Raw genomic sequence first — 70,859 nt, forward strand, 5'->3', positions numbered from 1 at the left:
TAGTACTATATTTAATTTTGGAAGAGTAATGTCAATTAATTTAGTATACGTATGTGAAGAAAGCATTGTAAAAATTATAGAATATATTAATAGACATTGTATTATACAGAAGTTTCTGTAATTCTGAACTCTGAACTATATATATATATATATAGTTCATAAGATTATATATATTATATACAATCTTATGAATTCACACACACATAGATTATAAATCCTTCAAAATTAATTTCTTCAAAACTGATTTAGAAACTCTGAATCAGCCTTTATGCAAGTACTATATTCTAAGCCACCAGAGCTCCAGAACCTCCCTTCATAAAGAGTATATCCCACCCATTTTCCTTTATGGTAAATGGTACCACCAAAACTTGGATGTTAAAGAAGAAACTACTTGCATGTATTCTGTTCCCTTACACTGCCATGTAGCAAAAATAACCCAGCATTTGAATTGAACATTTGAGTTTCAATTGCTCATAAGTCATTCTGATGGAGGTGTGATTCTGCATGTGTGTGTGTGGGTGGGTGTGTTTACGCAGACACAAGTGCGCATGTGTGTATATGAGTGTATGAGTATGTATATTTTTGGTTGTGGGTGTATGTGTTACATTTTACCCTTGTTCTGGCATCAAGCTCAACTATGCTCCAACCTATTATCTGTCTCTCCACAAGTATTTCAAAGTCTTTCTGGAAGAAGCTGCAACCTTGCCCCATAATTGGCTCCATCCACAAAGAGCAGAGCAAGCATTTTACAACTCACAGTGTGTGTCACTTTTCACCCTGCTGAACTCTACGGTTCCACGTTTTAGGATCACACACACACATGTTCTTCCTCATGTCCTAGGATCATACACACATGTTCTTCCTCATGTTCTAACTTCAAGCCTTGTGTCTTACTTGCATGGATTTGTGTTTAATTTATTTTCAGTTCATCTGCACTTCCATGGCTCTTGGAGCAAGCCTCCCCAGATGTTCTGCTTCTGTGTTATCATACACTGTGGTCTGTTATTTTGTATGAAACAGGACTTAACATGGTGTTCTGTGTAGCATGGACACTGATCTCTGCCAGTCATGCTTTGGGCTTTGAATGAGTTTATTAAGCATATAACAGCCAAAGCAAAAAGTCAAATGATAGGTGGACACACAGATAAGTAACATAATATCAAATCAAATGCCTAGAACATCCAGGAGAAATTCTCTGAGGGAGCCCTCCTGAACCAGTCAGCTAAAGTTTCAGATAGAGTGTTCTTTCAGGCAAGGCTTCCAAAGAAGAGTACAAACAACAGCAAAAGGTAACATCACCAAATCTGGGGTTTGCAAACATCCTGCAGAAACTGACATCATAAAATTTACAAGCAAATGGATGGAAATAGAAAAAGAATCATCCTGAATGAGGTAGCTCAGATTCAGAAAGACAAACATGGTATGTACTCACTCATGAGTGGGTTCTTGGTGTAAAGCAAAGGATAACCAGACTATGATCCACAACTCCAGAGAAGCTAGGTAACAAGGAGGACCCTAAAAGGGACGCATGGATCATGCTGTGAAGGGGAAATAGAGGAGATCTCCTGGGTAAATGGAGGCAGGGGGCACAGTAGAGAGAAGAGGATAGGGGATGAGAACATTAGGGAATGGGATGGTCAATTTGGGGGAGTGAGGTAGAGATCAATGATAAAGATATCTTGATAGAGGGAGCCATTATGGGGTTACTAAGAAACTTATCACTAGAGAAATTCCCAGGAGTCCACAAGGATGACCCCAGCTAAGACTCACAGCAATAGTGGAGAGGGTGCCTGTAATCCCCTGTAATCAGATTGGATAATAAATACCCTGTCATCATAGAGTTTTGATCCAGAAATTGACAGAAGCAGATGCAGAAATACACAGCCAGCTATGCACCAGGCTGAGCTCCAGGAGTCCAGTCAAAGAGAGGGAGGAGGGATTACGTGAGCAAGGGAGGGGGTTCTAAGACCACGATGGGGAAATCTATAGAAACAGCTGAACCAAGGTCACGTGAACTCATGAACTCTAGAACAGCAGTTGTGGAGCCTGCATGAGACTGCTGGGCTCTCTGCATGTGGGTAACAGTTGTGTGGCTTGGTCTGGTTGGGGGTCCTTGTTATGAGATCAGGATCTGTTCCTGGTGCATGAGCTGGCTTTTTAGAGCCCATGCCCTATGGTGGAATGTCTTGCTCAGCCTTGATAAATAGGGGAGGAGCTTGGTCCTGCCTCAACATAATGTTCCAGGCTTTGTTGATTTCCCATGGGAGGCCATACCCTTTCAGAGGGGTGGATAGGGGGTGAGCTGGGGAGAGTGGAAGGAGGGGTGGGAGGGGGAACTGTGCTTGGTATGTAAGATAAGAAAATAAATAAAATTAAAAAAAACAGACACAACAAAAGTGGGAGGATTAGAGAAGCCAATAGTGAGGGTGCGTATGGTCACAGTATTCTGTGTCTGTATGCAGTTGTCAGAGATAGATGATGTTTTAAAATGTGACAGCTAAAATCATAGAGAAGTTTGTCAAGAAAGAAAGGGCTCTATTATTCCTTACAGAAAAAAAATCACTCAAATATGATTCGAAAAAGTGGGGTGGTAGCTCTGTGGTCACCTGACAAGAGTGACCCCAAACCTTGGTGTGAAACTTGCAAAGACTTAATTATATTGTAGTAGGTCTGAGAAAGCAAGAAGCTAGTGCCATCAAAGACAGATGCCATATGCTCACTGTAGGTGTGGGCTAAAAAATAGGAAGGAGCTAGGAGAAGTGGGCACAGACATTTTTCCCTGTTCTGTTAGTTGATTCTGTTTCAGATTGAAAAAAATATATATATACATATATATGAAATAACTCACTATATATATATGTGTATATATATATATATATATATATATATATATATATATGAAATAACTCACTAGAAAAAAAAAGAAAAAGTCTCATGGAGCAGGAGGAGAAGACTGTACCTGAAAGTCAAGAGATAGAGGAACCCAGTGTTTTAGAACAGGCAGAAAACATCAGCTCAAAAGCACATTCTCATGGACATTGACAGAGAATCTCAGGTGTGTTTGGTATCAGCCTTTACATTTAAATGAGAAGTAAATTCTTCAAACCATAAACAGAAAAGAAGGTGCTGTTGTTTTGATAGGCCAAGCAAAAATAAATGATGTGAGACCATTCCAGGGAATGAGGTAAAGATTGGAAAACGAATACAGAGATCAGTTATCTACTGGATTTGTCTTTTAGGAGGCTAATATTGACGTTAGGGGGCTGGCTTCTGTGACAAAAAAGAGCAAATCCAGACTGGAGGTAAAAAGTGTAAAGAAATATTTATAAAAGTCAAATGTGCAAAAGAAAAAAAGGATGGCCCACAGCAAAGGAAGCAAAAATAATGAGGGCTTTGTGTATTGTGATTAGAGAGCTTTTGGAGACATGCATAAAAAAAGAAATAACGTTGTTCCTGAATACCTGTTTAATCAATACTACATGTAAAGGATATACATGTCAGCTGTGAGAAATATTTGCTAATTCCCATAGATGCCAGCATCTTACACGTGATAAAAGAGAAAGTGTGGATCATGGCAATACCTGAAACTCACTACAGTCAGTAGATAGACGCTATTGAATAAGGGTGTGTTAACCTGTACCTACTGCATGATGATAGGAATGTATATGCTCGTCTACTACAACTTGACATCTAGAATAGAACTTCTTGTAGGCCAGTTTAATATCTTCCACATTATCTCATGTTACTTCAGTATATGATTATTCCATTTATTTCAGTGAGCGTTTTTACAGTGTATAACCACATGGACTGATGTATTTAAACATGCTCAGTATGGGATTCTGTAGTGGCATTTCATTTGTATTTTAATAAAGCTTTCCTGAAGATCAAATAGTAAAACAGTCACCCTGGTCAGCCTTACAGACCAGGCAGTGGTGACACACACCTTTAATCCCAGTAGCCACACTAGTTTGCCATAGAAACCAGGCAGTAGTGGCGCACGTCATTAATGCCAGCACTAGAGAGGACTATAAGATGGGAGAGGATAGCTCTCAGGCAGTCTCATTATGAGGATTTTCAAAGGTAGGATCACCATTTCAGACTGAGGTAGAGGTAAGAGCCAGTGGCTGGATGTTTTGCTTTTCTGGCCTTCAGGTTTTTATTAATTGTGCTACAGGATTCCACTTAGCCATTCTGCCAAGTGTCCTTCCCTCATTTCTAAAAATTTCATTTTTTAGGAATTACATAAAATTTGCTTTAGCACAGGTACTAACTCCTTTCCCCACTCTAGGTTTTCAGCAGTTCTTCACTTCCCCTTGTCTTGCTAGAGAAAGAGCCTAGGAAGCAAGGTCTCACAGTGGCTAATACCTTAAGGGATCTCATTTCCGTCTCTACTCTGAGCTGGTACCCTGTGGATATAGTCCAGATATTTCCCCTTCATGGTGGGAAATACAAGCCTTGATGACCAAAGCCAAGCTTTTACTCACTCACCGATAGCAACGGGGATTTCTCAGCCTTACCAACAAATTCTACTCAAACCTGAGTGCTGCTCCTTTTTCAACCTGAAGATAGAATGCACTAAATCTTGTGGTGAGGGATGACATCATGAGAATACCAGTAGCTGCTATCCACCAAAGTATAACAAGACCCAGCACCCAGTAAGGCCACTAGTAATAATATAGTGATGATTTCCACCCCAATCCGGAGTCCAGCCACTGGGCCTTTGTGATGATGTGAGGTGGTTTAAATACTTCCCTTCCTCCATCCTCCACATCAGGTACTCACTCTTCACTCCTTCTTGGGTTCAAACTCATATCAGAATATCAGACCAATGCCTTGATGATATGTATAGCTATCATGTCCAACCTGCAGCCAAAAATAGCTATGAATGTGCCCCAGTGAAAAATCGTAATTTACTATTATAAGATTTTGTAGTGGGAGGTGTATAACTTAATTACACAGCTCTGAAGCAATATCATTTTGCAGTATAAAAAGCTTGAACTTGCATGCTAGGAAAACAGAGTTAAGTATGTACTAGGATCATTTTTGGTAAATAATGACCTAGAGATATTCAGTCCTCTTCCAGAATATTTGGCTGTCTAGGCTCATGAGCATCACGTAATAAGTTACAGCGCCTGCCTCCGAGTTAACTGCCCTTCTCAGCCTTAATGAGTCCTGAGACTCAGACACACATTAGCTCAGGCTTAACTGACTCCTATGGCCAATCTGAATTTTCTGTCCTTCATACTTACTAAAGCAATTTTCCGACTATGACCTCCCTTCCCCTCCATCCTTCTGTTGCCTATGTTCATGTACATGGCTGGTCTTAAACTGTTGATACTCTAGGGGACACTGCATCTTTCTACTCTGTGAGTCCTGCCCCTGATAACCCAGAAATTACAGGAGAGATATCTGGGTATAAGTGTGAAACCATGGGCTAGTTTTATTAAGACATAGGGCAGAAACGTAGGATTCAGAGTGGGAATAAACCAGGGGAATGCTACTGAACTATATTAGGAAGTTCTGGGCAATAGACACCCCCTAGGACACCCAAAGAGAAGGTAAGCAAGCTGGAGGAAATGCGAAAAGCACAACTGTTAGAAACCTAGAAGCCATAAACACAAAAGAGCCAGAACTTTGCTTATAAAAAGGCCCAAAACCTCTGAGAGATAAACTTTAAAAGAACTGAAATAACATACTCCAAGGAGCAAATGAAATAGTTGACTTCTTAAAGAGGATTAAAGGTACCATTCATCAAAGAAACAAGACTCTATAGGTCAAATTCTAGAAATAAAATTTGAAAAAGAATTCAGAGAGTTTTATAAAGGCTTCTGCATCTTATTGGGCTAACTCCCTAACTGCAGAGGGTCATAAAATTTTGCCCCCAGGAGGGAGACATATCAAAATTCAGAGGCAAAAACTATACAAATAGACCAGTATCTGATAGGGCAACAGAAGTAAGCATTTTGGAGGAGACAACCCTGTGCTTCTGATGAAAGCAGGTGTCAAGTGAAGAACTTTAGCTTAGAGGGAAGTTAAAAAGCAAAAGAACTTAGACAGAAAAACATGCAGACAAAGATATGTGTGGTTTCAAGAGGTCTTAAGAAAAGTCAGGACTTCTTAGGAGAGTAGCAGCCAGAATTCTGACTCGGGAAGTAGTCAGTAGAGGTGATGGCAACGCTGGCAGGACACCTGAATGTGGGTAAATATGAGTAAAAATATCAAAAATTTCAGGATTTCTCTATTTTTAGTGTATTGCATGGGGGAGAGCATGAGGAGTGCGTGCATGTGGGCATGTCTCTGCCAGAGTCTACCATCAGGTATCTTCCACCTTATTTTGGAGACTGAGCATAGAGATCACTGACTGACTAGTCAGTCTGTGAGCTCCAGACATCCTCCCATCCCACTGCATAGTGCTAGGGTTACAGATGCACCACTGAAACAGGCTTTTACATGGGTACTAGGGATCTGAACTCAGTCTTCATGCATGCACAGGAAGCCCTTTTTACCCATGAGCCATTGAGCCGACTCCCAGCCATTTGTTATCTTTGGAACGCAAAAAGATCCTTAGGTTATTGACACGAGAGTAAGTAAAGCCTATCCTCAGAGCATTATCCAAGTCTCTCCCCAAATAAGATGATGTTGCCCACCCAGCCTCAAACCTACAACACACAGGAGCTCCAACCAATCTTCTTTAATGAAGAACAGGCTAGGGCAGTGAGAGAAGGGCTGCCTGAATGTGCTCATAACCCAAGGAGGAGGAATTTCTAAAATAAGTGCCTTCCCTCCCCTTCCCCCTCTTCCTCCCTTTCCACAGAATGGCGCAGGGTGAGCATCCCCTGGAGAGACTAGGCCTGCGGAGCCCCAAGAAGGCTCTCAATGGCGGCGTGGATATCTCCACCTGTGGCGATAAGGGCCTGCAGGTTTGCATCCCGGTTAGCGAAACCCAAAGCCTTCAGCTGCTCCAGTTCTTGCTGGTAGCGACCTTCAGTGAGGAGGGCCGAGGACAGCACAGTGTGGTTAGGCTGCGAACAGGCGTTGGCCAAGGAATGGAAGAGCTGAAGAAAGGCCAAGGAGGGTTGTGTGGTATCTTCTCTATGGGCTTGTCTTCTACCCCTAGTTTCAGGGGCTCCTCTAACCCCACGTGGTTTAGTTGAGTCCCGTAAGAACGGTCCCAGCTCAGGCACCTCCCTTGACAGTATCTGCAGGCCTTGTTCTATCTGTAGCAATGCCTGCAGCGCTCGCGGGTTGGTAAGAATGGGGAGAAGTGGCATATGATGTAGTAGAGGGCTGCCAGTTGCCAGCTGGTGTAGCAGTGCTGGATTCTGCTGCAGGACGTTCAAGGCTCGACACAAAACAGAGGTTGAGAGTCTCGACTGATTGGTTAGAGGGGCCTTCTCCACTGGCTGCTGGCTCTCTTGGAAAGGGAGATCTGAGGATAGCTGTAAATCTAATGTACCAGGTCGGCACCCTGAACTGACCTGACTTGAGACGATGCCCTTGACCTGAGTAACTCCTCCTGTACTGACCTCTTGTGCCAAAGGCCTGGCCGGAGTGGAGATGGCTGGGATGGTGGCGGTGGGGTCAGAACTGCTCTGAGTGCTGGCGGCTTCTCCTCTGCACAGCTCTGAGCCCTTAGAGGCCACCAATAAGGCCAAAGTGGAAAGCATAATCTGCTGGATCTCAGAGCAGCCAGGACGCATAGCATTGTCACCTCCTGGCACTGCTTTTGGAGCCTCCAGCCTCTGCTTGTGTTCCTGCAGGACTTCCTGTTGGCGAGCAGGCTTCGGGAAGGTTTCCGGAAACTTGAGCGCTGGATCGCGTTTCTGTACCGTCTTTGAGGATTCAGGAACTTGCAGGCTATTGGCTTGTTTCTCATTTGTCAGTCCTTGAATCAGAGGTTCTTCCAAGAATTGCTCCACCGACTCTGGTGCCATGGTCAGCAGCTGGACAAGCTGACTGAAGAAATCAGCTAGGTCAGGTGAGGTTCGGGCCAGCCGGCTTAGCCTGGCTAGGACCCCAGAACTATCAGAGGCAGACGGTTCCGAACGGTGGGTAAAGTGGCCTGTGGGGCCCGCCAGAGTTCCCGTACACACTGACCCTTTCAGACGAGTCCTCACTACCACGTGGACTGTCGAGTCATCAAGGATGCCACGCTGGCTCAGTATGTCTTGATCCCGGAGAATCTTCCCAGAGAAGATGAGCACCAATCGGTCAGAGTCACAGTGAAGGAATTTGGAAATTTGCTTCTTAAAGCGGTGGACGTTGCTATTTTCTGCCAGCAAAAATTCCTGGCAGTCCTGTGGGGTCTTGACAAACACTCTGATGATACGTGAGGATGGCTCCCTACCAGACACCAGCTGGCTGTCCCCTGCTTCTTCCCTAGCCCGTGCCATATTTACTTAGGAAGAGGATGCAGGGTTACCTGAGGGCACAGTGGAGCACACACCTTCGAAAGCTTTGATGTGGCACTGAGCACACCTGGGAGCAGGGACCAGTAGGTGTCCTTTCACCTACCTCCTGCAGATGCCACCTCCCAGTGTTGCCCTACAGCCACCTGGCTCCCATACAGGGGCAGCTGCTCCTCTCTTTGGCAATCTTTAGGGGATATGCTGTCAGTGATGAGGTCACAGTTGAAAGGCAGACTTGAATGGGGGCAGGGCAGAAGTCTGTACCACCTGCCTGAGGCTGGGTTTTCCTCATGGTCAGACTGAAACTTAAATGGGGGGAAACATGTCACCATCTAGAAACATGTTTAGCACAAACCTGTTCAAATCCTGAGCTTGACAAGTGACAATGGTTGAGTAGGAAAGCAATGTCTACATGTTAGCTCAGACAGCACCCATTCTGTCCACTCATCATGGTCCAGCTGAGGCCTGAAGTCCCAGTTTCTATCTGAACAGAATGAAGGTGTGTGGTTAATATGTATACGCAGTTCACAGTTTCAATGGGATACTTGTATCCCAAGGCGCTTGGGCAATCTCTCTACATGGTTCTAAAGACAATATATTCCAAAGTCCTAATAGATGGCAGAGCTGCTTCAGAAAATAAACTGATGGGGAGAGGGGTGGCACTGGGGAGACTGCTACATGGTTAAGGGGAATTGTTGCCTTTCCAGAGGACCCTAGCTCAGCTCCCAGCACCCACTTCATATAGCTCACAACGTCCAGAAACTCCAGCCCTCTTCTGGTTTCTGAAGGCACCTATACACATAGCAGACATACACCAGCAAGTAATAGAAGTAAATACAGTTTTTAAAAGAAAGTCTCAGCTCAGAAGTTGTTGGTTGGGGTAGAAGAAACAACAGCAGCACTTGGAATCTAGATCTAAACAGGATTTAGTTACTGTAAGACTGAGCCAAACAAGATTTAATTACTGTAAGACTGTATGAAAGGGGGCATATTTCGGCTAAGTTTGGACCACTCCAGACAGGTAAAGCCTGAGGGAAACTGTAATCTCTCCAATCTCTCCAATCTCTCCAGCAGTTATTTGCTGATATGAAGATAGATTGGGCTGCATTGTTTTTATCATTAACAATCATCATCATCAACAACACACACACACAAAAAAAAAACACACACCTTTTTTTTGTTCTAAGATTTCCAGTGACCACAAAACTCAGCAACAAAAGAATCTGGCTGCTTAGAATGCCACCTCTAGGGGAGCTGAAAAAGGGCAAAATGACCTATCAGATGCTCGTAAACTTTGGTAGTCTTGAACCAGGATCTCCAGTACCAACAAAAGCAAGTCCTGATAAGATGTTTTCGTTATAAGATTATCATCCTGATAAGAGAGTTTCAGAGCCTGAAAGAACTCATTCCTGGGAAGTTTAAGCCCTATGGCTGGCTGACAGCTCGCCTTGCTAGACAGTGTGCAGCCATGAACTAACTTCCAGCATACAACTGTTGCTGCGAAAGCAATTCTTTTGAGATTCACGTGGGAGAGAGTGAGGGAGGAATTGGGATGGGGAAAGCAGTGCAACTACATTTTAATTTTAAAACAAATATGAACAATTTCTATCCCAAGGGCATTGCTATTGGAATACCACATTCTCTGAGGCACTTTTGCGCACATCTGGTGTGCTAGAGTGTGGAGAAGCACCTAAAATTGTGATTTCTTGGATTCCTAGAGACCTTTCCATTCCCTCATGAAGACCAGAGCTGGGAGCTGCAGCACCCACATAGAAAGCCAGGTATAATGCTGTACTACTGTAACCCAAGCACTGGGAAGGCTGTGGATATCAGCGCACACATGGCTCCTGGCTTCCCAGTGTAGCTGAAACATCACCCACCATTTTAGATAGGAGACACTGTCTCCAAAAACTAACATGGAGCTTGTCTGGAGTCAATATCAATCTCTATTCTTTATATGCACATGCATGAGCAAGTGTGTGTTCAGGTACATGTGTATACACCTCAGAGGATCGGGGGGGGGGGGAAACACCAGAAATCTGGGAGTTATACAGCCACAGTTGTTGGTTTTTGTTTTTTATTTTATGTGTACATGTCAAAAGATTGTGGGATTGAGTTGTATTTCCCTGGAGGAGGAGTTATGGGTGTTTTTGAACTATCCAGTGTGGTTCTGGGAACTTGGGTCTGCAAGAATGGCAAGTGCTCTTAACCACTGAGCCATCTTCCAGCCCCCGATAACTACAATTTTGTTAAAACACGTAAAAAGACCATAATTGTGGTACTAGTTCTAGTATCTGAAAAGTGTAATATTTTCCTTTATATTCTTAATTTTTCTATCAACATATCTACAATTTACATATACAAATCCTTACTAGAATAGCAGTGACTTCTAACTCTTACCTCACTTGCACAAGAATCAGCAGGCCATCTGTCTGAAAGGGGGATTCATTGTGTAACCAGTAACAACAGTGCTGTTGTCCCTCAGTGCCCACTCAGAATGTGCAGTAGAAAAAGTATCCACTTAAAATCACAGCCATCAAAATTTAATGTTTAAGCCACTCCAGAATGGAGAGACTTATGGGAAGGAACTATGATATGAAACGGAGAAAGAAAGCCTGAGCAAATCGCAGCATTCCCTTCTCCAGAAGCAAATGCATCTCCTGTGAGTACCTCAGTTCTCTAATAATCTGTGACTGTCTTGAAAAGGCGATCAAAACCCCAGTTGCCTTCTTTGAAACTTGAAGTCTACAGGACAGTGCTTAGAAAAATGCAGTCAGTGGCATTTTGTGATGAAGGACGGTCTGAGCATACACCTTTGTTCAACATTTCCTGACGTTAAAACAGCTATGAGTGGGTAAAGTAAGAGTACAGGGATGTAAATGCGGGCATACACATGGTAAATGGTGATACAAGGCTTTGACTCCATGGACATATTTGCAGGAGTCAGAGATTCAAAACTCCCAACAAAATGCTAAAGATCACGCTCTGCTCACATGTTGGAACTAAGGATTAAAGCAGAAATGATTTTCTCCTGGGCACAGTGATTAACAGCTGGGAGCCTAGAAGGAGCCTGTCTATTTTAAACCCTGACTCTATCCATGTGTATTCCCTCTGTGTGTGCTTCAGCCTTCCTCATCCTTAAGTCAAAATTAACAAGCATGGCTATGAAGAAAGGGGAAATCAGTCTTCTCCAGGGACAGATGCCCCTCAATGGAAGAATGGATAAAGAAAGTGTGGAATATATACGCATTAGAGTACTACTCAGAGGTAAAAAAAAAAATGACATCTTAAATTTTGCATGCAAATAGATGGAAATAGAAAACACTATCCTGAGTGAGGTAACCCAGACCCAAAAAGATAAATATGGTATGTACTGCCCTTTCTTTTAAAGGAGTTATGAGTAGACGCTCTGCCTCTATCGGGTCAGATAACCCAATGCCAAGGACTGGGCAAATATCCAGTACACTTTCCTCTCAACTTTATGACCTCTTTTTAGTAATTACACACATTTTATGAATATAAATATGCATGTGTTTGTATGTGTGCGTGTGTGAATACAACCTGCTGAGTCCCTTTTGTGCTATTCATATGTACATATGTTTAGTAGGACTGACCTCTTGTGGTTGTATAGCATACTGGGGCCTGTTCAGACTATTCTCCCTCTCTCAGCATCCATTAATAGCCAGCAGTTCTTCACCTGAAATTTCCTACATCCTGATTACGAAGTCAAGTGTTGTCATTATGCAGGTCTGATTGCTAAGATTTCACAGGGGCAGCTCTCTGTTTACAGAAGATATTCTCATAGCAGATGTTCTGGCCCTCTGGCTCTTAAAATCTTTTTACTAAAGTGATGCTCAACTCCCTGTCTGGGATCAAGCAGCTCCATATTTAACCACTATTTGTTGTTTGTTTTGATTTATAGTAAATCTCTTGATAAAGGAAAGGGCATCATGCAGAAAGAGTCAGCTACCAGGCCCGGTATATATAATATATGAATGACAGCGGAGTCTGCCCTTTTCTTCTCTACCCTTTTGACACTACACCCCATCTTGTCAAGGCCTAGATGTGTCATCTTGAACCACTGCTAATAATAAGGCTCAAAACAGTAACAGTGGATGGGAAATCCCGGCAGACATGCACTTTCAGTAATGTCTGAAACTCTAAAGATCTTCTCTCACTCAAATTCCAGAGACCTTGTCTCCCTCAGCCCTGCTCCTGTGGTAGCTACTACTTGATTTTTATTGCCTGGTCTCCCAAGAATTTCCTCATTCCTTTGCCCTTCTGCTCACTTGTATTCCAAGGCTCCAGCATTTAACCATTTGTTGTGTTTCACATACAAGACTGCACCTTAGCGGCTGGTGAAAGGCAGCAGCCTTCTCTGTCCCAAAATGGTCCATTTCCTGGGTGCACCACCATGGTGCTGGGAAAGTTCAGTCTCTGATGAAGCTACAGCAAGGATTGCAAGCACCCGGTCCACTCTAGAGAGATCTCAAGAGCTGATAGGATGGTGAGTTAGTTCAGCAATTATAGATAATAGTGTGGTGGTTCTTCCAAACTTTAATAGATGGATCATATGACTCAGTAATACTGCTTCTGAATAAACATCTAATGGAAATGAACTCAGTATAGGAAAGAACACTGTTATTTGAAATAAACACAGAAATCCAAGGGCGCTGTGTTCTCTCTCATGAAGCTTAAGTCAATCAGAGGCATGAGCCAGTTGGTAGAGTGCTTTCCCGGCATGTGTGAAGCCTTGGGTTTGATCCTCAATTTGAAAGTAAAGTAGAAAGCACACTGGAAACAAGGAAAACGGGAAATTGAACTTGATGCATGTGTGTTCCATTCAAGTTGGAACTGTTTGACTAAACCCTGTTAGTACACACAGTTAACATATGTTAACAGAAATATTGTATGAACACGCTATGACAAGAAAACTATTCACAGCCAGGCATGCTGGTGCACACCATAGGTCCCAGCACTCGGCAGAGGCAGGTAAATCTCTGAGTTTGAGGCCAGGTTGTTGTAAAGAGTGTGTTCTAGGTCAACCAGGGCTATACAGAGAAATTGTCTCAGAAAAAAAAAGGAAAGAAGGAAGGAGGGACAGAAGGAGGGAGGAAGAGAGGGAGAAAGGAAGGAAAGAAGAAAGGAGAGAAAGAAAAAGAAAAGAAGGAAGAAGGAAGGAACTAAACATTTTCCTAGACAAGACTTTAAAACTCATCCCAACTGCTCTTTGCCATTCCGAGGAGCCTTCAGAATTTCTCTCACCCAGATGAACTAATTAAGTTTGATTTTTGTTCAGGTGTGTAGATCTGTGCACATGCAAGATGGGTGGCTTTATAATCCAGAAGATGGCATCAAGCCACCTAGAACTGGTATTTCAAGTGGTTGTGTGCAACCCACTCCAGCAAGGATTCTGGGAATCAAACTTGGATTCCTCTGCAAAAGCAGTATGCATTCTTAACCACTGAGCTATCTTTCCAACCCAAAAAAAATTGTATGAAGATTATCTTTCTCTTGGCCTTCCAAAGATGAAAAATGTGTTGTATCTTACACCTTCTGCAGTTAAACACACCCTGAAGCACACCCCTTCTGAGTTGCAGGAAATGGTGTGGTTACGATTGCCTCTTGATGTTTTTCGTGCTGTAATAAGAAGTTTTTTTTTTTTTTTTTTTTTTTAAATTTGGACAAGAATTATCTCAATAATAGAAAAGAGGAAGGGAAAATCATAGCCCACGCAGCTGCCCCACCTAGAGACTGAAATCTAAGTCTTCAGAAAAAGTTGTTTCTAGAAGCCTTTAAACCCAGCACTCAAGAGGCAGAGGCAGGCGGATCTCTTTCAGTTTGAGGCCAGCCTGGTCTACACAACGTGAGTTCCAGGACAGGCTCCAAAACTACATAGAGAAACCCTCTCTTGAGAACCAGAAAGAAAAAAAATGTTGATCTCATCTTTACACTACAGGCTAGTAGCTAGTCTAACTCTTCTAATATTTGAACAGTTATGAAAAGGAAGGTGAAAGGGAGGTTGGATTGCTGGATTCAAAAGGATGCTGTACAGAGTCTCTGATGTTTAAATACATACCACAGGCAGCTTTCCTACAGAGATATAATCCACTGGAGACCTCTTTCCTTCCCTGGCTGCACACGAGTGGTTTTGTGTGTGCTCCTACTCTGTGTGAAAACTTTGACTTAATGTACCATATTTAGCATAGACACATGCGCATCTGTGCAAGGGTACGTTCATGTGGAAATACAGATATGTGCCTTTCTTCCAGTATATATTCATGCACACATTCCCGTGTATGGGTACTGAAAATCAGGGCTCACTTGGTTCACTTATGGATTGTAACATGTTTACCCTAGAAATGCACAGGTAATGCAAATGATACTCTTGCCTGAGGTCTGCGTCCTAAGTCCCTCTAACCACAGTGTTTGTGCACAGCATTCCTTCTGCAGGGGCAGCCTTCCTCCCTCTTCAAGGCTTTAGCTACTTCACTCTGAACACGCAACTTTCATCACTGAGTGACTTCCAGGTCTCCCAGACTAGACTAGCAATACACCTGCTCATGCTATTTCAGAGATCCTCACCTGTGTTGTTTTGTGTGTGCAGCATGTATGGTGTGTGTGTGTGTGTGTGTGAGAGAGAGAGAGAGAGAGAGAGAGAGAGAGAGAGAGAGAGAGAGAGAGAGAGAGAGAGTACACATGTGCATGTTGGTGCATCACTCATGTGGAGACCAGAGGGCAAGCGCAGCATCAGTTGCCATCCTCCACCTGGCTTCAGATAGTATCTGTTGATATTTTCAACTGTGTACACCAGATGCCACGGGCATCTGAAGAGTCTCCTGTCTCTCTGTCACAGCTGTAGGAGCACTGGGATGACAGACACTAATGGTGCAAACCTAGCTTTTGCATGGTTTCTGAGGACTGGAAGTCACATTTGACTGTGCTTTTACACACTATGTCTCCAGACTCATCATTTTCTTCTTACCTTATCATACATTCATATAACCACAAATAAAACATACTTGTTTGAGCAATTGCTGCCCGTATATCCTAAACCAATGAGGGAAGAGTTGTCTCTATTTTACTCGTATTGAGTTCCTAACACCTAGCTAGATACTAAGTGTAGGGTAGCCACTTCATATTTGAGCCAGAAAATGTAGGGATTCAACTCTCCTGGCAGCTTAGAGTGTTACTGCTCTTGCTGAGGCTCTGGCTCAGTTCCCAGAAGCCACATCAGGTGGTTCACAATGGCCTCTAAATCCAGTGGGTCTGGTGCCTTCTTTTGGCCTCTACAAGCACAAGGACACACATCATACACATATATTCACACAAAACACACATAATAAATAAATCTTCATAAAGAAAAGAAGTAGTAATGAAAAGATGAGGAAGAGAAGAGAAAAAGGAAGAGGAAGAAGGAGGAGGAAGAGAAATGATACTCTAAATCTAGCTATATGGAATAATATAAACTCAGTGAAACTGCAGAATCCAAATTGTAACTGAGCCTGCTTCCTTGCTTCTATAGCTCTTATCCACTCAGAGATTAATGTTAAGTCTGTGAGATAGCCCTTGGGGACAATAAATACAAGAAATTGTATCTTCTCTCTAGCCAGGCAGGTAATAAGGCATAACCATAAAACAGAAGATGCTGTAGTAGTTCCTACAGTACACAAAATCTGAAAAACTTCCAGGATAGCAGGAAATCCATTGGCCTCCCACTTCAAAGGGGGTAGCAACATCCCTCCCCATCCCCCAGCCTTCGACTCCCCTAGCTGCCAACCTTTGAGCTTCCTAAGCACCCTAGAAAAACAGCCCTTTACTGCTTGTTTTCTCCCATGTCCCCCTCCCCCTTTCTCAGAGCCCACAAGAATTAGACTCAGGCAATAAGTGGCACTAGAGATTGGATGTAATTGCATCTCAAGTTAGGTATACACAGAGCTCAGTCGAAGGCCCCAGGTAGGAGAGTGGCAGGCACGGTTGGGTCACACATCCCCACCCTGTTTCTGGCTTTTCGTCTCCACAGTAAAGAACATCATAGTAATTTGGTTTATAGTGCAGCTGTATTCAAGAATAGGAGAACTACGGTAATAAGACATGGGGAAAAGGCACAAAGGAAAAGATATGGTCCAAATAACTAGAGCTCCTAAGACTTCCTCAGCTTCTCCACAGCAGCATCTACATCGCCCCCTGTAGCAATGAGGGCCTGAAGATTGGCTTCAAGGTTCAGAAAGCCCATAGCCCGTAATTGCTCCAGTTGCACCCTGAAGTGAGCCTCTAACTGTAGTTGCTGAGGATTGGTACTAGCTAAGGCTTGCAACACCTGGAGGAAGGAAGTGGAATGGAAGCCTACCTCTGCAGAATCCTGCACTTGAGAAACTTGAGGGGTTGGGGCTGGGTGGGGATCCTCAGATATAAGAGCACCTTCTCTAGATTCTGTACCTCCTGTTACTCCACTCAGCCCTGCTAAGCACGGCATGAACCAAAGGAGGAGGCGAGGTGCTTCAGTAGCCAGGATCTGCAAACCTTGCTCAATCTGTAGCAAGGCTTGCATGACACGGGGATTTGCCATGGCTGCCTGAAGATGCAACAGTAGTGGTAGCTGTTGGTGTATCTCATTCTGTATTCGAGGGACTTGATTTGTGCCAGCTGACCTCGGAGGTCTTGGGTAACCTGTTGGACGCAGCCAAGGAGATTCTGGGCCTCCAGCCGAGGCTGCCACAAGGGAAGATAGTGTAGGAGCAAAAGGGGACCTGTTGGCAGAATCTCCTATCTGAGAGTTAAGATTGGGCAGGCTAGTGCTCTGGCCGGGAGATTCCTTCCCTGCATCATGTAGGCTTCCACCTTGTCCAATACTATTCTCCGGTAAGTGTCTCAAGAAAGCTGGGCAGGAGGACTTTCCCTTGACTGTTACTGACTCTTTGGGGAGAGGCTGGCCTGACCCAGGTTTTTGGGATGAGGATAAAGTCGGAGGAACTCTGTTTCCTGATAGTGGTGCTTCCTGGCTTGGGCTCTGAGTGGGCACAGTACCCTGCAGATAGGGTCCCAGAGACTGGGAGGTCTCATGTAACTGCTGGAGATAATCAAAGAGTCCTATGTTACCCAGAAAGCTTGGAAGTCTATTTCTACTCTCAGATACATCCTGGTCCCCAGGCTGTCTTCCTTGTCTGCCACCTGAAACTCCGTATGTAGAAGTCCATGGGTTAGGAAGAGGGTCACAATTCTCTGTCCTTGATGGTTGGCAGTTGGTGGTGGTGGTACCCGTGGTAGTAGTAGTAGCAAAAGGATTGCCACCAAACTGCTCCTGCACTGCATTAAGCATGGGATCCATAATATCTGTATACATAGTACGGAGCACATTGTATCCACCAGGGATGCTCTCCAGGTTACTGAGTGCACGGTCCTGGCTGCGCATCATCTCCTGCATCATGGAAGGGTTACGTAGAAACTCCATCGTCTGCCGCATGATCTCAGGGTTGTTAAGAATATGACCAATCTCAGGGTTCTGCTGGATCAGCTGCTGCATGTGAGGATTGTCAAGAACCAGCTGGCGCACTAGACCTGTGTTGGACAGCAGACCCTGGATGAAGGGGTCATCAACGAGTTGAGCCACAAGTTCAGGAACTGAGATGTGCTGCCACATGAGTGAGCCTGGCTGGTCAGAGAAGCTACCTGAGGTCAAACCCAGCCCACTAAGGCCTGTGAGGACACCCAAGCTGAAAGAAGGAGACCCATCCACAGGGTAAACAGGACTTGACTGAGGGAGTACTCCAGAATTGGGGCCTGGAGTAGATGCTGGTGGAGCTGGGCACTCAGTGCTTGTGGTCCGACGCTGCATCTTGATGACCAAGTGAACTGTGAGGCCATCTCTCACTCCACACTGTGCCAGTGAGTCAGGGTCCTTGAGAATTTTTCCCGCGAAGATTAAGACCAGTTGATTTGGATGTGCCTTAAAGCGGGGTGATATCTCTTCTTTCAGCTGCCGGATGGTGCACGTGTCTACAACTGAGAAATCCTCCTTGTCCTTGGGTGTCTTCACTGTCACCCTGATGAGGTGGGACTCCTGGGCTGGTGCTGGGCTGCCCTGTGGTAAAGCCTCTCCACTTTTGGCCATGGTGGGCAGCAGGAGGCTCAGGTCTGTTGGGGACACAGCTGAGGGGACAGGAGTGGGAAATGGAGATAATTTTTTCAGCAAGGGTGAAAGAAATAAAAGGAGTATCAAGAGAGCCTTGGGTCTTGGGGCAGGGGAAGGTGTAGTATCTGCATGAAAAGAACCATGAGGTCACTTGTAGAGGGATGCTTTGGGCAAATTACGGAATTAAGATGTGTTAGTCAGGGCAAAACCACTCAGGACACAGGGAAATGGTCTTCAGGCAATGAGTAAAGGGATGATGGGGAGTAAAGGCCTGGTTGGGGAATACTACCATTCTGCTGTGGCCCCGTCCTTCCTCTTAGGCAGGGCTCCAAACTGCCCTCATCTTGCTGCACAGACACCCTGTAGACCTTCTGAGCTGGAACCCATTCCATCAGGTCACCTCTGTGACCTCAGCACTAGCATCACAGCTTCGCACCATGGCAACGGGAGACTCCAAGGTGATCAGCGTCCCTGGGAACCCCATTCTCCTCACTTCTGTATCTTACCTTTATCCTAAGTTTTTTTTATTTTTTAATTGATTTTTATTGAGCTCTACATTTTTTCTCTGCTCCCCTCCCTGCCTCTCCCCTTCCCCCTTCAACTGTCCCCCAAGGTCTCCATGCTCCCAATTTACTCAGGAGACCTTGTCTTTTTCTACTTCCCCTTGTAAATTAGATCTATGTAAGTCTCTCTTAGTGTCCTCATTGTTGTCTAGATTCTCAGGGATTATGGTTTGTAGGCTTGTTTTCTTGATTTTATGTTTAAAAACCACTTATGAGTGAGTATATGTGATAATTGTCTTTCTGTGTCTGGGTTACTTCGCTGCAGCCAGCACAGCCTGGATAGCCAAGACCGGTGGGGGGTGCCGGGATTGAGACATGAAGGCTTCTTTTCAGGTGGAAGAACAGCAACCTTTATATTGCCCAGCAACCTTTTATACCTCTACTCCTTCTGTGGAGACCCACAGGCCAGAAAGAACACAAACATCCTTGTCAATTACAAACCACAAGGAAGTTCCCCTTTTGCTTGGGGGAGTGAGAGCAGCTGGATCACAACAACTCCCCCCCCCCACTTCATTTTCTTGTGATTTTGGGTGGAATACCTTGCCTGTCATGGGGTATAGTGAGGAGCACTGGGCCGCGTTCCCGCCGTCCTGCTCCCAGCCTCCTGGCTAGCTTATGCCCTAAAATAACAACACAAAAATTGTATACATTTAAACACTGCCTGACCCATTAGTTTCAGCCTCTTACTCACATCTTGACTAACCCATATCTAATAATCTGTGCAGCACCACGAAGTGGTGTCTCACAGGGAAAGATTCAGCATGTCTGACCTGGTAGCTGGCTTCATGGCGGCTGCTTCAGGCATCTGGCTCACTTCCCTCTTCCCAGTATTGTGTTATGTCTACTCCACCCACCTATGTTCTAACCTATTAGGTCAAGCAGTTTCTTTATTAATTAACCAATGAAATCATCAGATAGATAGAAGACACACCTACATCAATGGGGAATAGCCCTCTAATATTCCCTGTCTTAGGTAGCATCCTGCCCCCAAAGTATTGCCCATCTGTGGCTACCCAGACACATAGCCCTAAACCAAGTATCCCCAGGATTGACAGTGCCAATGAGCCGCTGCAGCCATCTAGCATGCACTAACTGGGTGGTAAAATTAACAAAAGCAGTATTCCAAACCCCTCTCAAAAGACAGTTGAGTCCATAACAGTAGCAGAAGCATGCAATACAGTGTCATGAGTAGCTCACATAACATGATTAACTGTTGAAAAGTCCAAAGATAGTCCACTTGCTCCTGAACCAGAGCTACTTGTTGGTTCAGGGTCAGTATGCCCAATTGAATATGTCCAAAGCAATTCTGACTCTTTTCAGCAAGCTGGTTGACAGTCTCAGCCGTCTGCACAGTCTGTGAGAGAGCAAGTCAGACAGCAGTAGCTGTGATGGCAAAGCTCTGCTCCAGCTGCCTTCTGACCCCACCACACTCACTCTGGATCCAAACTGCTGCATGGAGTGGAGCAGAACTCAGGGAAGCAGGCTTGCTGCTCCTGCTCCAGAACCATTGAAGGGGCTCCACTTTAACAATTTTTTAGGGAATTTGGGTGTCGTCAACTTATCTGGCTACTTCCTGCTGAGCGGGGGTGCTGTATTATTGGGAGTATTTTACATCAACATTTCAGGGGGTCTCAGAAATGCAAACCAGCAAACCACAAAAATTTGCAACAAATCCACAGGTTCTCATCCTCTGTGGAGACAAAAGCAGAACCTCTTTTCCAAAGCATCAAATCCTTAGGCCTATATTTTAAAGTCAAAATACCTTTTTTAGCAGTTCCCAAATCAAATGTCTTTCTCCAGTCCAGAACACAAAAGACAGCACAATCAACATAATAACATACATCTGTAATATATTCTATCTTTTGAGACCCTCAGTTCACCTTCCTGCCTCCTCTTTATTGCTTCCCTACTGGCCAATCTTCCAGAGGGCATCCCTCATTGCACCTCTGGGGATGAAGACACACATACTCATTTTAATCTGATTTAGCTTGTTCCCAGTCTGGAATATTTAAAGCCCCTCCTGTACAAAATCTTTGGCTGTCTTCCTCGTTACTTCTGTGCCTTTTGCTTTAAGAGTTTCAGCTACTTTTTGAGGCCTTTCAATTCACCCTCCTGCCTGTTTATACTTGCTTATCTTTTGGAGGATGTTCCTCAGAGTTATCTCTGGGAATGAAAAATAAAAACACTTTACCTTCCCCAATACACTCTTCGGTTTAGCCAGCGGCTGGAGCGACCCCGTTCACATATCCCCACTTTTCAGATCTCCATGGAACCTCCACTTTGCCGGGCTAGCACGGCAACTGTGGTTCTTCTGAGAAAGGGACGTCGGGATCAACACGCAAGACAACTTCAGGTTCTGCAGCCGAGCCATTTATTCCATTTTCTCACAAGTATATATAGCCCTCAGCAGGGGAGGCCAAACCAGCAAAAGCAGGAAGCTCATCACCATAACTCAATGGCTTAGGGGTAAACATCCTTAGAAACATTGCTGAAAACAACAGATTGTTCCTATTTTTGTTCCTGTTTTCAACCAACCTAAAGAGTGTAAAACAGCTCAAGTGGGGGTGCGAAGGCCTGTCCTCTAGGGACCCAACATTACTTCACTCAAAATAATGTTTTGTAGCTCCACCCATTTTCTTGCAATTCAAGATGGTATTTCTTTCTGCTGTGTAGTACTCCATTGTGTAAAAGTACCACATTTTCCTTATCCATTCTTTGGTTCAGGGGAATTTAGGTTCTTTCCAGATTCTGGCTATGACAAACAAAGCTGCTATGAACATAGTTGAGCACATGTCCTTGTGGCACGATTGAGCACCCTTGGATATATACCCAAAAGTGGTATTACTGGGTCTTGAGGAAAGCTGTTTCCTAATTTTCTGAGAAATTGCCACACTGACATCCAAAGGGATTGTATCAGCTTGCACTCCCACCAGCAATGCAGACGTGTTTCCTTTTTCCCACAACCTCTCCAACATAAGCTGTCATCAGTGTTTTTGATCTTGTCCATTCTTAAATGTGTAAGATGGAATCTCAGAGTTGTTCTGATTTGCATTTTTCTGATAACTACATATGTTGAACATTTCCTTGTGTCTTTCAGCCATTTTGGATTCCTCTGTTGAGAGTTCTCTGTTTAGGTCTATACTCCATTTTTTATTGGATTATGTGTTCTTTTGATGACCAATTTTGTGAGTTCTTTGTATATTTTGGAGATCAGACCTCTGTCTGATGTGGGGTTAGTGAAAATCTTTTCCCATTCTGTAGGCTGTCATTTTGTCTTGTTGACCATGTGCTTTGCTTTACAGAAGCTTTTCAGCTTCAGGAGGTCCCATTTATTAATTGTTTCTCTCAATGTCTGTGTTGCTGGGGTTATCTTTAGGAAGTGGTCTTTTGTGCCAATGCATTCAAGTGTACTTCCTACTTTCTCTTCTATAAGGTTCAGTGTGACTGACCTTATGTTGAGGTTTTTGATCCATTTGGGCTTGAGTTTTGTGCATGGTGATAGATATGGGTCTATTTTCATTCTTCTACATGTTGATATCCAGTTATGCCAGCACCACTTGTTAAATATGCTTTCTTTTTTCCATTTGATATTTTTTGCATCTTTGTCAAAAGTCAGGTGTTCGAAGATGTGTGGATTGATATCCAGGTCTTCTATTCAGTTCCATTGTTCTTCCTGTCTGTTCTTATGCCAATACCAGGTTGTTTTCAGTACTGTAGCTCTGTAGTAGACTTTGAAGTCAGGGATTGTGATACCTCCAGAAGTTTTTTTATTGTATGGGAATGTTTTGGCTATCCTTGGTTTTTTGCTTTTCCATATGAAGTTGAGTATTATTCTTTCAAGTTCTTTGAAGAATTTTGCTGGGATTTTGATGGGCATTGTGTTGAATCTGTAGATTTATTTTAGTTATCCTAATTATTTATTAATAATGGAGACTTTGACTGATAATTCTTTTTTTAGGTCAACAACTGTCTTCCATACAACACTAAACTATACATGGTAGATGAAGACTCAGAGTGGAATTGGAGCCTCTATAAAATGTTCCATAGGGACATATAGTGTCCCCTATTGAAAACTGAATTCAGTTACCCATACTTGAAGATTCTTTTCTGAAATTTTCAGTTCCTTTTCCTCTATATTCAATATTAACCAGAATATATATTTATATATTTTCAAAGTATTTATTTGTTGATAGAAATAGTATGAGGTGAGAGTAGGGTTGAAAATGACTGAAAGTTTTTTAATTCTATAATTTTTTGTACAGAGGAATGGTCATATAAAGACACTATGCAAGGGAAATTATATGTAATTCAGATGTATATAGTAATGGGTATTTGAGATATTTACTTTTATCTAGCAAATACGTAGAGTGTGGCAAAGTAGTTAAATATTGCAAGTCTTGAGTGTATCCATGTTTAGATTACTTGAAAAATAGGCTGGTTAAGACTATTCAATATATAAAAAATCATAGTAAGATAAAAAGATACTAAAGGCTCTGATTGTACATAGATTAGTTAGTATATAAAAAGGGATATATAGATATAGATATGACATAGATATAGATATGACATAGATATAGATATGACATAGATATAGATATGACATAGATATAGATATGATATAGATATAGATATGATATAGATATAGATATGATATAGATATAGATATGATATAGATATAGATATGATATAGATATAGACATAGACATTAGTGGCTCGTACAACAATTAGAGATCTGGACTTTTATAATGCTGATCGGGAGGAGCAGACAAGACTAGGTGGCAGGCGAGAGCGATGACCAACACTGCAGAAGTGAGGGAGTCACCAACTGTCTCAAATGAGCCCGACGGGCTCAAAGCCCTAAGGACTGACTACGAATCTTTTATCTTTTGTTTATTCTTTGACAATTTCAAAGGCAATAACAATATACATTGATCATATCTACCCGTAATTCCCCCACCCATTCCCCCTAGACAACTCTCCATGCATCCCTCTTCCATCCTTCTGTTCTCTCTTTTGTTGTTTGTTTCCTGTAACCCGGTAAGTTTAGCTAGTGTGGCCTGCTGATATATTAACTGATCTTCTTGACCTGAGCTTGGGCAGTTCCTGTGTGGGTAACTGAGCACAATGTCCCTGTCATGGCCAGAAGACAGCATTGCCATCGCTCCTCCCCATCCTCTGCACCGCTCTTTCGTGATGTTTCCTGAGCCTTGGAAGGGTTGACATAGAGAGCCTGTCTGTGGCTAAGAACTCAGATTGAATACTGAATTTCATAAAAAGTGAGCAGAAGGCCAACTGTGGAACAGTGGTAGGTGAACAGCAATCCTGATTTGAGGGTGTTTAAGAACAAATGCATCAGAAAGCAAGTAGATCAAAGAGGAGTGGGACAAACAAGAGAGGCTGCTGAGCTTAAAGGCTTCTGAGTGCTGCTGTTCTTTGTCTTCTCAAGACTGGCCCCTCAGGGCTTTGTTTTGATGAAAACAGTCCAAAGAGGACAAGGAAACTGGTACAAGAGGGGGAAAAGCAATCCCAAAAGCCTGAATCCTGAGTAGACAAAGTTAGCAAGAGTCCATACAAATGGATGGCTTGACTTGTGAATGCAGACTGCTTACTCATACCAGGATGGAGCCTGAATGTGTAAAATGAGGTGGTGAGATGGTTGTCACTGGACAGCAAATGCTCATGAATGTCTCTTTGGGGCTCTTCTGACTTTTGGTTATAATAGGTAAAACATCCTTTTACACTAAGACTGAAAAAGATGATATATTGAAAGTTTCCAAAAGTTGGAAAGGTATGACACCTTCATCACAAAGGCTGAGAAATGACCAGGTCTGTTGTTCTGATGAGAGCAGTAACATCCATACCCCTGGGAAACTTGTTAAAAAAGAAGTCTTAGCCCCATTCTAGAGAGACTAAATCAAAACTTTTAAAATGTAGTTAGAAAATTGTGTTTTAAAACACTGCCCCTAGAGGATTCTGATGGGGATTCTTACATCGTTGCCCTTAATGTATGCGGATAGGATGACTCATGAGATTAACTGAGCCCTTGAGTAATATATGTAAATAAGGCCAACGAACCTGGCTGTGTGCTTTCTTTGCCTACACCAACTGGGCAGAGGTGGGTATAACTATGATGATTTTATTAGAGAAGGGTTTCATTGATAGGTCCAAAAGTCATCTTGAAACTACAGGATTTGGGTCAAGAAGCATCCAGAGGTGCAAAAATGATAGGCATTTGTGAGGATTTGGAATCTGTGCTTTAGTTTGCAGGGAATTGTGCTGCCCTGGCTCTGGGGAAATTTGAGGACTGTGGCTGGGACACAGGTCAGCTATGGAATGCCAGGGCTAGGAGAGGAAAACGTTCTTCTCCCCTGTTCCCTTGTCACAAGTTCTGAATGCCACAGAGTTTAAGGAAGTGGCTGCCCTGCAGCACAGTACACATAGAATTGCTTTGCTCAGATACTTAGAAATATTCTAAGTATCTGATACCTTAAATTAGATATGAGACATTGAGATAACGACTCTGGAGACTTTTGTGACCACACCACCTGATGGTATTTTTGCAGTAGTTTTGAAAATTCTTGCGACCACAACCCTAAGTAAATACATTGTGCTCTCTTGAAAGTGATTACTTCACCTGCTTATACTTCCTCTTTCCAATTATATCGTTGACTGAAGCAATTGTTTTAATAACGTATATAAAGGCCTCATAATAAACACGCAGCATGCAGTTGCAATTGCTGTTTTTGCTCTGCATCCCCTGTGTCCTGGTTTGTTCGAGACCCTTACCCAGGGACCCCGACGCACTAGACGTCGACAGGCATTGATAACAAATGCACGAGCTATTGTGGTGCAGAAGAAGGACTTCAGCAGACAACTTCTGTTCCAGACAACAGCCAAGGGAACCCTTGAAAGAGGGTTGTGTGGGTGGGAGTTTTGTTCTGGCCTGTGCTATGTGCTCCTAATTGTAAGGTGGAGATGTTTGGGAAATGGTGATGTTTTTGAGGACACTGAGTGTAAACAGAGGTCAGTTTAGTATGTCAGAACATAGAAGGATGAAAAACAGAAAGATGTTATCACACCAAGCATGGTTGGTACATAACTGTCATACCAGCACTTGGGGAGATAAAGGCCAGAGGATCACAAGTTCTAGGCTATCCTGGGCTACATAAAAAGGCTCATTTCTATCTATCATCTGTCTGTCAACATATCTATCTACAAATATTTATATCTACCTATCATCTACTTATCTACCTTGTGCTGTTTATATAAAGTGAGACTAATCGGATATAGCTGTAATTGCTTCCTTGGATAGTTTTGATGGGTTTTAGTGATTGCTCCAATCTGCTGGCCTGGTTTGTCACCTGTGTACCCTGTCCCTTTAAGAGATAAGCCCCACCCTCTTCCAACCCTTCCCCTTAGCCTGTACTCCTCCAACCTGCACATACTCTCTTTTCATCTCTCTCCCAAAGAGATAAATTCTGCTCTCTCTCCCTCTCCCTCTCGCTTCCTCTCTCTTCTCCCATCTTTCTCCCTCTCTCTGTTCCTCTCTCTCTTATTCCCACTTCTCCCCTTCCCCCCTCCTTTTCCCTTCCATAATCCACTAAATAAACTATACCCACTTTTTCTGCATGGTGTCTCTCTGTCTCTCACCCGCCACTCATGGGACCAGCTGAGGTCTTCACATGCCGCCTCCCACCCTTCTGCGACCCACAGAGGCCTTAAGTGGTGGGACCAGCTACCCCCACTTGGGGAAGAGCGCCACTTTATCTAAACCATTACAGTGATGAAGCAGGGTGTGGAAAGGACTCCTGGAAGTGCTGGAACTTTGCAGTCCTGCTCCCTTTACAGTTGCTGATGAGAAATTCTAAGCCAGCTCTGGGATACAAGAGAGTCTGTCTCAAAAACAAAAACAAAACAGCAAAATAGAAGAATCTTTGTTTTGTCTATATATTCAATGCCTGAAGCCATGTCAACTTATTATAGCATGAATGTACTGCTTGATAATTAAACCTTAATTGGCTCTGTATCCTTCCAGGCAGGGATACTTTCATCAAGGCAAGAGGACAAGGTGGGGCTTGATGGAATGCATTATATCATGCAGTGGGGGGGGTGTCCAGTGAAGGGGGTGACAGGAATCTCCAGTGAAGCTAGCAGTAGCTGTACCTCTGACTGACAATGGGAGACAAAGGCTTGTTGTCATGGAAGTAATAATCAGTAAGAAGCCCCAATTATAAAGCCAATATCTCATTGTATCTGAGTTCCTCCAACCTGTATCTATCAGGACCTACCATTCTTTTTCTTTCAAGCTCAAGAGATCACAGGAATCCTAACCATCATGTCTTCCCCTCTGCTTTCTACCTGTGTGCGGACCCAAGCTCTTCACATCTTATATTCCTCTCTCCACTCAACCATATCCCTTCCTGTCTCCACATCCCTAGTGCTAGTTTAAAGGCATAGCACTCCCAAATACCGAGATTAAAGGTGTGAGCCATCACCCCCTGGCTTCTAGTGGCTTAGCTCTGCACTCTGATTTTCAGGCAAACTTTATTTGTTAAAACACAAACAAACATGACTACAACAAGTAATCCCAGCACACAGGCAACAGGGGCAGAAGGATTGTCACAGGTTAAGGGCCAGCTTGGTCTATATAGGAAGACCCTGTTAAAAAACAACAAAACAAGGCAAGCCTCAAATGAAGGCAAGTAGGTGTAGCCATTTTATTGACAGATCTTCCAGCCATGACCAGTGATCTAGTATTCAGCTGAGCAAGCATTGATGGGTTTTTCCTGTTCCGGTACTTCTCCCAGTTGGAAGCATCAGGAAAGGTATGAAAGGCAGATAAGGAGGTCAAATGGATCCTCACGCAGGTGGGAAGCAGATGGGAAGACACTATGGTAAGGATTCCCGTGATCTCTTGAGCATGGGTCCACACGCAGGTAGGAAGCAGATGGGAAGACATGATGGTTAGGATTCTATGATCTCTTGAGCATGGGTCCACACTCAGGTAGAAAGCAGATGGGAAGACACGATGATTAGGATTCTTGGGATCTCTTTAGCTTGTGAACAGCAGCGTTTGTGTTGCCATCAGTAGCAATGAGTGCTTGCAGATTGGCATTGTCATTCACAAATCCCAGGGCCTGGAGATGCTCCATCTGCTTGCTGAAACGAACCTCAGGGGCTTGTAAGGAATGGAAAGGGTCTCCAGATGGGGGCTGTGATTTCTGCAGCACTGTTCCAGATTGGGGGCCACATTCAGGCTCAGTCATGTCTGACACATTCTGGATCCAGGGCACTGGATCATGGTAGCTACAGCTGGAAGGAGGAAGCCAACCTAGACCCCAAAGATAAGGTTCAATGCATGGCAAAAGAATAGGAGCCTCTGTAGCCAATAGCTGTAGACCATGCTCAATCTGTAGTATTGCTTGTGATGTTTTAGGGTTGGCTAGGGCTAAAAGCAAGTCCGAAAGCTGTGATGACTGCAAGGATGTGGGAGATTCTTGTCTCCACTGTTCATTCTGTTGGGGCATATTCATGAGCAGCAGCATCTGAGCAGCCATGTATGGGTATTTCCTAAGCAATTGGATCATTCCTCCTGTGAGCTGAGAGCTGATCTGCTCACTTGACTGCTGGAGATCTCCCTCTAACCCCTGGGCATAGCTACCCACAGGGATGGCCGTACCCTTATCATCTTCCTGAAGCTCCCGGGTGATAGCTGTGCTGGGTAAGGTTGGAATCCCAGCTGGCTGCTGAATAGCACAGACATGGCTTTGGCCCTCAGTGGTGACTGAGGCTGGATTTTCCCTGCAAGCATGATTGGAATTGTTTAGAGTAGGATTTGTTGGGGTGATTGATGATAATCCACAAGAATTTGCATAAATGTCTTGGGGAGGAGGGTAGACCCATTGTTCCTCAGATGGCAGAGGAGATAGGGAAGGAGTCTGGACTTGCTCTAGTACTTGACCAGGCAGAAGGGTTGTAAAAGAGTTGCCCCAAAAATGATCTTGCATCCCATTGAGCATTTGGTCATTGAAATCATAGCTCTGGCCCAGGGCACTGTTCCCATTTGGAATTGTCTCTAAGCCCAGGTAGGACTGTGGGTTTGATAGCTGCTCAAGATTCTGTGCTGGCTGATTGATCTGCATTATCTCTTGGATAACGGCAAGGTGCCTGGCCAACTCCAGAGTGTGGCATAGGATCTCAGAATTGTCGAGGAGATGGGAGACTTCTGGGTTCTGCTGCAACAGTTCTTGAATATCTGGATGTTCTGAGATCAGCTGACGAATGAAATCCATATTGGACAACATCCTCTGAACACAAAGATTCTCCAGCATCTGTGCAATATGTTCTGGACTGTCCACTTCTGGGCTTTGAGTGCCCACTTTGGGTGCGTCAGACTCCATGAGGAGGGATGATTCCTCTTTGGTTTGACCCATGCCTGCAGACTGGCACACCCTACTGCTATTTCCTTTGATGCTTCTGTCTTGATGGCAGAGATTATTCATTGACACGTTCCGGAAAGAATGAGCCAGGGATCTGGAGCCATCCTTGGACTTGATGACCGCATGAATGGTTTGGCCATCTTTGATGCCCCTCTGACTCAGTATGTCATGGTCTTTGAGAAGGCGGCCCATGCAAACCAGTACCAGTTGGTCCATTTGGCATTTGAAGTGAGCACACAGCTTCTCCTTGAATTGCCTCACTGAGGTGTCACCAGCTACTATAAAGGTGTTCTGGTGCCCAGGTGTCTTCACAATCACTCGAATGACACTTGGAGAGATATTCCCACCTGCAGGACATCTGCTCTGGGGCATTCTTGGTGTTTGAGAGATAATATGAGGCATAGACCTTCGTGGGGAGGCAGATGGGGAGCAGCCAGAAGCAGGGGCAGAGAGAGGTGAGGGCAGACAAATGTCTTGCTGGCCTTCAGTGCAGGTGTTGTGTTCTAAGATCATATGTTAGTTTTTCTTGGTGCCCCCAAGAAGAATAAATGGGCTAAGTCCAGTATTATTCGGTGTCGTGCCCTCACCCCAATTCTCCAGATGTGGCCCAGCTGAGGCCTGGCGTGGCTACTGAATCATACTTGGCACAGAGTGGACTAAGTGGCAATGATCCTTCACAGCTGCCCCACCCCCAAGGGCATGACCTGTTAAGAAAAGAAATATTGTGATGTCAGCTTAAGCCTCACAATATGTCCTGATGAAGTAGAGACATATACATTTGAGAAAGTGAGGATGTCGCTCTCCATAATAAAATTAATTAGGACAGTTTTTCAAGAATGGAGATAAAATTTCTTACTGAATAATAACAGTAGTAGTAATAGTTAAACAGATATAGAATATGTGTTTTTTATAGATCTGTGTTTAAGTCCCTCTTTGGAATGATTAGGGTTAAAGTATAAAGTATTGGATCTGCTGAAACACTTAAAGAATAAAACTCATTCCAGAGAGCAAGAACAAAATCTGCATTGATGTGAGATTCCCCACTGTATGCTGTGAATATGTTTTTATTACCATTAGCTAACAGACTGTTTTGGCCAATGGCTTAGCAGAGCCAAGCCAGGCAGGAATCTGAAGAGAGACAGAGATAGTAGGTGTAGTCAGGGAGATGCCCTGTAACTACTGCAGGAGACAGATGCCGCAGATCCTTACCTGTAGGCCACATCCTCGTGATGATACGCAGATTAATAGAAGTGGGTTAAGATGTAAGACTTCATTAATAAGAAGCATGAGACTAATAGGCTAAAAACTGTTGTTAAATATAGTTTCTGTGTGATTTTTCGGGTCCAGGCAGCCAAGAGCAAAGAAGCAGTCTCCATTTTCACTGCATCACAGAAAGGGCTTCTTAGGTTTGCTCATGATCTGGACACAGTGAATGTTAAAAAGGAAAATAGACTGGAGAATAAATGAAACCCATCCTTAATCCCAGCTCTCTGAGAGCAGAGCCAGGTAGAGCTCTATGGTGAGCCTGGTCGACATAGTGAGTTCCAGTCCAGCCAGGGCCACATAGTGAGACCTTGTCTCAAAAATTAAATTTATTAAATAAAATATTATTGTTTTTACTTTTTATTGATTCTCTATAGATTTCACATTATGCATCCTGATCCCACTCATCTCCCTGTCCCCTCAATCCTGTCTTCTGCCCTTGTAGCCTTGTCTCCAAACAAAATTGAACAGTAAAAACCAAAAGAAGACTTTTAAAAAAAAAATAAAAATAAACCTTTATTTAAAAAGCTAAAACCACAAGCAAAAAAGGAAACAAGAAACATAATTTTCAAAGTAATTGGATCAAGAGGTTCTGCTTAGTGTCTAAAGTGTAAAAGACAAACCATAAAAAAGTCTATAATCAGCTGATCTCAAATGATTTGTAAATTGACTTAAAAATAACACCAATACATTTATTTGTATTTGGAAATAAAATAGTATAGATGATAGGAAACACAAATGGATACTGTATTGCAAAACTGCGCATTTATTTTAAACATTACACAAAAACATGGCTGCTAAGAACATGGATAATTTTGAAAATTGATAGCCTGTCAGTAAACAAAACACAATGAGAAAATCAAATATATCAGTTAACATAGTGGCACATACTTTTGATCCCAGCATTTATGAAACAGACAGATCTGTGAGTTCAAAGCTAGCTTTCTCTACAGGCCACTTAGAGGCTACATAATGAGATGCTGCCTCAAAATAATTAGTATACGTATCTCTTCAATGATCAAACCATCTTGAGAAGTAAAGGGGAGGGCAGTAGTGGCGCATGCCTTTAATCCCTGCACTCCAGAGGCAAATGGATCTCTGTGAGTTAGAGGCCAGCCTGGTCTAGAGTGAGTTCTAGGACAGCCAGGGCTACACAGAGAAACCCTGTCTTGTAAAAAACCAAAGAGGGGTGGGGGAGGAGAGAGAAATGAAGGGGAAATTTTAAGGACTTGAGGCATAAAACTTGATTTATAGCATGATTTGTCAAATTTTTTACTCCCGACTTTAAAAATATTGGCAAAAACTGGGCATGGTGGCAAAGTCTTTAATCGCAGCATTCAGGAGGCAGAGGCAGGTGGATCGCCGAGTTCAAGATCAGCCTGATCCATAGAGCGAGTTCCAGGACAGCCAGGACTACATAGAGAAACTGTCTTGGGGGAGAAAAGGAAAAAATACATATGCAAAGAGGTAATATTTTATGATACTGAAATGAATGTATATCCAAGAAAAATTCTTTTAATGTATCCATGAAATCTTTGCTCCTGATTCTTTGGTATTGTTTTTGGGTTTTTTTTTTTTTTTGAGGCAGGGTTTCTCTGTACAACTGCACTGGCTGTCCTGTAGCTCCATTTGTAGATTAGGCTTGCCTCCAACTCAAAGAGGCTCACCTGCCTCTGCCTCCCGAGTGCTGGGATCAGAGGTGTGCACTACCACACCCAGCTGACATTTTATCTTTGCCCCCCCATTTTAAGAAATGGCAAGCGATTAAATTCAGTTAATACTGATTTTTTTAATGTGAAAAAGACTAAGTTGAGTTTTTAAAGCAAACAAGCCATAACAATTTGGCACTATTTCAATAACGAAGGGTCCATAATGTGGTATTAGTACAAAGATCTAAGCAAATCTCAAAGACAGTAGATTAGTAATTAGAACATCATGCAATGTTGATTTTAGCAAGAAACTTAACAGGTAAAAGAAGCATCTTATTACATTATAAATTCGAGTATGCAATTATAATTTACAAATTATAAAAAAAAATCCTCCCTTTTTACAGCCAGTTGTTTTGAATGGCTACATGAATGCGTAGTCAACAAGTCAAATAAACAAACACATCTACCCAAATTTACATCCCAGAATACCTAAGTAAACTGAAGACATTATTCAGATGAGTAAGTTCTATTCATTTTCGTCATCTGGGTGATCAGGTTGAAAAGGACATGCTTTTCTTTTCGATGTTCCTAAGCCACTGCATCCTGCTTCCTCAGGAACCTGGTTCTCTTTTTCAGGATCTTTAGGAGACAGCCTGAAGAATTCTCCAATGCCTTTTTGCCACTTTGGAGTTGGGCGCACACAAACTGGATTCCCTCCTGCATACTTATTTTCAGCTTTTCTCGACGAACACGATGAAGAACTGGTGACAAAGGTGGAGGAGCCAAGCACCTTCCTGGGGGCTCGAGAAGCCACCACTTTTCTGTAGGCTCCCGGGACATAGTTTGCTTTGGTCCGCACCATGTTCACACAGGAAGAGACAATTCGCACCAACGCCCCAGCTGCGGATGTCTTAACTGAACAAGAACCCCCAAAAGAAGACTTTTTTTTTAACCTCAGCATGAAAGCTGTAATGTGGCCCAGTGAGTCACACAGTAGACCCTTTAGTCCATACATCTTAATTAGTTTACTTTTTTTTTTTTTTTTTTTTTTTTTGATTTTTTGAGACAGGGTTTCTCTGCAGCTTTTTTAGAGCCTGTCCTTTTTTGGCGGGAGTAAGTGGGCTTTTTCTGTTTTTGTTTTTATTTTTGTTTTTGTTTTTTGAGACAAAACCAGCTATGTGTAATAGCTCTGACTGCCTTGGAATTAGCTCTGTAGACAAGGCTGACATTGACCTCATGGAGATTCACCTACCTGCCTCTGCTTCCAGAGTGCTGGGATTAAAGGCGTGCACCACCACCACTCAGCCCATACATCTTTGTTTTAAGTGTTCGTTCCAATGAGTTATTGGTCTGGTTCAAGGCCTCTAGCTTCTGTTACACCATAAACACGGGGTCCCTCAGTGGGACCCCTCTTTTATATCCTGTTGTTGCCTTGTGTCATGGAGATGCCATAGCTTTGGATCTGCAGGTCCAGCCCCTTCACACATTGCAGCAGTTCATAGATGAGGTGGGTGTTGGATGAGCTAACTCATAGTCCTGGTTCTGGGCCTGGGTGGTAGCTGGGTTGACCAGCTGCCAACATTCCTTCATTGTCACCATCCTGGCTGTAATGATCTGTCCAGTTGCTTTACGAGACAAGCCCTGCCCACTCCCCACCCCCTTACCCCCATTCCCCCGCACCCTCCAACCCCGCCTCCCCCTGTCGGCTGAGGCAGGCAGATCTTCTTTCCTAATTACAGCCTGAGTCTCTTCCTTTTCCATTTCCCTCTTGAAGAGGCAGCTCCTGCTTCCATCTCCCCCCCCTCTATCTCTCTGCTCTTCTCCCCTTCTCCCCTTCCCCTCTATAACCCACTAAATAAATATCCAACCTCACTCTGCATGGTGTTCCTATATATGTTGCTGCCTTGAGTGGCTCCCTGCCAGGGACCAGCTGCCTTCAGAGAGCTGGAGTGTGGTCTCCTGGCATGCCCATCTGTCTGCCTCTCCTCGTGGCCTGCTGCCACCACTCAGGGTCCTGCAGGGTTTCTGCTGCTGCAGGCATAAGGGATCCTGCAGCATTTTCTAATTAATCCATTACACTGGTAAGCTCATCAGCCAAATGTAACAGACAGCAAGGAGCAGGATCAGTTTCCCTGCTCACACCCTCAGGTCCATCTAACGCATACTCATACCACCAGGGTCAGCTCTACTGTTTCGCCCAGGCAAGATGCAAGGCTTTCTCTCTAGAGTGCCATACTTGGTAAGGGGCAGAGCCAACTCCTCCCTTCTCCCGGCCCCTAGGCCAGCTCTCATGCCTGACACAGGTGGCAGGAGGTGAGGAGAAGCATATTTCCTTTACCCTTGCCGTCTCTGGTATACAGGGGAGAAGACAGGGGCTGGTCACCTGCTCTCACACCCTCAGGCCTAGCTCATCTATCCCCCCTCACCAACAGAGTCAGCTCAAGTGTGTTGCCCAGGCAAGGTGCCATGCCCACTCTCCTGTGTGCTGCAGCTGGTGAAGGGCAGGACCGGCCCTCCCTCCCACTCTCGTGACCTCAAGGCCAGGTCTCCCACACACCACAGGAGGCAAGAGGGGAGGAGGGGACCAAGTTCTCTCTCCCACCTCACCTTATGGTAGGTGAAGGGTGAGGCCAGACCTCCCACAAGCCTTTGCAGCACCAGATCACTGGCACCTCCTGTCAACTGGGTCAGCTCTGCTGAGCTACCCTGGCAAGGTGCAGGGCCTGCTCTCCTGAGTGCTGCAGGCAGTGAGGGGCAGGATCAGCTCTCCCACTCTCCTGATCCTGGAACCAGCTTTTCCTGCTTGCGTTGGTGATGAGGGATGAGGAACAAGGGGTAAGTGAAGTATTTCTCCCCTATACACGCCACAGACTGTGATGCTAGTTCTCCAACTCTCGACCAGCTCACCTATAACCATGCCAGTAGGGAAATCTCTTCTGTACTTCCCTGCAGAGATGCGAGGCCCACTCTGTTGAGTGCTACAGTTGGTAAGGAGCAGAGTTAACTTTGTGCAGCCCTATCCTCGCTGCTCTCAGTGGTAACAGGAGCCATGGACATTAACACACACCATGACAGCAACACAGGCCCAGATGACACCATGGCCCTGGGTGGCAGTACAGACTACTTAGCTCCACATGGCCCTGGCAGAGGCTCAGCCCTCAGACACTAACAGGGCCCTAGGAGGTGGCCTAGGCCCTTGATGTCTGTGTGGCCCTTAGTGGCACTGTGGGCCATAGACATCAATATAGACCCCAGCCGTGGGTGGACCGTGGACTGAGACATAGACGTTGGCAGCAGCCAGGGTCCTCACAGTCTGGCCTAATTTAAGATATTCATGGCCTGCTCACTGCCTTGTGACCCCAGTTGTGTGAGTGCCATTACGATGAGCAAGCATGGGGTGAAGAAATGGGAGAGGAACAGAATGGTTAGTGTGCTGTGATAAGAGGCAGTTCTGAAGAAGCCAGGGCAGCAGGGAATAGCTGATGTTGGACTACATGCTACCTGGCACCAGGGCTATGTCTGGGTCTCAGCTCCTGCCTAGGGCTATGTCTGGGTCCTTAATCCTAACATAGCTTATGTCTATGTTGATGTCTATAACCCATGTTGCCACCAAGGCCACAGGGATGCCCAGGGTCTGGGCCACCACCTGTCCCCATGCTGCCCTTGGGCCATGTTTATCTGAGTGGCCATGCTGCCCCCAGAGGACACAATGATATCCAGACCTGATCTGCTGCCAGGTTCATGTCTGGGTTCATGGCCCTGCAGCGGCCAGCATCGGTGTTGATGTCCATCGTTTTGGTAACCATTGAAGGCCTTGTGAATGTTCCAGGTCTGGTCACACACCCGAGTCCATGACAGGATGCAAGGGCCTTGCGGACACTAAGACCAGACTGATCTGAAAGGCCTGTGTCATCCATGGCCATGGTGATATATGGACCCATGTAGGGTCATGTCTGGATATGTGGCACTACCACAGCCAGGGCCTGGGTTGACAGCCATGGCTCCTGATACCACCGAAGGACACACAAATACTCAGGGTCTGGGCCATCCCCTGAGGTCAGATGGGGATCTGAGGGGCCTGCTGCAGCTAGGGTCATACAGAGATGAGTGGCCTGCACTGCCACAAGGTGCCATGGTAACATCCAAGCCCAGCCTGCTGATGAGGACCAAGAATGGGTCCATAGTCCTACTTAGCAGGATCTGCATTGATGTCCATGGCCCAAGGTGGCACCAAAGGCCACACAGATGCCAGGGGTCTAGGCTGCATTCTGTGGAAATGTTGGTATCCCAGGGCCTTGCTGCCACCAGAGGCATGCCAGTCTGAGTGTCCTGCACTTATTACCTAGGGCCATGGTGTCATTCAGACCAGGACTGCTACTGAGGGCCATGTCAGGGTCCATGTTCCTGTTACAGCTGGAGTCTGATGATGCCCATGGCCTGCGTCACCACAGGGTGTTGTAGAAACCTTGAGTGTTAAAATCAAAGGGCCATGCTGGGCCAATCCTGCCCATCACTGACCCTGGGATAGCTGGTCCTGCCCCTTGCTAGACACTGCAGCAGGAAAACTTGTCCTGACCTCCCCCATGGGAGAGCTAACCCCCTACTGTATTCCGGAGAGAGCTGGAAAGGCCACACCCCTCACCATGGGTGTGAGAGGGCTGGCTCCCATGGCATGAGTCAAAGAGAGCAGGCTCCACCTCTCTCCTGACAAGGGTGGCCACAAGTGGCCTGGACTGACCAGCTTAGTTACCACCCAGATCCACATCCTGGGCTTTGCATTGGCCCACCCTAACATCTACCCCATCTATGTCCTGCTGGAGTACGTGAAGAAACTGGTCCTATGGAACAATAAATGCAGGATCTCCATGACTCGGGGCAACAACAGAATATCTGAGAGGAGTTTCAGTGATGATGGTATGCCCAAGACCTTGAACCAGACCAATGACTCATAGCAGTGAACATTTTGAGAGTGGGGCTGATTGGACCAAAGGGTATACTGTGTGACACTACAGGCCCTGATACCACTAGGCTGATTAAAGAGGTGATGGACAGATGGAAGAACAAGGTGGGTTGTTTATTTGTTTTGTTTTCAATACATTTTGGGGGGTTCTTTTTGGGGGACATACGGCAGGGTTAATGGGCAGATATTGGAGGCACTGTATGATGAGCAAGATTGGAATGTATGATGTGAAATTCAAAAAAATTATGTTTAAAAAAACAAAGAAAAGAGAGGGGGGAGGGAGGGAGAGAGGAATGGAGGAAAGGAGGAAAGGAGGGAGGGAAGGAAGGAGAGAGGGAGGGAAATGAAACAAAAGTGAAGATCTTATATGAAAAGGAAGCTACATTTCCTTCTGAGGCCCAGACTGTGGGATTCTAGACTTAAGTGACAATTTGCCCATGTAGTAGGTAAAGATTTTTTTTCTTCTCTGGGAATTAGAGGTAGGACTGGCCAAGGAGGCTTTCTTTAAGAAAACCCAAAATAGAGATAAACAGGTTGCTCTTTACAGCACACTTTTTATTCATGTAATTTACAAGTGGTTTATTCCATATGCCATCATAACAGACTTTCTGACTGATTGATTTCAAGATCTTTGCTCAGTCTTAAGTGAAAACACCAAAGAGGGCAGGTATCTCTAGACCAATTGGTAATGGTGAAAGTGGTAAACACTGCATTTCCTACAGGGAACAGGTTTTGGCAAGATTCTCAGTACCCCAGCTTCTTGGAGCTAGCATTTGATTGTTTTTCATAGGAAGCTCATGAATTATTAGTGGCTATGTTAAGATATCTACATAAATATTTAAATGTAGAATTATTACACCTACAAATTGAAAACACAAATGTTCCAAAATTCATGTTTGTGAATATACACTCAAAGACAGTGCATGTGTCCTCTATGGCTGGGACAGCTTGGGAATCTGTGCTTAGCTATCTAGAGAGGGGATCACTGTATGGACAGATGAGGAACACGGGGAGAATTTTAACCCATACCTCCTCAGCTCACTGAAGAGGGGAAGGAAAGGACAAACACATGCTAGGAGACTTCCTACAGTCATACCAAGAAGTTTTTATTGAGAATGTCTAGATCCACAATCCCAACCATATCTCATGCTACTTATCCTGACTAATTCAGTAGCTGACTTCCTAGAACAGGGTCAGGTGTGGTTGAGGGTTGTGAAAAACTTATCTTCAGGCCAAGATTCTGCCTCCCTTCTCTGCAGAACCCTTTGGTGGTGTGGAAGTATGAAGGGAACTTCTGTACCCCCTCTCTCGATACCAGCGACCTTGGATCACTGGAATAAGATGGACTCAGCTTTACCCTAATGCTAGAATTCTAGTAACTGTCCTAGTAAGTTTAAAATGATCCTAGAATTCCAGTAACTGTCCTAGTAAATTTAAAAGCATGATGCCCAAATATCAGAAAAAGGAAACATTTCTCTAGCTAATTTTTTTGGTTACTTTTTAATGCTAAGGATTGAATAATGAGTTGTTCTCCCACACCCACTGTGCTAAGCATTGCATGTAGAACCTGATGCATGCTAAACATATAACTTAGCGCTCAGTTACCGTTCCAAACTCTAGCTGTGATTGTAATTTTTTTCTTTATCGAATCATTGCAGGCCATTCTTAGCACCTTAATGTGTTGATTGAGATATTGATTACATACAGAACTAAATATAATCACTGTACTTCAATCATTTAGGTAGGTGATTGTTAAGAGAGGTGTCCTTCTAGAGGTGAGGAAGACAAAGTATTTTTATGAGTACTCTGATCAGTCACAGAGTCTCCTGGCCTGGAGGGTTTGTTGGACCTGATAGGTTTGAATGGAGCTGAGGACCCAGAAGGCCTTTTGATGGAAGACCTTGGCAGCTTTTCCTTTACTGTCAGGAAGGTGAGATCGTAATTTATTAAGAATCCGTCATTGTAAACATAGAGCTTGTGGTCCCAAGGACAGTAATTGATGCCTTGCAGTGTTTCCAACATCTTGTCCAACAGGATGCTGAGTCGGTGTTCCTGACAGGTAGCCGTGTCATAAGCATAAAAGATCTCCTCTTGATGTGTGCTTAGTGAGCGTAAAGCATAGAGCACCCCACAGGCCATGAAGGCCCCTGAAAGAGCAGGCTTGTACTGGCTAGTATACCAGGTCTGCTCAACTTCTAGGGTGCTGTCATTGAGACGACTTATTACCAGGTTACCCTTGCTCTCTTCTGTGGCATAGAGCACCCACAGCCCCTTCTCATCACCAGCAAAATCTAAGGTAGTCCAAGGCACCGCAGCATAGGAGAAGCGGTTGTTGTAGGTGGCACCAGGCAATGGACGTCGCAGCACCAGGGTGTTGGATGAAAGGTCCACCTTGGCCATGTCTCTTGTGCCATAGTAGTTAAAGTACATGCAGTTCTTGTACACGGTATTGCCGCTGCCATCACCATAGCCCATCTTCCACTGCTCATAGTGCTTCAGAACCACCAGGTCACCATAGGATTTGTACAACCTATAGTAATCAAAGTACCTAGGCCAAGAACCCCACACACAGTAGAACCATTAAGTGACAGCAGCAATCAGAGAATAAAGAACTATGAAAATGATAGTGGGGCGTCTGTAACACAACCCCTGTAATCAAGCCCAGGGAACACAGCAGAAGTGGGGGTGGAAAGATTAAGTGTAACAGCCAAAGGACCCAAAGCAGTGCTGTGTGTTCTAGACATGATAGGAATGTTTCACCCATGAGCTCACAATAATATGGTGACCTACATAAGACCTACACTAGATCAATAAACGTCTCAGCATAGATATGGGAAAGGTTTAGGAGGTCTTAGCCCTAGGTGGAGTTACAAGCACTTCACAGCTGTGTGGAGGGAAGGAACATCTGTTTTCCTCAGGGGCAAACTCCTAACAGATTGCCCATACCCACATGGTCAGTCCAACACACGTGTCCATGTAGGAAACACTACCTGGACTTAGGCTGTGTAAGTTTGTGTTTGATAGTATGTGAGTGTGTATGTATGTGATTGTGCATGGGTATGTGAGTGAGTGTGTGTGTGAGTGTGTGTGTGTATGTTTGTGTATGTGTAATTACAGAAAAGAAAGAAAGAGAGAGAGAGTGTGTGTAATTACAGATGAAGAGGACATAAATTTTAATGGGCCATATGGGGGCACACAGGAAGAATTAGAGGTGAGTCAGGGAAGAAGGATGAGCATGATGAAAATACATTGTTCTTCGATTTGAAATTCTCTCTCTCTCCCTCTTTCCCCCCCTCTCTCTCTCTCACACACACACACCCCCCAGAAAAACAAAACTGGGAAGCCTCATATGCCAATTTAGAGTAGGGACTTTGGGGTCAAATGGTATTATTTTTCCATCCTTCACTCACTGTATACTATGTTGAAATAAATAACCATTTTGAAAAGCAACAGCTACAGTGTCTGCTAGCCAATGGACAGGTCTGCCAGACAGAAACCTAGCAGAGAAATAAAGGAACTAACAGATGTTATAACTCAAATGGACTTAATAGATATCTTTAGAACATTACACCTGAACACAAAATAATATGCCTTCTTCTCAGCACCTCATGAGACCTTCTCTAAAATTGACCATATACTTGGTCACAAAGAAAATATCAATAGATAGAAAAAATTTGAAATAACCCCCATGATTACCATGACTTGTTAGAATATAACAACAACACCAAGTGCAGAAAGCCTATAAATCATAGAAACTGAACAATGCTCAACTGAATCACAACTGGTCAAGAAAGAAAGAAATTAAAGACTTCCTAGAATTCAATAAAAATCAATGCACAACATACCCAAACTTATGGCACACTATGAAAGCAAGGCAAAGAAAAATTCATAACACTAAATGCCTTCATGAAGAATTTGGCAAGATCTCATACTAATGACTTAACTGCATAGCTAAAAGCTCTAGAAGAAAAGCAAGCAAACTCACTCAGGACAAGTAGAAGACAGGAAATAATCAAATTGAGGGCTGAAATCAACAAAATAGAAACAAAGAAAACAATACAAAGAGTCAATGAGACAAAGAGCTGGTTCTTTGAGAAAATCAACAAGATAGACAAGCCCTATCCAAACTAATCCAGAGAGAGAATATGCAAATTAACAAAATTAGAAATGAGTAGGGGGAACATAACAACAGACACAGAGCGAATCTAGAGAATCATCAGATCATACTTCAAAAACCTAAACTCCATAAAACTGGAAACTCTAAAAGATATTGACAATTCTCTGGATAGGTTTATCAACCAGATAAACAATTTAAATAGACTTAAGGAAATAGAAGCAGTCATTTAAAGTTTTCCAACCAAAAAAAAAAAAAAAAAAAAAAAAACCTGATGGAGGAGAGTTATCTGTCTATGTTACTTTCATTGGTTAATTAATAAAGAAAACTGCCTTGGCCCTTTAAGAGACAGAAAATTAGGTAGGCGGAGTAGACAGAACAGAATGCTGGGTAGCAGGAGTGGGGAGATGCTTCAGGCAGTCGCCATAGTGAGTCTCCATGCTTCTCCTCTCCCAGATGGACGCAGGTTAAGATCTCTCCTGGTAAGCCACACCTCGTGGTGCTACACAGATTACTAAATATGGGTTAAAGGAAGATGTGAGAATTAGCCAATAAGAGGCTGAATCTAATGGGCCAGGCAGTGTTTAAAAGAATACAGTTTCCGTGTAATTATTTTGGGTAAAGCTAGCCGGGTGGCGGAACACAGCCCGCCGCTTCCTTCTACAGATTGGCCGCTCCTTTCTACAAAAACCCAGGGCCAGATTGTTTCAGTGCAGAATTCTGACAAAATTCCAAAGAGCTAATATCATTATTTCTCAAATTGTTCCACATAACAGAAATGGAAGGAACATTCCCAAACTTCATGAGGCTACAGTTACCCTGATGCCCAAACCACACAAAGATTCAACAAAGAAAGAGAATTACAGACCAATTTTCCTCATGAACATTGATGCAAAAATGCCTAGTAAAATTCTGACAACACGAATCCAAGAACCCATTAAAAAAATTCACCATAGACAAGTAGGCTTCATCCCAGAAATGCAGAGATGGTTCAACATATGAAAATTTGTCAATGTAATCTACCATATAAACAAACTGAAAGAAAGAATAAACCCATGTGATCATCTCATTTGGTACTGAATATGCTTTCCACAAAATTCAACACCCCATCACAATAAAGGTCTTGGAGAGATCAGGGATACAAGGAACATACATAAACGTAATAAAGACAATTTACTACAAGCCAAAAATCAACATCAAACTAAATGAAGAGAGACTCAAAGCAATCCAATAAAATCAGAAACAAGACAAAACTGTCCACTCTCCATATCTATTCAATATAACTCTCAGAATTCTCGCCAAAGCAATAAGCAACAAAAAGAGATCAATGGGATACAAATTGGAAATGAAGAAATTGAATTTTTGCTATTTGCAGATGATATGATAGTACACATTAGCAACCTCAAAAATTCTACCAGTAAACACCTAAACTTGATAAATACCTTCAGTAATCTGGTGGGATACAAGACTAACTAAAAAAATAAAATCACTGTACTATAAACTAAGGATAATGGACTGAAAAAAATCAGAGAAATATCACCCTTCACAATAGTCACAAGTAATAAAGAATATCTTGGGGTAACTCTAACCAAACAAGGGGATGTCCTGATGACAAGAACTTCATGTCTTTGAGGAAAGAAATTGAAGACAATAACACAAAATGGAACAATCTTCCACATTTTTGAATAGGTAGAATTAATATAGTAAAAATGTCCATATTGCCAAAAGCAATCTACAGGTCCAATGCAATCCCCATCATAATCCTAACAAAATTCTTCATAGACCTCGAACTGTAATAATAAAAAAAGCTTGATATTGGCATAAAAAGAAACATGTGGATCAATGGAATCAAATTGAGGACCCTTACATCAATCCAAACACCAATAAACACCTGATATTTGACAAAGAAGCCAAAATTGTACAGTGGAAAAAAGAAAGCAGCTTCAACAAATGGTGCTGGCTTAACTGAACGTTGACATGTAGAAGAATGCAAATAGATGAGTATCTATCACCATGCACAAAGCTGAAGTCCAAGTGGATTAAAGACTTCAACAAAAATTTAGTTACACTGAACCTCATACAATAGAATGTGGGAAATAGCCTTGAATGCATTGGCACAGGAGACCACTTCCTTAATATAACACTAGTAACACAGACACTGAGAGCAACAATTAAAAAATGGGAAAGCTGGAACTTTCCCAAAACTCCCAAAACTGGGAAGCTTCCATAAGGCAAAGGACATGGTAAATTAAATTACAGCATATAGAATCGGAAAAGATCTTCAACAAAACCACATCTGATAAAGGACTGATCTCCAAATATACAAAGAACTCAAGAAACTAGACATCAAAATACCAAATAACCCAATTTAAAAATGGGATACAAAACTAAACAGAAAATTCTCAACAGAAGAAACTCAAATGGCCAAAAAACATTGAAGGAATTGCTCAACATCCTTAATCATCAGGGTAATGCACACCAAAATGACTCTGAGATACCATCTTACACCTGTCCAAATGACTAAGATAAAAACACTGATGACAGCTTAAGTTGGAGAGGATGTGGAGTAAGGGGCACACTCCTTCTCTGCTGGTGGTAGTACAAACTTTACAGTCACTTAGGAAATCAGTATGGCAGTTTTTCAGAAAAGTGTGAATCAATATACCTCAAGACTCAGCAATATCACTCTTGAGCATATACCCAAATGATGCTCAATCATACCCCAAGGACACTTTTTCCAATATGTTCATAGCAGCATTATTCATAACAGCCAGAACCTGGAAACAACCTAGATGCCCCTCAGCCAAAAAAATGGATAAAGAAAATGTGATACATTTACACAATGGAGTATCACTCATTTACTAGGAAGAAGAAATAGGTAAGTTCTCCTGGGTAACCTGGAGGGAAGGGGAGGGGGTGGGGGATAAGAACAAGAGGGAACAGGATGGTTGAGACAGAGAAGGAGAACAATGAAAGAGATATCTTGATAGAGGGAGCCATTATGGGGTTAGGGAAAAACCGAATGCTAGGGAAATTCTCAGGAATCCACAACGAAGACCCAAGTTAACACTCCTTGCAAAGAAATTGATCACCAAATCAAATAATGCAATTAAAAAAAACGGAGTACAGAGCTAAACAGTGAACTCCCAACAGAGGAATCTAAAACACATTTAAGGATATCTAAACATCCTTAGCCAGCAGAGAAATGCAAATCAAAACAACTCTGAGATTCCATCTTACACCTGAAAGAATAGCCAAGATCAAAAACACTACTGACAACTTATACTGGAGAGGTTATAGGATAAAGGGAATACTCCTGCATTGCTGGTGGAACTGCAAACTGGTACAGCCTTTTTGGATAACAGTGTGGTGATTTGTCAGAAAATTAGGAAACAACCTTCCTCAACACCCAGCAATACCATTGGGTATATATCCAAAGGATGCTTGATCGTGTCACAAAGACATATGCTCAACTATGTTCATAGTAGCATTGTTTGTCATAGCCAGAACCTGGAAAGAACCTAAATGCCCCTTGACAGAAGAATGGATAAGGAAAATGTGGTACTTTTACACAATGGAGTACTACACAGCAGAAAGAAATAACAAAATCTTGAATTTTGCAGAAAAATGGATGGAGCTAGAAAACACCATTTTGAATGAAGTATCCCAGACCCAGGAAGACAATTATCATATGTACTCAATCATAAGTGGTTTTTAAACATAAAGCAAAGATAACCAGCCCACAATCGCAATCCCAGAGAACCTAGACAACAATGAGTACCCTAATAGAGACATACATGGATCTAACCTACATGGGAAATAGAAAAAAACAAGATCTCCTGAGTAAATTGGGAGTATGGGGACCTTGGGGGAAGGCTGAAAGGGATGGGAGAGGCAGGGAAGGGAGCAGAGAAAAATGTAGAGGTCAATAAAAATCAACTCAAAATGAATCATTAAAAAAAGACTCCTTGCAATAATGGAGAGGTTGCATGAACTGACATTCCCCTGTAATCAGATTAATAACTACCATAATGGTTTTCATAGGACCTTTATCTAGTAGCTGATGAAAGGATATGCAGAGATCCACAGCCAAGCCTTAGGCAAAGCTCCTGGAGTCCAGTCAAAGAGAGGGAAGAGGGGTAATATCAGCAAAGGGGTAAAGATCATGATAGTAAAAACCACAGAGACAGCTGACCCTAGCTAGTGGGAGCTCATGGACTCTTAACTGACAGTTGGGGAACCTGCAAGGGACCAAACTAGGCCCTCTGAATGTGGGTGACAGTTGTGTGGCTTGGTCTGTTTATGTGTCCCCTGGCAGTAAGATCAGAATTTATCCCTAATGCATGAACTGACTTTTGAAGCCCATTCCCTATGGTGGGTTACCTTGATCAGTCCTGATGCAGTGGGGAAGGGCATAGTCCTGCCTGACATTCATAAGACAGGCTTTGCTGACTCTCGATGGAATGCTACTCACTGAAAGGTAGATGGGGTGTGGGGGAAAGAGGAGCTGTGGTTGTTATGTAAAGTGAATAAATTTTAAAAAAAATGAATCAGTGCTAGGGCTACTAAGAAGCCTGTCAGGGCCAGGAAATAGTACATATAGGATGGACCCAGACACATAAACTTTGTCATCCAGGACTCACCTGCCATCAGCACGCAGGGGAGACACCCAGTAAAGGGCAGAAACTGGGTTGGGTGCTGAGTCTCGGCCCCAGGCACCTACTTTGTACGATAAACCCCTCCAGTTGAGCTTCAGCACAATGGGTCTGCTCACTTTCTGTAGGCCTCCATGAGTGCAGGCTCCTACAGGGCAGAGCAAGCAAGATACGAGCTAGCTACAAAGCATATAACCCACAGAATGCAGATGGTGGAGAGTAATCAGTACGTGTGTGCTTGAGAACATGCCCATGCAACTGCATGCATCATCATATAAATAGCCTGATTTTGCATGGATGGAGATGAATGCATATGCCTGGCTATCAGATGTATAAATGGCTGCATATGTGGATATGTCCATGAGAAGATACCAGTCTTGGTATAATCAGGAAACTGAGGACTTATTCCTTATCAAGATCATTTTTGGCCTCCCATTCATCACTAAGGCTACTATAGCAATCATGCATTTGGCCCAGTCAATGAAGAAATAAAATCTTGGGAAATTCAGTCCGTGAACTCACCCGGAGCCAGGGGTGGACCAGGGTATCTGGAAGAGTGTTCCTGTTCCCGTTCCCGCTCACACTCACTTAGTCGGCCCTCCAGGATGTGCACCTCCTCTTGGAGAGCACGAAAGCTTCGAAAGTCAGCGTCAACCAGAAGCTTCAGGCTCAGACTGGCATTAGTGACCTGAGGGAATGAGATCCCAGGAATGTGGATCACAGGGTGTCCTCAAGCTAACTCGCACTCTCGATTTTCTGGGTTCAGGGTCTTCTCCAGAAAGAAGAGGTTTGGGGAAGTGTCTATGATAGCTAACCAGGTAAGAAAGGAGGCTGTGAGAGGAAGGGGGAGTAGGGGGAGCACTTTAATCCATCTACACACCTGGTTCCGGAGTTGGTGGAGGAGCTCCGGGGCCCCGCTGACACCTCCCTTGGCCTGAAGCTGGGCTGCCAACTCCTGTGCACCTTCCAGTTCTAGGCGGAGCAGGGTGAAGGCTGGGTTGTCATATTGGGACCCAGTGACACCAGGATACCTGGACTCCAGCGTGTGTCTCGGTTCCAAAGTCTGACTGTCTTGCTCTTCAGTGGTGGGTGCATACTCCTTGGCCTGGGCATGAAAGGACAGGTGTATTGTTCCTCCAAATGTCAAGGAGCCTGACTCTTCTCATCCATTTACATCCACCTATGTCTATCACTTTATCTAACAGTAGTAATATCCCCCACTTCTTACCTGAGGACATTCAGGTCCCTGTTTTTCTCAAGGGAAAAAATACCACCTATACTGTTCAAAGAACCTTTAGAGCCACCCACCCCTTAAGACTAGCACAAAAGATAAACAATACCAGTTTCCAGTCTGGCCATATATGATGAAGCTTCCCCGGGAGTTCAGCAAGTAAGGTTTGCTAGACCATTAGCAACACTGGACTACAGATATAATATTTCACCCCCTTGCCCTTATTATAGGCTCAGTGCCAAGCTTTCCAGACCAGCCCTTCCACGTGGCACCTCTAGTTCAGTTCATTATGGCAAATCTGTTCTCTGCTCCTCCACATTGATCATCCTGCTTTCAACTCTTTGATTCGACGATATGTATGCCTCTGTTTCCCCTGTCTTCTTTTTCAGTGGATCTACAACCACTATTTTATCTATCAATGTAAGAAGCTCTTATAAACATTATAAGCTATGTTTTACTATGGGAAACCTTAAGAATAGTACCAAATTTCCCTTTCTTCCTTAGGTTTGATCTCAAAGACGGGGAATCATTGCCATGGAGTCCTGGCTGAACTGAAGCCAGTAAAGGATGGTCTTGCAAGGGCTTCAACTCCAGCACTCACTCACCCTGGACAGCTGTTGTTCGTACTTGCCAATGAGATCCTGTAGTGTATTCTGTAGCTGTTCCAGCTGCTGCAGGAATATCGAGTCATTGGGCAGATGGACCACACACTGGAAAGTGCCACTCTCATCCATGGAATTTAATGTACTTCTCACCAACTGCAAAATCAGGGTCAAAGGCACACTGAGGGCAATGAAGCACACTGGATAACTATAGGCTATTTGCAAAAGCGAGGCAGGAAGAGGGGCCAGCCCTGCTCTGGGATGGTGGGGAACATTTTGAATCTTACTGGCTGCTGAGGGATCCCTGTGTTGGAAGTTTTAGTTACTTTAATTTGTCAGCAATGAAGCTTCAGTCCCCTCCTAACTTCCATTAGTTGACCACTCACTCTCACCCTGAATCACGTACTGAGTGCATGTAGTGATATTTCATTTGTATTTTAATAAATAGAGCTTGGCTGAAAATCAGAGAGTAAAACAGGTGCAGTGGTCAGCCTTACAGACCAGGCTGGCTTTGAACCCTTGACAGACAGTGGTGGCAAGGCCCTTTAATCCCAGCACTCAGGATCTCAGTGAGTTCAAGGCGAGCCTGGTCTGTAAGGCTGTCCAGTTGGGCCCTTTTACTCTCTGACCTTCAGGCAAGCTTTATTTATTAAAATACAAATGAAATATTACTACTATAAGTGCAGATAGCTACACTCCACATAGTCGATGGCCAAGATTTCCTTCTTCTGTTGTCAAGATTTCTTTCAGAAAAACACTGAGGCAGGCTTAAGGAGCTTCAGGTGTCAATAGTAACTCCAGTCTTGGAATTTGGCAGATCTACAACCTCAGCCTCTCCTGAAGGAAGCATGTACAGAGAGTCCCTGATTATCAAGAGAAGCAGCAGGAGGAATCCATGTCTGGAACCAGAGCTAACACTCACAAGAACATACCGTGAGGTGAGTGGGGATCCAGGAATTGCAGTTGAAAAACACAAGGGTCTGAGATTAAAAGAATCTTATAAAATCATGTAACTAATAATTTAAAAGGCTGAGAACTTCTCCAAAACCTGGCATTTATTCCAAATCTTGTGCTCTTATGTCAAAGGCATCTACACAGCTCTAAACTATGATGGAATGGGTCAGCATAAGCCCGAAGGTGAAGGCAAGAAGGAGCTCCCTTGTCTCAGTGAACCAGAGCAAAGCGGGGCAGCTCTAATGCTGAGAGACATAGAAGTTGAACTATTCTTACCCTTGCATAACATGGCTTGCTCACAGCCAGTTCAAATCTACTGATTCTAGAGCTACATTTTTTATTTCCCCTCATATTGCATATGTAATCTCTCTGTGTCCCAGTACCATCATATGGTTAGTAATAGAAACTGTGGCATTTTCCCTATTGTTTTACTTCAAGGTTGGTAAGTAGATGGACAGACAGACGGACAGATGGATAATATAGACAAGTAGAGAGAGCACTTAAGATAGTGCCTGCCTGCTTAGAGTCGCCTAGTTGTGGTACTATAGTTCATTAATTCTTTCTCCATTTCATTTTGATACTGAATAACCTAGCACTATATTGGAAATTCCTTCTAAATTTTAGACTATCCCCATGATACCAACTGGAGTTTGTATATGGTTCCTGTATTTCTCTGAGAAGCTTTACCCTCCCCCATAGGTTTTTGAAATCTAATACCCAGAGCTTACACTAGCTATATCTTCAGCCTAATAAGGCCACTTAATCTATAATGATCTGGGCTGACCATCCCATCCTCATCACCAGCATCATCTTTATCACAGGAAAGGTATGCATGTGGTGGTAGAAAACAAGGACATGTAACATCAGAATATACAGATTCATATTCTCTCTCTCTCTCTCTCTCTCTCTCTCTCTCTCTCTGTCTCCTCTCATCTTATGCCCGCCCATACTATCCAAGAGATATCCAATCAACAAAATGGTTTCCCATCCATCATCATCTTCTCCAGGTTTCTCTGTCTTTACTCTTGCCACAGACCTAGGTATTCCTGAACAAAATGAGAACGGAGAAAGCAGCCAGCCCAAAACAGAACTATTTCTCCTCCATGATACCTTCACCCTTTGCTTGTACCTGAGGCTGTCCTGGAAGCACCAGAAGCATAAGAAAAGAGGTCAAAAGAGCTAGGTTAATGTGCATCTTGGTCCAGCTGTAGGTATGGGCTAAGTCCCTAGACTACCCTGAGCTTTTATCTCCATTGCCAATGAATAGTCTCAGTAGGAGGGGCCAAAGATTTCAACATCCAAAAAGCTAAGTGTAGGGTCTTGAAGGGTGGGAAAGGGGATCATAAAAACCTGGCAACTTCAAACATGAGTGGAAGTATATTTCCTCTATGAAAACAGGGTTGCCCTCATCCATCCCAAACAGAGATCTGTTCTTGCCCTGCCAGGCCCTCCTACACAAATAGATTAAAGCATACCTGAGAAATCTGGAGGACCTTGGGATGGGCCCCTTTCAAAGGGAATTATTGTCTTTTCCTCAACTTTCAGGGAGGAAGGCTCTTGAAGGAAATGCAACCTAACCTGTTCAACCTAAGGGCAGAAGCCATTTACTTAACTACTTAATCCTGTCCCTTGGAAAAAGGCCAAAGTGTGCCCCTGGGGGGAAATGCAAACATCACTGCACTATTTTTCCCTGTTACAAACCTTCCCTCATATTTACCAAGCTGCCTCCTCCACTATCCTGGGCACTCTAAACATTTCCACTCTCCCCCCTTCAAATGCTCCCCTGATCTCCCTACTCCAAATGCCCCCAGCCTCTGCTGTCTGTGCACTAAGCCTCCACCCCACCAGCAGCAGAAGGGTATCAGGCCTCAAGTTCTCTGGCCTCACAAGCAGATATTCCTATTGAGAAGAATGAGTATGGTTCCTAAGTCCTGGACGAGAAATCAGGGCTCTCTCTTTGGCTATCCAAAATCCCTCCTGCAATCTGTTTGTCCTCAGTCAGCTTACTGGAGTACCTACTTCTCAAGCAATGTGGATTCCCACTTAGTCATGTGCCTAGGAGATGCCGCATTTCCAGAAAGGTTCCCGTGAAGGACTTATCATTCCACTCTCATTGAGAAGGTTGCTATCTACAGCTACTAGTTATTCCTACTGTTGCTTCCCTGCTTCTCACAGTACCCCTGCATCCAGACACTGCGGCCACTTAGTACCAAGGCCCTTGACTACTCACTCATCCTTTGAGAGCCTGCCTGTGGTGTACACCTGTTTTAACAAGGCACACGAAATCTCCCACTTCTCATTCTACAAGACTTCAAGAGTTGTGGTACATATAATTCTGGGGAATTGCAATACTTTGCAATATTGGAAAATCTCAGTAAGGTTATATTTTATCTTGGTTGACATTCCACACTCAAACCCAAAAAATACATAAGATACATTCTCCACAAGTACTGTATTTTCATCTGGGAATACATAGGTTGACAAGACAACCTCTGGTTTTCTTGGGAGTTTATTTGAAAACTAAATTTGCACATGATATGAAAGCATCTGGGATCAGGGTTCAAATGGGTGTCACTAGCTCTGTGTTTCATGGGAGAACAGATGGAAGGAAGGCTGAGTAGGAGACTAGCCAGGGTAAGGAGCAAAAGACTGAGCTGTAGCCTTTTCCCGCATCTTAGCAACTATATCTAGCAAATGACACAGAGTGAAAAAGCAGGACTCCCTCAGACTCTGATCCAAAATAGGAAACCTCTCAATGATGCAGTCCCAGTATGGTCCCCTCAGCAGCTCTGAAGAGCTAAAGTTATTAGCCACCCAGATCAAAGGCGAGTCTCCAAATCTCTGCTCCTTATAGTATCTATGCTATGCTATGCTATGCTATGCTATGCTATGCTATGCTATGCTATGGTACGCTACGCTATGGTATACTATTTCTCAGCTCCTCCTTTCTTCATCCGTTCAGCAGACATGGAATTCTTGTTTAGTACCAGATGCCTTACAAAGAACCCACACTGAGCTACATTAGACCAATCTGAGTGTGTGTAGAATGATGGAGAAAGACCATAGTCTTGCAGATGTTTCCTGGGCCTCCTTGTGCGTCACTGGAGGCCCCAGGCTCTTCTATACCTTAGTAGCTTGTCACTGAAAGTCAGAAGAGAACTGTAAAGAGAAGACTGTGCTGGTGAAGCTGGGTAGGGAGAGGTCAGTTTGCTGTACTCTGCATGCTTACATGTTTGGAATAGGTAGTACAGTCATGGCCCCACCTGATGGCAAATGATGTCAACAGTTGGGTTCATACAGATAAAGTGTGTGGCATGGCTGGCACTTCGGTGCCCACCTTTCTCACTCTTTGAAGCAAAAGCCTAAGTCTCTGAGTGATCTTCTTTGTGCGCACTCCATAGACCACAGGATTAAGTGCTGGAGGAACTACCACATAGAGATTAGCCAATAAAATATGGATGTGGCCGGGAACTGTGTGGTAGCCAAAACGATGAACCAGGAAGGAAAAGAGAGCAGGTGTGTAGAAGAGAACAATAACACCAGCATGGGCCCCACAGGTACCCAAGGTCTTGTAGCGGGCACCGGGAGATGGCAGGCGACAGACGTCACGGAGTATAAGGGCATAGGAAACACCTATGAGCCCTAGGTCCAGGGCTGGAGAGAGCAGTGTGGTAGCCAGTCCATACCAGATGTTGGGACGTGTGTCACCACATGCGAGACGAGCCACACCCATGTGCTCGCAGTAAGTGTGAGGCATGGCCCGATGCCCACAGTAAGGGAGTCTCTGCAGAAGGACCACAGGTGGTGCCATGACACAGGCACCACGTGTCACAGCTGCTGCAGCCACCATACCCACCACACGCTGGCTCAGCAGAGCCCCATAGCGTAGAGGCTGGCAGATGGCCACATAGCGGTCCACTGCCATGGCCAGCAGCACTGAGGACTCAGCAATGAAGGCCACGTGAGCAACAAAGAGCTGAGCTAAACATCCTGCAAAGGAGATTTCATCCGACAAGCCCCAGAGCACAGCTAGGGCTTTAGGCACCGTGGATGTGGCCAGAATCAAGTCAGTGGCTGCCAGAAGCCCCAGAAGCTGGTACATGGGAGCCTGAAGGGTTTTGTCCACTGCCACCAGCCCCAGGAGAAGTGTATTCCCTACCAAAGATGCAAGGTACAGAAGGCACATGGGCACAGAAATCCAGGCATGCAGGCCCTCCAGTCCCGGCACACCCAGCAAGACAAAGGGCCCAGGTCCAGAAAATGTCTGATTGAGGCTGAGGAGTGCAGAATCCAGCTCCATCTGCTGCTTCCACCTGGCTCTGTCCCTGGAGGGCATAAAGGAGGTCTGTGAGGGCGACTGTAGATCTCTGGAGATTTGGGTGAGGGAAGGGAAGGGATAAGCTGTTACAGCCAGCATTTCCTTTCTGATCGCTATGCCATGGACTACTATGCTAATAACAATAGAGTTCCCAACAGTATTGTGGGTTTGTTAGCATTTTCATATGCTGAATCAAAGAATTTGGCATCTATGCAGATAACAGACGCCCAGTCACACAGTAAGTGAACAGAAGAGTTAGGATTTGAGTCAAGTCTCATCTGCTTATACACCATGCATTTTTGAGTGTCCTTTGCTCTCCGAATGGAATGCTCCTGCATCTGTCCAGAACTGAGAGGAAGGCATTCTTATTAGGTAGCATACTGTGTCTTCCTTCCACCCCAGGGAAATGCACATCAGAATGGTCAGGATGAAGGAGACAGGATCTGTCTCTTCCAATTCCTTCCCTGAAGAATGCTAGGATGAAGCTCCTGCCTATGATTCTTTTCCCAGAGGCTCATCCACATGTTATGCCCCTCCCACTCTTTACAGGGTGCTTTTCCACTGCCAGAACATCTGGCCCTCTAGTTCTATTCCACCACAGTTCTAAGGACCTGATTTTGTTTAGTGTAATTCTTTCTTTGACTAGTATTGGCATCTGCGATCCCTCAAATCCTGCTTTATGGTTCCTGTCTCTTCTCTCCTTTGTCCATGGGAAGAAACTATGGACTCTATGGGATACATTTTGGGAAATCTGGTGCCCTTTAAGAATATAGATCATCAGGTCTGTGGAAGCAGAGAAAGGGATTGAGGCTGGGTGTCTTCATAACAGTGGAGTGGGTGGTCAAATTAAGATGGTGGTATTAAGCCCAGCAGAGGTGGCACATGCCTTTAATCCCAGCACTCTGGAGGGAGAGACTCGTGGATCTCTGTGAGTTCAAGGCCAGCATGGTCTACAGAGCAAATTTCAGGATAGGATTTAAAGCTACAGAGAAACCCTGTCTTGAAAAACAAAACAAAACAAAAAATGTTGGTAGAGGGAGAGAACTGGGTGGGGTCTGTGACCCAGGCTGACCTTGAATTGACTGAGATCCACTGCAGCTCCAGTCAGAAGTGCTAAACAAGTAATCTTAGCACTCTGGAGGTTGAGGCAGGAAGACTGAGTTCTAAATCACCATAGGCTGCCTCTGACACCAGCATCAATACACCACACCACAACCTGGGGAAAAGAATTGCAGAATAGGATTCTCTGTTCTCTACTTGAAGACCACAGTCTTGTCATTCAGTTTCTTGAAAGTACAAGTCTGGCAGCCTAAGCTGGTCTGATAGACTGTTAACCTGCGGACTGTGAAACCTGATGTGGGTGACCAGAGAACACCTTAGCAGAGCTGTGATTTCAGCAGAGCTACTTCCGGGGCCTTCACTCATCCATACAGCCTCCCACAGAACAGAGATTAAACCCACACTAGACATTCCCACATGGGAATCGCTGAGAAGGAATCAAAACTTCCTTCTGGAAGGCGATATGTTTGCCAAGTGAAGGGGTCTAGCATTACCCTTTACCATGGGGCCCCATGGCATCCTCTGGATACAGAGAACACCCTGCCTGGGCTCCCTCATACAGAACACACTACTAAAAATGTATGCTATCACTTCCTCAATAGTTGGAAATGCCTGCCCCCAAACCACAGGATAAGCACAACCTGTAACCAGGCAAGTGCCTTCTTAACAAAGTCTGAGAAATTTAACAGATCACATCCTGTTGGCACCTTTCCAAGGACAACTGCTTTAGACTCTTCATAACCACAGCACGTACATCTCCTTCCATTTGCCTCTATGCAACAAGTGAAGATGGGGAAATGAAAGCTGGGGACCCTCCTCGCATTCTCTAGAACAGAATTCTCAACCTTCCCTATGCTGTGGCTCTTTAATACAGTTCCTCGAGTTGTTGTGAAATCTCCAATCATAAATTATTTTTATTGCTACTTCATAAATGTATATTTGTTACTATGTGAATCAGCATATAAATATCTCTGTTTTCTGATGGTGGAAGGGTCATTTATAGGTTTGTGACTCCGAGGTTGAGAGCCACTGTTCGAGCCTTACTTCTGCCCTATGCCTGACTCTGTGGGCAGCACTGTCATCTTCTCGTTTTCTGCCTTCATGCTCTGTTCTCTTCATTTCCTGAGACCTAACACCATATGGGGAGTTCAGCAAGGGACCTGCAGAGTGAGGGGAGAAACAGCACTGATCTCCCATAGCTCCAAGGAATAGACTGGCTCTGGGCTGGGGCAGAGTCCAGCTGCCTCTCCATGGTAGAGACACCACTACAAGTGAGTCACACCATCTCAGGCTGCTTGGTGGGATAAGAAAACTCCTGTACAGAAAGACTACAGTCACATAGACCTGGGGCCACACGAGATTCCCGAGTTCCGGGCTGGACTGTCCCTTCTTCCCCATTCCTAGATCCCTTCCTCTCTGGAGAGCAGTTTCCCTTTGGCTAGCAGAAGCTGACTTCAGTGCTTGCTTAGATTCTCAATGTCTGGCTGGCTGCTTCCTCCCTAGAAGGAATCTCTGTTCTGACTCACATATGCTCGTCTATGCCAGCATTAGTCCTGGAGACAGGGGTGTTTCATGAGCCACCTAGTAATCAGGGTTTGTCCCTACCCTCTGCTGCCTCCAGAGACCATGCGGCCATCACCATCTCTTCTGTTTTCCTGATGATCCCCTCTGAGCTGACCTTTGGTCCTCGGAGTTCCTCGTTTCCCAGTGTCTCAAGAACCAGCTCTTGCCTGAGAAGCTTTAAGGACAAAAGTCAGCCCTCATGAACAGAGTAGAGCACCAGACACATAAGCAATCCAGCCAGATGCACAGAAATAAACTGGAACGCTCCAGTCAGTCTGTATTTCTTATGATCTGGGGAGAATCAATTAACTTGGAAGCATGATTTGATGCAATCGTGGGTTCTCACCTGATTTTGGAAGAAGTAAGGATGCTAATATGATACCAAATTACATAGTTCTTGCTCTTGTTTGTCCTCATTTCAGCACAATGACAAAACTCAGAGCAAACTCTGAAGCCAAGTTGTTCAGGTGAAGATCTTACATCTACCACACAAAGGCTGTGACTGCACAAGGTCCTCATCACGTGTCTTCATTGTCTCATTTCTGCAATGAGGGTAATCAAAATGCATCTACTCCCATGAGGCTTTGAAAGGAGTGTGTGTGTATATATACATATATACACAAATATAGTGTATATATATATATACATATAGAGTGTGCATACACATAGTGTGTTTATCTACATATACTGTGTGTACATACATATATAAACATGTAGTGTGTTTATACATACATACATACATACATACATTCAAAGTGCTATGAATCTAAAGGACTGGGGACATAGCTCAGTGGTTAAGTACTTGCCTCACTTGTATGAGACCCTAGGTTCAAGCTACTGGAGAAAAAGTAAACTAAACCATACATCAAAACTTACCTAATTATTTAGGGTTCAGCAGAGCCTATACAGCAGTGACTGCTCAGCACGCATCGAACATTACTGCTGTTGCAGTCAGCACTTCCATTGCTCGACTCCATCCTTGGGAGACCCTCTCAGTGCAGTCTAGTGTACAAATGTGGTAGGTTGCCTGTCAATGTGCCTTAATAAAACACAAAACACAAATGCTAATAGGAGTCTGAAACAAAAATGGTGAACCATCAAATGGGTCTAAACTTATTGGTTCAGTTGATTAAAAGGGGGAATAAAAGATTTTGATTAGACTTCCTTTGGCAATAGAACTTGTTGGGATTAGTCTGGTTATAAGACCATTGTTAAAGCAAGAAGCGTGGGGTGTTGCCCTCACACGCCCCTTTCCTTACCATTCTGACACAGAACAGTGAGAATGAGGAGAAATGATAATGCTTTGTGCCAGATTCCCAAAGATGAGAGTCCAGTGGCCCTTCCTACACCAGGAAGCTAAGCACAGAGGAGCGTATACAGGCAACGGAGCAGTGCAAGCTTACTCAATCTGCTCTCCTCTGGTTCTGTGAAAAGAATCTCAACAATCCATTTCATTAATTTTGACCTTCAGTGCTGAGCTCAATGTGGAAAAGATCCAAGGAGATGTCATTGGGAAGCTTTGTTCCAAGAGCCTCAGAGCAGTCTAGAATCTGAGTGATGCTGGCTGGTGAACTGCTACTGCCTGTGGGACCTTGATTTCTCACCTTGACTTTAATTCAGCTGTGGAAGCTGATTTAAAGATGAGGAAAAAGTATCTCATCTCTATCCACCAATGTCTGCCTTCAATCTTGCTTCTCCAGCTGATTCATCTGACAGGGTTGCCAGAATCTCAGAAACTCCAAAGATGCTTCTAAGGCAAGCTGAGAGAAAGCAGGTACAAGTGAATAAGATATATGGGTTTCTCCTGTGTGCACAACAGGGGCAATGAACTCTGAGCCCCAGTGGGCCTGAGGTCTCAGCTGTGCAGTGTGGATGAGGAATTAGCAGAGATTTGAGGCTATCTCTGTGGACTTCCTTAAGCCCCAGATTTAAGTGTCTGACATACTCAGAACCTAGAGAAAAGGAAACTGGACCACGAAGTCCCCAAAGATCCATTGCATGTGAGAGCAGCAAACCCAGATAGACATTCTCTCTGCTCTACACAATGGTAAAGCCAGTTGTCACCAAGAAGTTATTACTGTTCTTAGGGGCTGTCTCCATTCCATACGCTTCGTAAAGAGACTAAATATTTTGATGGAAACAGCCTGGATATTTTTCTCCCAGATTGATCTTTCAAATAAACCTTCACTACGATGTAGCCTTGAGTATTCATGACTTTCCAAGCTTAATGTTTTCTTGGTGTGATGTAGATTATATATCTCCCCCAGCAGTGGCTGTGCTTACGTAGGTATCATGTGACTCCCCCTACAAGTGCCTTTCCCTCGACTGAACTAACACAGCACTCTGAAGGTTGTGCAACATGGCAGGAGCAGCTTGAGAACAAATTGCCTATCTTAGGTGCCAGCCAGATCTATATGGAGAGGTGTAGATGCCAATAATAGACATTATTGTTCAGACACTTCCTTTTCCTCAAACACGGTACAATTTGCCACTTGGAACAACTAATGGCTTTCATTGACACCACAGAAATCCAAGTTCATACTTGGTTTTAGTTCCCAGTCATAATGAAATTTGGTGTAAGCACTCATAAGTCAGATGACAGAAAAACAAACCTATAAAAGTCTATAGTTGAAGAAGTCATACACAAAGAAATACATTATTATCTATGAGTACAAAAGAGAAGATAGATTTTCATCCATGATCTGATGGTGGAACAGAAAGTTTGTAACCTGCCATGCCGTGGCAGAGTAGGACTGTAAATCTGAATTTACAGGAAGATACATTGCACCTTTTTCTCCTTGAATAAACAGTAAAGAGGAGGGGGTTATAAAAGTCACAATCCCAGGTTTCCACATGATAGGTCTGAAGTGAAAGTAGAAACGACAACACTCTAGACACTGACGGAGTGGACAAACGCTGCAAATCCACACCTTTCCTCCAGGACTGACCCTATCAGACCAAAAGCCCACCTACCCAGGAAAGCTGATGGCTTCTGGGAAAGAGGAAGTCAGTTTTCTTTCACAATGTGGCCTCTAGGAGATCGACTCCAATGGATGGCCTTATATCGAAGATATTTGGGCAGTACAAATTGTACTCGATGGTTTTAGAAAGGAAAATGAACACAAAGTTGGGTTTGGGTGAATAGAAAAGGGTGGGTAGGCTTGGGAAGAACTGGAGAGAGAGTAATAACAAGTCACAGTGTATGAAATTGTCAATTAATAAAAGTAATTAAGTAGTTATTTCGTTTTTTAAAAAACTAAGGTCACTTATAAAAAGCCAAGGCTCATGCAAGGTTACTGAGAAACCACAGAAATAAAGAAATGTACATTCTCTTCGGAAGGACGATGGAAAAGCAACATTTATCTTCTGGACAGAAACGGAGCAGTGTGTGGGGGGATGAGACAGTTCACACACCGGTCCCTTCTGTCTTTTGTTTTGCTTTGTGACTCCATTAGCCTTTCATGGAAGCCATTCGTGCGCATCAGTGAATAATCTTGGTTTCTAGTTTCTACCAGGATGAATAGAGTATGTACTTTCAAGTTATCCTAACTCTGAACATATTTATTTATTGAATCTTCAGGAAGCTTTTAAAATAGCAGCTCTTAGCTAATCTGTGGTCTCAGCAAGATGGAAATTACCAGAAAAAGAAATGCCAGAAAATATTCTGAGGCTTGTGAGGACTTAGCATCTCAGGACACAAAGCAGATTCCTCAGAGTAGGGTGGGCCTTGGTGTGTGATAACTGGACTTCTAACGGACACAGACTGGGAGGGGGCATACTGAAGGCTGGAGTGGCCAGAGGCAGTACACAGGGACATATGACTTAGAAACAAAGTCCACAGAGCTGGACATTAATAAATAAGTTCTGGTGACCTCACAGTGATTAGACTTTGTTGTAAAAGTAGCAAATTGAATACTTCAAAATTTTTTGTTAAACATAGATCCATAAATGTCCCTGCTGAAAATAAATGTGAGCTAGACCTGTCAATTACATTGATTTAATCATTTCTTGATGTGTTTAGGCACAGCAATATACATTATTCCCTAGTCTAACTATTCCTTTCTTTTTTTAATCTACAGGAAAACATTAATGCAAGACACATGGCATTTTCATTTCAAAAAAACATAGTAACTATACAATTTAAATTTTGAAAAGGCAAGTGCAAATTAACAACAATAATAAAACATACCCTGTAAATACTTTTTTCCGTAGTCTATTTTCATGGTTCTGAGCTCAGCAAAATGTCACCAAGATTTGATATCAGGTCTGTATTAAAGACCTCCTTGCTGGGAACCTTGGAAATTCACTTCAAAGTGTAGGTCCTACTTTTCAGATAATAAGATTTTGTCTTCTAGAGGCCTACAAATCTGCTCCTCCTTCCCCGAATTCTGTTTTATTCTTGTTGTTAGTGTAGGTGGTCTATCTCTGCATTTTATTCTGTTTTGCTGTCTTTGTGTTGTCTTGAGTGGGATTAAGCTACTGATTTAATTCCTATTCTTTTTTAATTAGTATACAAAATAAGAGGGGTTTCACTGTGACATTTCCATACTTACTTTGTGTTGGTCCCCCTCTTCCCCTCTTCCTTCTCTTGTTCTCTTGCTGCCCCTCCTTCTTCCCACAGTGGCCAATCTTCTGTTTTCACATCAAACATTTTCTACCCCCACCCCATTCTCCCCAACTTAAAACCTCTTTTTCCAAAGTGGCAATGGACTACAGAATTGGGAAGAAAGAAAAGGAGGTACCTTCTGGAGAAAATAAGGAACTGGGTAGTAGAGAATAACAGGAGTGAAAAACAAAGAGAAGAAATCATAATGACATAACGGTATAGATGTATGCAAATACCACCCTGAAATTAAAATCATCCTATTGACCCAGGCATGCTGAGTCAGGCCTGAAGTCCCCAGAAAACGACTTCCAATTGGAGGCCAACCTACTGTACCAGTAAGTTCCAGGCCAGCTGGGGCTGCAGAGTAAGGGAGACTATCTCAAAATAGCCCAAAATCTGAGGAATAAGGAGAAATAGAGACAGTATCCTCGTAGGAGAGAAATGAGCCAGATGCTTGTCCTCCATGATAACATGTTGGCAGTTAATGACAAAAACTTAACATATGTCCCCAAAAACTTAAGTGTACCATGCAGAGCCTGGGAGTGTACCTGCCAGGAAAGAGAGCACCAGAGGCTGAGGAGCCGGGAATGGCCTGGGCAGACAAGATGACTACATTTTACAACAAACCTTAGAGCTTCATTTTTGTGTAAACTGTATGTTTATTTTTATTTTATTATTAATTTCTATTGAGCTCTACATTTTTCTCTGCTTCCCTCCCCTCCAACCCTCTTCCAAGGTCCCCATGCTCCCAAATTACTTGGGATATCTTGCTTTTTCTATTACCCATGTAGTTTAGATCTACGTATGTCTTTCTTTGGGGTCTCATTGTTGTCTAGGTTCACTGGGATTGTGATTTGTTGGCTGATTTTCTTTGCTTTATGTTTAAAAAACCACTTATGAGTGAATACATGTGATAATTGTCTTTCTGGGTCTGGGTTACCTCACTCAAAATGATGTCTTCTCGCTCCATCCATTTTTCTGCAAAATTCAAGATGTTGTTATTTTTTTGCTGTGTAGTACTCCATTGTGTAAATGTACCACATTTTCCTTATTCATTCTTTAGCCGAGGAGCATTTAGGTTGTTCCAGTTTCTGGCTATGACAAACAGTGTCGCTATGAACATAGTTGTACACATGTCCTTGTGGCACGATTGAGCATCCTTTAGATATATACCCAAAAGTGATATTACTGGGTCTTGAGGAAAATTGTTTCCTAATCTTCTGAGAAATCTGCACACTGACATCCAAAGGGGCTGTACCAGCTTACATTCTCACCAGCAATGCAGGAGTGTTCCCTTTACCTCTGTCTGATGTGGGGTGTTATTTAAGATCTTTCCTCACTCTGTAGGCTGTCGTTTTGTCTTGTTGACTGTGTCCTTTTTTTTTTTTTTTTTTACAGAAGCTTTTCAGTTTCAGGAGGTCCCATTTATTAATTGTTTCTCTCAATGTCTGTGCTGCTGGGGTTATATTTAGGAAGTGGTCTCCTGTGCCAATGTGTACAACTGTACTTCCCAAACTGTACTTCCCAATTTCTTTTCTATAAGGTTCAGTGTGGCTGGCTTTATGTTGAGGTCTTTGATCCATTTGGACTTGAGTTTTGTGCATGGTGATAGATATGGGTCTATTTTCCTTCTTCTATATGTTGATATTTAGTTATGCCAGTACCACTTGTTAAATATGCTTTCTTTTTTCCATTTGATTTTTTTTTACTTCTTTGTCAAAAATCAGTCATTCAAAGATATATGGATTAGATTAATATCTGAGTCTTTGATTCGTGTCTATTGGTCCTCCTTTCTGTTTTTATGCCAATACCAGGCTGTTTTCAGTACTGTGGTTCTGTAGTGGAGTTTGAAGTCAGGGATTGTGATGCCTCTAGAAGTTCTTTTTCAAGGTCTGTGAAGAATTTTGCTGGGATTTTGATGGGCATTCCATTGAATCTGTAGATTGTTTTTAGTAAGATTGCCATTTTTACTATGTTAATTCTACCTCCATAAGAGCATGGGATATCTTTTAACTTTCTGATGTCTTCTTCAATTTCTTTCTACAAAGATTTAAAGTTCTTGTCATACAAGTCTCCCACTTCTTTGGTTAGAGTTACTCTGAGACATTTTATGCTGTTTATGGCTATTGTGAATGGTGTTGATTCTCTGATTTCTCTCTCAGCCCTTTTATCATCTATGGACAGGAGGGCTACTGATTTTTTTAATTAATCTTTTATCCTGCTACGTTGCTGAAAGTGTTTATGAGTTTTAGAAGTTCCTTGGTAAAATTTTTGAGGTCACGTATATAAACTATCATATCATCTGCAAATAGTGAGAATTTGACTTCTTCTTTTCTGATTTGTATCCCCTTGATCTCCTTTTTTCATGAATAGAGCAGCAGTAAACATGCATTGCAACTATCTCTGTAGTAAGAGATTTGGCATCTTTTTAAGCTCATGAGTATTCGCATGTCCAATCTGTGGAACAGAGATCTTCAAGACCTCTGATTGGCATGAATAAATTTTCACTTTAGTGTCTAAATAGATTGGCTTGAGGTTCATGCGTTGCGAGAGCCTCCTAATTTAGTCCCTAATTCCAACCTATTTTGAAGGGTTTTATTCTCCTGAAAAATATCTCTACAGCTTACATTCTAGATGAACCTTGGAGCCAGGAGCTGTTTCCTCACAGTGCCAAGCCAGCAACCCTGGCATTGCTGTGGATGCTCATTCTCACAGCGCCAAGCCAGCAGCCCTGGCATTGCTATGGATGCTCATTCTCTCATCTCTGTAGCACTGCTAGCCCTGTTGTCCGTGTTGGGCTAAGGGACTTGGAAGAGTTATGGGGACACATTTAATGGTGATTTCTCAGTAGCCTAAAATGTACAGTAAATATGATTGCATATCATTATGAATATCCTATTATCTAACTGCTATTCCCTTAAATGAGTGATTTTTTATTTAACGTTTCCTATTTCGTCTCTTTCTTCAGTATCTGTGTCTTAATGTATTTCTTTCATTGGAAGTGACAGTCACAATTTCCAAGTCATATTGATTTTTTTTCATTTAGGTTAATTCTAATCTGTCCTCATCTCCTTCTTCTCTGTCCGTGTCATATCACACAACAGAAGTCATTAAGGATTCTTTCTTACCCACAAAACAGTGTATCACCTAGTCCTCACTGGTACCCAAAGCATCTACAAGCAATTCTTACCTTAAATAGAATTCTTTTTCTTTTGTTTTTACCACACAGTTTCATTCTTGCTAAAAGTATAGGGTGGTGAAAGTCACCTGCCTTTTCTGCTGAACAGTAGATCAACCTTCTGTGCTTTTGGCAGAAAATAAAGGAATGACCTTATCTCTGATTTGCTTGGTTTTTACTCCATAGACAATAGGGTTCATTGCTGGTGGAACAACAATGTAGAGATTGGCAAAAATAATGTGGAATGTGAGGGAGACATTGTGTCCAAAGCAATGAGCAAGGATGGAGAAAAAAGCAGGTGTGTAAAACATGAGGATGACACAGACATGGGAACCACAGGTGCCCAAGGCCTTCTTGCATGCATCTCTGGAAGGGAGGCGAAAAACAACACATAGGATGAGGGTGTAGGAGATGGCAATGAGGACCACATCTGAGAAGACCGTCACGATGGGAACACAAAATCCATACCAGATGTTGATGGAGATATCCGCACATGCCAACCGGGCAACACCTATGTGCTCACAGTATATGTGAGGTACAATGCGTGACCTACAGAAAGGTAAGTGTGTCAACAGGAATACATCTGGCAGGATGATGCAGGAGCTTCGAAAGGAGATGCCCACAGAAATCTTCATAACAGTCTTGGGATTCAAGATGGTAACATATCTCAAGGGCGAGCAGATGGCCACATAGCGATCAAATGCCATGGCCATTAGAATGGCTGAGTCCAGAACAAAGCTAAAGTGAAGGAAGAACATTTGTGTGAGGCAGCCTGGGAAAGTGATTTCTTGAGCCCCCATCCAAAAGATGATCAGTCATTGCCAGCATGGACAGAAAACAAAACATGGGTTCATGAAGGCTCCGTACCACTGCGATGACGTAGAGAAGTAGACAATTTCCCATCACAACTATGATGTAGATCACACAGCAGGGAATGCCAATCCACACATGGAATTGCTCCAATCCTGGGATTCCCATCAAAAGGAAGGGCCCTGGGTTGTAACTGCTCACATTAAAGGTAAGCATGGCAGGCCACGTTGTCTCCTAAAGAATAGAGAATGACAGCAACATTCAGCATGACTCGAGTCACTCTTACTCCAAACCAAGCAGCATTATGGATTCCTAAAGTAATTTGTCATCCAATATGACTCATGAAGTGATAAGTGATTGACAATGGTGACAGCAATGTACATGCATCAGGTCATCCCAGACACACCATCGTTACCCCATCTCAGGAAAAAATCTTTTGTTCTACCTTCTAATTGGCATACACTTTATAGGGACTTTTCTGGATTATCTATACTCTATATTATACACTGTCTTCTAATGGGTTAATAATGGGTTAATCCTTGCTTGGTCACTCTGTCATTGTAAAATATGTATGTATACACATTTGCATGTATGTATATATGTATGTATGTATCTATCTATTTATCTATCTATCTACCTATGCCTCAAGACAAACAACTATTTCCTTCTAAACTTCTGAGGACAAAATCCTGTATTGTTAACTAGTAGCCTGATTCAGATCAGTAAATACTAGTTGAGTTCCAACACGATGCTGGATCACATATGTAACTAAAATTTAAATTAGAAAGGTTTCTTATAGCTGTTATTCACGGTTCCTCTACTTAAAAATAGGAAGAGAGAAACAGAGTTAGTTTCCACCACACTGAACACTATACAAGTGTATATATCTTGATTCTTGCAATTAGTAACACTATAAGATAAGATTTTTGTCCAAAAGACAGATTTCACCATCCAAAAGGACATGTGAAAGTGGTTCTCAACATGTTAACAGCAACCCTGTTGGCAAACCTCTCTCTCCAAAAATATTTACATTACAATTCATAAAAGTAGTAAAATTACAGTAATGAAATAGCAACAAAAATATGAAAATAATTTTATGGTTGGGGGTTTCTGCAGCCATGATAAAAAACAACCTGAGTAAAAGCTATGGAAGGTAATGGAGAAAGGGACTTATTCAGCTGACAAGAACAGTTTTGAGGGGCTGGAGAGATGGCTCAGAGGTTAAGAGCACTGACTGCTCTTCCAGAGGTCCTGAGTTCAATTCCCAGCAACCACATGGTGGCTCACAACCATCTATAATGAGATCTGGTGCCCTCTTCTGGCGTGCAAGCATACAGGGAAGGAATGTTGTATACATAATAAATAAATAAATCTTTAAAAAATAAAAAAAGAACAATTTTGAGGAAGTCTAGGCAGGAACTGGAAGCAGAATGTGAAGGCAAGCCTGCTTGCTCTTCTACATCATTACCTCCAAATAAGAATTCATCTCACATCAAAGGGTTGGAGAGAAGAAGGTGGGGTGAGATTTTTTTTTAAAAAAAAATCTTTCCACTTGCTTGTTTTGTTCCAGTGTCTCTCGCTATGTAGAGCAGTCTTACCTTAAACTCCATACAAACAAAAACACAGGCTGGCCTCAAATTCATGATCTTCTTGCCAGAGTGCTATAATTTAAATATGTTCCACCATGCCTGCTATAGAGTCCTTCAATTCTGAGAGCATATTACACAAAATGAAATAAGGCAAAGAAAAAAATACTTCAAGATCTTATCCACCAAATATAAAGGGTGAGAACATAAAAGCTGAGGGCAATTGGGGCTGGGGATATGGCTCATTCAGTGGAGTGCTTGCCTAGCAAGTAAGAAGTCCTGGATTTGATCCCCAGACCACACAAAACTAGGGGTGGTGGTACAGGACTATACTCCCAGCACCCAGGAGGTGGAGGCAGGAGGATCAGAAGTTCATGATTATACTTTCTACATAGCAAGTTCAAAGCCAGTTGGAACTACATTAGACATTCTCAAAAGAAAGAGAGAAAAGAGAAAAGAAAAGAGGGTCAGCAAGATGGCTTAACAGGCAAGGAATCTTGCTGCCAAGACTGATAACCTGAGTTTAACTGCTAGGACCTACACACTGGAAGGAGAGAGTCGGCTCTGGCGAGCTGCCCTCTGACTCCTACATCACTCATGCCCACAAACAAGCATACACACATAAATAAATAGATATTTTTATTTTAATAAAATCAAAGAAAAAACAGAGAAAGCACTTGAGGATATTTAAATGTGAACTAGGTAGGACTATTACACAGTATAAAAGAGTCAGTGTTACTTTTATCAGATGTATCAAATTTTCAAAACTATGAAACATACATGCAAGCATGCCAAAAATATTATGAAAAAATACTGGTAAAATGGCTGGAGAGATGGCTTAAGAGTTAAGAGCACTGGCTACTCTTCCAGAGCTTTTGGGACCCTTTATTCCCAGATTGCCTTGTCTAGTCTCAATAGCAGAAGAGGTACCTAGAATCACTGAAACTTGATATACCATAGCTGACTGACATCCATGGGAGGTCTGCCTTTTCTGAGGAGAAACAGGAGTGGATGGGAGGATAGTGGGGAGAGGGAATGGGAGAAGAGGAGGGAGGGGAAATGTTCAGGATGTAAAAACAAACAAACAAAAATAATAAATGAACAAGATTTGCTAATTAGTTTTTCTTCAGTATTTTTTCTGTGTGTGTGGTTTGTGTGTCTGTGTGTATGAATGGTATACATATGTGTACATGCATGTTTACATGAATGTGGACACATGCCTATGGAAGCCTACAGTTGATGTTAGGAATCATCCTTACTTACTCTCCTGCTTGATTTGCTAAGGAAGGGTCTGTCAATCAAACACAGAACTCACAGATATGGCTAATTTCAGTAACAAGCTTTTTCTGGGGATCCTGTCTCTACCTTCTGAGGTTGGGATTGCAGGCAAACCACATACCCAGCCAACATTTACGTCAGGTGAGGAGACCCCAAATCTGGTCCTCACACTTGTCCACCAAGTGCCCTGGTAGCTGAGCTCACACTTGTCCACAAACACCCTTGTCACTGAGGTCACACTTGTCCACAAACGCTCTGGTCGCTGAGGTCACACTTGTCCACAAACGCTCTGGTCGCTGAGGTCACACTTGTCCACAAACGCCCTGATAGCTAAGCTCACACTTGTGCACCAAGTGCCCTGGTCGCTGAGCCATCTCTCTGGCATATTTTCAACTTTAGTTGAGTTTCCTTCAGGCTAGACACAGCATATCACCAATAATTTGATTTTAAAATGCATCTTTTCAGTATCCAGTAGTGCAAGACTAATTATTTAGATGTCAGTCAAATACAGAGCAGTAAAATACACTGTAAGCCAATTTTTGTATGAAGAGCAAAGAAGGTTTAAGACTCAGACAGACATTCCTGATTCTTCTCTTTGTCTTCTCTATGCTTCGTAAAACAGTCAATGTGCTTTCTTCCTTCCACACCTGGGTCCATAAGGCCACACCAAAGTCAGAGTCCAATTCTGTCACTAGAGCAGAGGTCTGGTAAATCTCCATGGTTTTCACTGAACTAAAGTAGGCATATGCTCTAACGCCCTGCTTTATTTATTTGTAATTCACATCAAAATATGCCATCTGATAATTCACCCCTAATTAAAAATACTCACCCTTAATTAAATAATTAAGAAGCAATTATTTTACACATCAGTAAAATTCTCACTGCAAGATCAAGGAGTGGCCCCTGACAGGCAGCTGGCTCTGCTAGTTCATATCTTAGAGGAGTTCATAGGAAGTAAAATCCCTTAAAATGGAAGGCCCTACAATTCAATTACCTGCATTGTATTGAGCAATTTGTTTAATTTGAAACTTTGTTACATTTTTAATGATTAGGCACCTAAAAGACTAAATTGGCAATTTCCTTATGTCTAATTTAATCTTTCATGTTTTAAAGATTATTTGAGGCCTGGTGGTGGTGGCACACGCCTTTAATCCTAGCACTCAGGAGACAGAGACAGGCAGATTTCTGTGAGTTGAAGGCCAGACTGAGCTAAAGAGAAGTTCCAGGACAGCCAAGGTTACACAGAAAAAAAAAACCCTGTCTTGAAAAACCAAAATAAAAGTAAAGATTATTTGAACCAATTATTAGAGCTTAGCCAACTATTTGAGATCTAATTTAGCTTTTGCTTTGTGTTTACCATATAGAATTAAGTCTTTTAGAAGATCCCTTAGTCCCATCATCCTATAGAAAAGTATTCTAACCTTTTATTTCTTTATATTTTTCTTTTTTATGTGTGTGTTTTGCCTGCACATATCTGCATCTACCATGTGCATACCTGGTGTCCTCCAAAGTCTGAAGAGAATGTCAGCCTCCTGGAACTGAAATTACAGATGGTTGTGAGCTCTGGGAATCAAAACCATGTCCTCTAGAAGAGAAGCCAGTGCTCTGGACAGCTGAGTTATCTCCAGTATCTCTCTTCTTTTCAAAAATATTCTTAAACATCTACAACACTCATTTAATAGTTTCATTAAGATTTTCTTTTCATGTATTTGGTAGATAACAGGACAGATAACTGATGCTGTCTAAAAATAAATAATAACCACCATATTAAAACTCTAGAAACTTGTTTCAGCAAGATGGTTCAGCAGCTAAAGGTGCTGCACCCAAATCAGAAAACCTGAGTTTGATCCCCAAAACCTACGTAGTGGATAGAGAGGACTTAGCTTCCTCACAAATTGCCCTCTGGCCTCTACATGAAAGCTGTGGCATGTCTGTACCCATATACATATGCATCCACACATAATGGACATGCTTGCACATGCACACACAAATAGACAAATGTAATTGTTTTAAATCTGGAAACTACAGAAACAACACTAATTCCCTACCTCCCTGCGACACAGGAACACACAAGTAAGGTGTGTGTACAGATGACGACAAAAGGGAACTGCAAGGTTCTTATTGAAGACAAGTTGTTTATTTTCTCTTCTAACCTCTGAGGCTCTTTTCTTAAAAGTAGAGTGGTTGGGTAGGTTTTGGGCATAAAATAACTAAGAAAGCAAAACCCCAATTCTGATTAGGAAGAATAGTTCCATGTGTCCTCTCTTGGAAGTCAGCGGTTGTAGTTTCAATCTTTTACCTACTATATTTTCTGAGCTGGCCTCCAAATGCAACACTTCAGGCATGTGTCACTGGGACCATTTGGGAAAGAGCAGAAGAATGACTTTATCCCTTATCTGCTTGGTCTTCACTCCGTAGACAATAGGGTTGAGTGCAGGTGGGATAATTACATATAGGTTGGCAAACACTATGTGAAAAGTGCGAGGGACATTGTGTCCAAAGCGATGAGCAAGGATGGAGAAGAATGCTGGTATATAGAACATGAGGATGACAAAAACATGAGACCCACAGGTGCCCAGGGCCTTCTGGCATGCGTCTCGGGAGGGAAGTCGAAAAACAGCACATAGGATAAGAGTGTAGGAAATGGCTATAAGGACCACATCTGTAATTACTGTCATGATAGGAACACAAAATCCATACCAGATGTTGATGGAGATATCTGCACATGCCAACCGGGCAATACCTATGTGCTCACAGTAGGTATGGGCAATGATGTGTGTCCTGCAGAAGGGTAGGCGGTTCACAAGAAAAACACACGGGACAAAAACACAAAAACTTCGGAAAGAAATTCCTACAGCAATTTTGACAATGGCTTTGGGTGTGAGAATAGTGGTATATCTCAAGGGTGAGCAGATGGCCATATAGCGATCAAATGCCATGGCCAGCAAGATAGCTGAGTTCAAGACGAAGCTATAATGCAGAAAGAATAACTGGGTCAGACATCCAGGAAAACTGATTTCCTGGGGACCAAACCAGAAGATACAAAGAGTCTTGGGGACACAGGTAGTAGACAATATGAGGTCAGTCGTGGCCAACATGGAAAGGAAGAAGAACATGGGGGAATGAAGACTGTTTTCCACTGTGATGAGGTAGAGAAGGATACTATTGCCCACAATGGCCACCAAATAGATAAAGCAGAAAGGGATGCTGATCCAGACATGGTATAGCTCAAGTCCAGGGATGCCCGAGAGGGTGAAGGGGCCAGTGCTATAGCTACTTGTGTTGTGCATGACCGTTGAGATCTGAATGACAGCCCTTCTATCCTAAAAGCAAATGTGTACAGTGAGCATAAGGAATTGCGTGGTAATTCTTCCTCTACAACCTCCTTGGGACCAGATCTCCTCTTTCCTATACATGAGAAAAGAAAATCAGGTTACTATTAAGAGCACTGTTAATTTTTCACCAAGGGCAGGAAAAATTGCTCCTTGGTA

General features: G+C 43.3%; 8 protein-coding genes across 9 annotated transcripts; all 8 read right to left on the minus strand.

Annotated features, from left to right (window-relative positions):
- Positions 1 to 6,845: 6,845 nt before the first annotated feature.
- LOC119820325 (ubiquilin-1-like) lies at positions 6,846 to 8,393 on the minus strand. The gene has a single exon (XM_038338561.1). The coding sequence runs from the start codon at positions 8,391 to 8,393 to the stop codon at positions 6,846 to 6,848; it is 1,548 nt and encodes a 515-aa protein (XP_038194489.1).
- Positions 8,394 to 16,551: 8,158 nt separating this feature from the next.
- Positions 16,552 to 18,583, minus strand: Ubqln3 (ubiquilin 3). Its single transcript, XM_038312460.1, has one exon. The coding sequence runs from the start codon at positions 18,517 to 18,519 to the stop codon at positions 16,552 to 16,554; it is 1,968 nt and encodes a 655-aa protein (XP_038168388.1). The 5' UTR covers positions 18,520 to 18,583.
- Positions 18,584 to 28,135: 9,552 nt separating this feature from the next.
- Ubqlnl (ubiquilin like) lies at positions 28,136 to 29,944 on the minus strand. Its single transcript, XM_038338683.1, has one exon. The coding sequence runs from the start codon at positions 29,942 to 29,944 to the stop codon at positions 28,136 to 28,138; it is 1,809 nt and encodes a 602-aa protein (XP_038194611.1).
- Positions 29,945 to 32,409: 2,465 nt separating this feature from the next.
- LOC119802609 (PCNA-associated factor-like) lies at positions 32,410 to 33,316 on the minus strand. 2 transcript variants are annotated; one of them, XM_038313639.1, is made up of 2 exons: positions 33,190 to 33,316; positions 32,410 to 33,026 (listed from the first exon to the last, which is right to left on the minus strand). In XM_038313639.1, the coding sequence occupies exons 1-2, from the start codon at positions 33,314 to 33,316 to the stop codon at positions 32,962 to 32,964; spliced, it is 192 nt and encodes a 63-aa protein (XP_038169567.1). In that variant the 3' UTR covers positions 32,410 to 32,961. The 2 variants fall into 2 exon arrangements, with proteins under 2 accessions (XP_038169567.1, XP_038169559.1); XM_038313631.1 differs by having other exon boundaries at positions 32,410 to 33,316.
- Positions 33,317 to 39,166: 5,850 nt separating this feature from the next.
- Positions 39,167 to 50,165, minus strand: LOC119820438 (olfactomedin-4-like). Its single transcript, XM_038338809.1, has 6 exons — positions 50,100 to 50,165; positions 48,020 to 48,172; positions 47,064 to 47,288; positions 46,706 to 46,871; positions 46,172 to 46,331; positions 39,167 to 39,962 (listed from the first exon to the last, which is right to left on the minus strand). The coding sequence occupies exons 1-6, from the start codon at positions 50,163 to 50,165 to the stop codon at positions 39,167 to 39,169; spliced, it is 1,566 nt and encodes a 521-aa protein (XP_038194737.1).
- Positions 50,166 to 52,262: 2,097 nt separating this feature from the next.
- Positions 52,263 to 53,306, minus strand: LOC119820503 (olfactory receptor 52D1-like). Its single transcript, XM_038338940.2, has one exon. It carries the CDS (start codon positions 53,304 to 53,306, stop codon positions 52,263 to 52,265), a length of 1,044 nt encoding a protein of 347 aa, XP_038194868.2.
- Positions 53,307 to 63,807: 10,501 nt separating this feature from the next.
- On the minus strand, positions 63,808 to 64,720 carry LOC119823734 (olfactory receptor 52H1-like). The gene is given in 2 exon segments (XM_038343808.1): positions 63,808 to 64,504; positions 64,506 to 64,720. Coding segments are annotated over 2 exon segments (912 nt in total).
- A 4,996-nt stretch (positions 64,721 to 69,716) lies between these two features.
- Positions 69,717 to 70,658, minus strand: LOC119819503 (olfactory receptor 52H1-like). The gene has a single exon (XM_038337740.1). It carries the CDS (start codon positions 70,656 to 70,658, stop codon positions 69,717 to 69,719), a length of 942 nt encoding a protein of 313 aa, XP_038193668.1.
- Positions 70,659 to 70,859: the final 201 nt, after the last annotated feature.

The sequence above is a fragment of the Arvicola amphibius genome, chromosome 1 (assembly GCF_903992535.2).
Source record: "Arvicola amphibius chromosome 1, mArvAmp1.2, whole genome shotgun sequence".
Lineage (NCBI taxonomy): Eukaryota > Metazoa > Chordata > Mammalia > Rodentia > Cricetidae > Arvicola > Arvicola amphibius.

What these genes read in the sequence shown, in the direction of transcription:
- LOC119820325 (XM_038338561.1), bottom strand. Translation starts at nt 8,393, where the DNA reads ATGGCACGGGCTAGGGAAGAAGCAGGGGACAGCCAGCTGGTGTCTGGT.
- Ubqln3 (XM_038312460.1), bottom strand. Translation starts at nt 18,519, where the DNA reads ATGGCCAAAAGTGGAGAGGCTTTACCACAGGGCAGCCCAGCACCAGCC.
- Ubqlnl (XM_038338683.1), bottom strand. Translation starts at nt 29,944, where the DNA reads ATGCCTCATATTATCTCTCAAACACCAAGAATGCCCCAGAGCAGATGT.
- LOC119802609 (XM_038313631.1), bottom strand. Translation starts at nt 33,316, where the DNA reads ATGGTGCGGACCAAAGCAAACTATGTCCCGGGAGCCTACAGAAAAGTG.
- LOC119820438 (XM_038338809.1), bottom strand. Translation starts at nt 50,165, where the DNA reads ATGCACATTAACCTAGCTCTTTTGACCTCTTTTCTTATGCTTCTGGTG. An exon ending in TCCACCAACTCCGGAACCAG is followed by an intron (nt 46,872 to 47,063) that starts GTGTGTAGATGG and finishes TCATTCCCTCAG; the next exon opens with GTCACTAATGCCAGTCTGAG. An exon ending in TGGTCCACCCCTGGCTCCGG is followed by an intron (nt 46,332 to 46,705) that starts GTGAGTTCACGG and finishes TCTGCCCTGTAG; the next exon opens with GAGCCTGCACTCATGGAGGC.
- LOC119820503 (XM_038338940.2), bottom strand. Translation starts at nt 53,306, where the DNA reads ATGCCCTCCAGGGACAGAGCCAGGTGGAAGCAGCAGATGGAGCTGGAT.
- LOC119819503 (XM_038337740.1), bottom strand. Translation starts at nt 70,658, where the DNA reads ATGCACAACACAAGTAGCTATAGCACTGGCCCCTTCACCCTCTCGGGC.